The sequence below is a fragment of the Corvus kubaryi genome, unplaced genomic scaffold, assembly GCF_017639235.1.
Source record: "Corvus kubaryi isolate FWS band 111438036 unplaced genomic scaffold, C.kubaryi_AGA036_p1.0 132, whole genome shotgun sequence".
NCBI classification, from domain to species: Eukaryota; Metazoa; Chordata; class Aves; order Passeriformes; family Corvidae; genus Corvus; species Corvus kubaryi.
The window spans coordinates 2,702,872-2,774,960 of NW_024580666.1; the positions used below are offsets into that span (position 1 = coordinate 2,702,872).

Sequence of the window (72,089 nt, forward strand, 5' to 3'; positions counted from 1 at the left end):
CCTTTTTTTTTTTGATCAAAGGCTTCCTTTTCTGGCTGAGATTGTTTGCAGAGTGGACAGATAACACTCTGGAAGTGCTAAAGCCATGACTTTGCCATCTTTATGTTTAGATTGGGAAGGACACTAAGCCACCAACTTGAAGTTGTACAATTATTGGGTCCACAGCAGTGTCTGAATGTCACAGGCTGGAATATATGCTAAGAATCACTAGGAATGTGCTGTACTCGAGCAGGCCAGAAGGAGCTGAAACCTGAGAGGTTTACCTTGATCTGAGTTCAGAAAAACTGACTTTCAGAAGCCCATTCCAGTTTTCAACCCAGTCCAGTAAGGGTTGTTTCTGATGATGTCGAATGGATGAGTTCCTAGATATTACTGTTTCTTTGGGGGTTCTTATTACATGAATGTCCAATCTTCAAGCTCTTCCAGTCATGACTAATGTTATATCAGTATTTATTTACATAACTGCAAGATGCACAAATCCTAGCATCAGTTACTAAGTTTCCCCCTTATCTCATAAAATGAGAAGAGGCAGCATGAACACTAAGATGTGGTCACAGACAAGGACAGGAAGCTAGAAGACAGCTGCAGCTATTTCTGGCTGTTCTGCCAGGTGGTGGATACATGACCCAACAGGCACTGCCATTCAGAGATTCCCATTTGGATGCTCATGCTTCAATACATCTGAAGAGATTTCTCCCACTCTCTCAACTTCTGAGTAATGCCTTAGTGTAAGAAGCCATTGAATATTTGGCTCACAAACATTGGTTTTAGTCAATTGCCCCAATCTCCTCCAAAGACAGAAACCTACTTCAACTTATGGGTTTTATCCAAGCTTTTTTTCCACTGCCAACAGATGTGGAAAACCCCACAAATCTCAAAGAAGAGAGTCCACTCCTCTGACAGTGCAGCTGACTGCAATTACAATGTGCTGCCATGCCATAAAGAGGACAAATATAGCCAATATGTATAAATGTAACAATATTTAAAGTTAATTTTTTAGCAGACTTTCTTTCCTTGCTAGGTCTGATTGGCTCAGTTTTTTCTTCCATTCCTTCTGGGCAAAAGATATATATTATTCCAAGAGTGTGCTAAAAATACAGGTAAACCATAATGGAAACTTCTGTAAATAGAAATATTTAACGAAATTTTAAAAATTTATAAATCTCAATAATCTTTTTGGTACACAAACGTTGCTTAGACTTCTGGTATTTCTTTATTCTTATTTTTGGAGGGGAAATCATAGTCTGTTTCTATTCTTGTTCCTCGATTTTTACAACTGATCTTGTGCTTTTCAAGATGAAGCAAAATAGTTTTTCTGGCATTAGAAGAGCTAGACAAGAGATCTACAATTTTAAAATCAATTGAAATCTTATAAAATTGGGCCAACTATCCAAGGGTAAGAAAGGGTAACTCTTACACTGTTTTAAGCTCAAAGGCAGTTCCTTACTGTCCTCTAGTGGAGTAGTGATATCCTCACAGACACTATCCACTCCTTTCTTCTTGTAACTAAACCTGCTGCCCTTGGAGAGCAACCCTTGCTATTCACTCTTTCCACATTTCATGACTTTATCAGCATCCATCACATCCCTTCTTGTGTGTGAAGGGGTTCTAGTCTGCAAATTCCCCCCTCTTCTATCCCAGTTCCACTTGCTCAGTGAATAATTTAAGATTTTTCCCTCCACCCTTTCTCAGAACACAAATAGGCTGAATAAAATGGGACCTAGCAGAACCCCACTGTCATTTCTTAGGTACCTTTAAACAGGCATCCTCTAGGAGAGAACTACTTCTGCACCATGACAAGTTGATTCTACTGTGAGCTGTCAGATAAATCATACTTTGACACCTTCAAAATGTCTAAAAGAACGGCACCTTTAAAAGGTGTCATCTGTTCACATTGTATTTATCCAAAGGTCTGAAAATCTTGCTCGTTACAATCCTATCAATGAGCCCAATTCCCATGACTCCATAAAACTCACCAGGCTGCAGCACCACTGACCTCCTTGGAGTCTTTTTTTAAAGCCTGAAGGCAGAATTGTTCCTTTGTTCTCCTTGACCCACCACAGCTTGCTTTGAGTGTCCTGTTCCATGCTATAGTGAGGGATTCAGCAGTTTCTTCTCTCACCTTCCAATCCATGGGCTCAGGCTCCAATGCTGTCTGCTTGCCAGCACCCATGTCATTGACCTTTCTGTCATTTCAGTTTCCAACAGTTCTGCCCACCCACCCTGCAGAGAAAGGTTCCCAGGCACTTCCATAATGAACATGGCTGTAAAAATCCCAATTTTTCCTGTCATCCTACCTTAAATGTTCCCGTTATTGTTTGAACTTTTACTTTACCTTTCACTTTTACTGATAAAATTTGTTATGATAGTTCTTAAAATAGGATTTATAGTTATTTCTTTCAGAAACTTTCTCAAACTGCCTATTTCATAGCAAAATTTACATTTGGTAAGTTACAACGTGCTTCCACTTTTCTCTTTGTGGACAGAGCTTCTACTGTGTAAAGGTTCTCCCTAGTTAAAAGCAGTCTCCTACCCTACTCTTCTTGTTAAAAACTTCTTTTTTAATGGATAAATATTTATTCAGAGCACGTTATAACTGTCCTAAAACAATTTTCAAGATAGCTGCTAGAATCCACTTTTTGGCAGCATCTGTTAATTTTTTTCTTTTTTTTTTTTAATTTGCAGGAAACCATACTTACCTTGGCATAGGTTCTTTGACTGCCTGCTCCAAGAAATTATCTTTTATAGGGTGTAAACATTTACTGTCAGCATGTATTAGTATATATGGGAATGACTAAAGACTTGCATTATTATTTGGCTTTATGCCTTGGCATTCCTTAGAATATAACCCTGTGAAATGCTCAAGTAAGTAAATCAACGAAACAGGTAGGATGGGGACAGTGCCCACTGTTATACCTTCTTCTACTTTCCTGCAAGGCCTGAAATTTCAACCTAAAAGGATTTTGTGTCACTTAGTGTTACAGTTAAATCAATCACATTTGTTTTAATTTTCTTCTTGGACCTACACTACAACCTCTCCACCAGCAGAACCTGCCACCATTCCTATATAAATACAGCTGAATTTAAATGGTCCTAACCACGAAGTTTTAAAACACATACTTTTTTATACACACACATAAAGTACAAGAATAGAAATTACAGACACATTTTTTATATAAATATAACAACCCCCCAGATGTATCTGTACTTTCTATTATTTTATTTTTTCTTAAGGCATTTCAATAGTTGCTTGCTTTATGATCTCTCTTTAAAAGAGTTCTCACTGGTTGAACCCAACTCTGATTGTAGCTTCTTTATTCCTAAGGATCTTATGGTGATCTTTGGCTTGCCTACCTATGTAGGTATTACCCTGCCTCTGTGATATTGTATGATCTTACTTTCCCAATGCAAGTATGGAACTATATCCCCTGCTATAAAGGATTAATTTAAAATACCTCTGTAGAATCCTTCATAATCTAGGTGATGACTATTGCTGTCCGCTAGGAGAACTCTGGGCAGAGCTGTCACCCAAATTTAGAAACAACGTTTCTCAATAAATGAGACACATATATGCAAAGAGATTTCAAGGAAAAAAATAAAAGGAATATTGGATATTCTAATTTAAACACTGAGGAAAACATGGTGATATACATTTAACACCAGAATTTAAGAAAGACACAGACTTCCTGGTTTTCACACCTCCAAACTATTAACAGTAGATACAGCTTTATTCCAAGTAGATATAACCATTATTGCAACAAGAGAAAAGAAATACAAGAAAATCCAGTGCAAAATAAAAGCACCCTAGAAAATTGTCATTTCTCTTCCCATTGACAGACATTTACCCCTGCAAGAACAACAGATTTTAGTCACTTCAAAGCAGTTACCCACTGACACAAAGTTTAGATAGGAATTGCTGGAATTTCAGCTGCTGGCCTTAAAGAAAAAAAAAAGTAGGAGACTTGTCTGACAGGTGCAAAAATTAATACAAAATGTATTAACACAATATGAAACAAACATACATTAAATAGTTTTGTTTCCTGGTACATCAGACTCCCAAATGAATTTTATAAAATTTACATATTCAATTAAACGATTTATCTATCATTGTGGAAAACACAGTTCTTTATTTCAAGTTTATATTAACTATAAATATCTACGGACAGGAAAGATACACTTCAGGCTGGCACTCCTTACTTCCCATCCTTTATGTCTTCTGCTCTTTGCCTTTTGGAGAAAACATCACAGTGTAAGGCTGCCGCCTTTTTGGACGTTGACAGGGAGCAAGATCCTCTTTAATGTAGCCTTAAAAGAATAAATCTGAGGTAAGAAATACAATATAAAAACAGGCATAACTTTAGCTTTAATTTGTATTTACCCTCAAAAAATAACTTGTCCTTTTTTTTGTCCTTTTGGGGCAACTGGTTCTGATTTCACATAAAGTTTTGAGATCCCAGGGTGCAAATATCATTCATTAAAACATGCAGCTGCTTTCTAGTAGGTGACTGCACAGTAATGCAATACAGACACTTAACAATGAAGAAGAGAATGGAAACCATAAATTGTTCATCTATTCAAAACAAAACTGCACTTTTAATTTTCTTTCTACCAAGGATTTTACATAAGAGTAACAAAGTATGCAAGTACTGCTAGCTCAGTTGACTAATAAAAATCACTTTGAAAATGTAAATCCTAGTCATATAGAGGAAACTTCAGGCACATGTGCTTTGTGGGTTTAAACAGCACCTCCCTCTGTTTTAAGAGCATCTGGATTTATTAAAGACTGGAAAAAGCTGAACACGAGCCTATGGATCAAACACACCTTGAAAGCTCTCTGATAAGAAAAGTGTATAGAAGATTTCTGTAAAATGCTCAACTTAGCTAACACTGACAGTGAACAGACATTTTTTGTAAGTCAGTTTCAGCACCTGGCTTTTGTCAATTCTTTACAGTTTATCAGCAACAATATCCACCAAAGTGAGAGCAGTACATTGCTACTTCGTAGTTGGAAAATTCTATACATGTAACTCAGTTATTTAAAAAAAACCACAACACAAACAGATAGTTCAAGATACCAATAAGAAGTAGAAAATACCTATGTTGTACCCCACTACTTTGGGGTGGCAGCAGAGATTGCTCATTGTGGGAACTCTCTGTAGTGTTTTAGTTCTCTTGCTGCACTGCTATAAAACATTTTCTTTTCCAAGGGAGGGTTATCTAAAGCCTGCCTCTGATATGCTGTTGAGGACCATTAACAACTGAACAGCTCTTACTCCAGCAGAACAAGGAGACAGCCAAGAAGCTAATTTTTAATGAGGCTGCAAACAGATTCCAAATGGGTAGTAACAAGTTATATCATCAGTAAAAATCAAGGCTCCCTGTTCTGGAAGATTAAGGATGATACTGCATCACTATCACACAATACACATACACAACTCTGGCTACATTTTCCTATGCCTGACCTGACACTGTTACAAGAACAGATAAAAGCAAAGACTATTGTTTCACAGCTAATGCACAAGTAAAGCTGTAGTAACTTAGAGAGCTCATCTAGGGCTCCTCACCCCAGCATTTCACCACTTCTGAAGAAACGTACATAGAGTACACTACAAACCCACTGTGGTTTAACATAATTAGTAAAAACTCATTTTTATACCAGGCTCAAGATCTTGAAAAATTATTTAGGAAAGAACAAACTTCTATGTGAAGACAAGTTAAAAAAAGCCCCAAACCAAACACCACATCTTTGCATTGTCACTAACATGTATATGTAGTAAATGTATTAAAAAATGTTTAACTACCCCTTACCTGCAACATTTCCATTATCACTTGGTATTATGAAGCTCTAAAAACACTGACAAAGGACATCAATAGTGCTGCCTGTCTCTCCTCAGTAAGTACAATCGCTTGGCCCTTGCCTCTGAAAACTCAATTCTTGCTTAGGGCCAAAGATATGTAGGGTTTAAATTAAGTTCTATGAAAATCCCAATTATTTCTGCCTTCTCTAGCTAGGCTCTAAGAAAGCCTTCTTATACTCCTTTCTTTGTAGTACAGGAACTGCTAAAACCAGACAATTTTTATTAAAAATAATGGCTGCTGACAAACAGACCTCAACAGGACTGGGTGAGAAAGGCTGCTATATGAACTAGAGATAATTTCAGTGGGAAAAAAAAACCAAACCAGCTTTTAAAAGTGCTTTTTAAGCTACTTTTTTTTGGCACAAACCTCTTTCCACACAGGTTTGGGTGGAAGGAAATCCAACCTCCCAGAAATTTTCAGGAGTATTTGGAGGAATGTAGCGAAATCTGTGTCTTGAACAGGAAGCTAGTTTCTTCTCTCTCTCTTCTTCTGGAATGTCTGCATAATACTGAAGGTAAGGGGGGAAAAGAATCCTAGTTAATACATTCATACATATAGAGTAACTGCTTTACACAATTGACATAATCAATCACTGTGTTTATTAACACAGTTATCTAAAAACAATGGTGAGGACAGCCAAGAGTAGAGATTTGTTATCCAAGTGACAAACACCTGGCAATTATCCTAAAAGCTTACTGAATGTACAGACTAAGTATAACTTTATGGTGGCACATTTGTTAACCTTCTATCTTTTAACATACCATAGGTAACAAGGTTTAGGCATGTGTACAATTACTTATGTCAACAGTTTACAGACTGATTTTACACAGCTAAGTAGCACAGGTGTTGAAAGAGATCGGAATTTTAAAATTTATTGTGTCAGCTTGCATTTACAAACAAAATTAAAAAAGGAGAAAAACCCCACACTATAAACCCTATGCTGCAGAATTATTTTCAGCATCCAAATTTACAATAGTAACAGCAAACTTAAGTCAAAATACTTCCTACTTACTTACCCTCAAATGAGAAGTAAATAAAGAGCTAGTTTAAGTAGCTGACTGACACTGGGACCCCAGAAACTATCTGCCAGCTGAGCATTCTCTACAGTAAATTGGCTACTCTTTCACCCCTGTCAGCTGTACTGGTGGCTGCAATGAGAAAAATAGATACACTCTCCAAACCTTTTTGCTTGGTGTTCCCCCGAGTAGCGTCATAGAAAGTTAGGGTATAATTTTTTTCCTTGCAGTTTTCTACTGTTTTAATTTGTAATTCTAGTTGTATCTCCTAAAAATACAAATCTGGCCCTTAGAGCACATAGAGAGTCAAAATATTTTCAAAGTGAATGCACTGTTTGATTCAAGTGGCAAGTCAACAGTTACAGTCACACAAGAACCCTGACCCTTGTGAAAGTGATAAAACGATTCTACTGAAATTCTACTGACAGTGTTACAATTCAAAAAGGCAAATTCAAGTTTATAACTCATTCCATCAGATGGAAAGTGACCTAGACTGGGGAAATCAGGAAAAGAACAGGATAACTCTGTCAACAGAGACTATTTCATGCTCCCAGCTACTGGCAGGATTTCAGAAAACCTACTTGGAATTGTAAAGGATGCTAATAAATTCCTTTTTCCCCTCCAAATCATAGACAAAGTATTAAGGCATAAAAATCCTCCTTGAAAACAATCATGCGATATAAATATTGATGATTGGCTAGAAAAGAGCAATCACAGCTCTGAAATCATCAGTGTCAAAACTGCACAAACGAGGAAAGAAAGCCTTGCTTTATTTTGTAATTCTCTAGTCTGTGGGAACTGCAGCTCTCCCTGACACAGGTACATCTTCCCCCCACAAATCAATTCAGACTTCGTGCCATCTTGTGTGTGCCACCAGAACATGTTCTGCTCTCAAAGCCCGTATTAGTACAGAAATCTAATCTAGTAACACGTGGATCTCCTGGCCAAGAACGTAAGATTCAGTTTGTTATACAGTGTCCCCTTAAACTGGAAAAAGCCCGTGCCATGACCAGAACATTAGTGGGTGTCATCAGCAGGGTGTCATCATTAGTGGGCATCATCAGTTGTTCAGGGATTGAGTCAAATAGAGTAGGGTCACTTATGCAAGTGGACTTCAGAAACCCAGCTGGAAAGATGTCTGTGTCACTCAGTTAAAGACCTAGAGACTAATCAAAGAGGAGGAACAGGCAATTGTTACCCACTACACTTCAATTTTTACTGACAAAAGTGAAGAACAAGGTGTTAAGTCAACAAAATCAACTGTAAGAATTCTACAGTGTCTGTGTAAGACAAATAGTGCTGAGTTTTATTCAGGGATAATTAGCAGTGCTCCTTATTTTGTCCTGTAAATAGCCTGAAATTTTGGAAATTGATCTAATGAAAGTTTGTAGTGTGTTGCATTTTTTTAAATTAAAAAATTTATGATTAGCAAGGAATAATTACAGATCCAACAATGAAAAATACAGTACAGTTTAGTAGGAACAGAAAATAAGAACATGATAAAAAAATCAAGATAAGTATGTTTTAAAAATAAATTAGACAAACTTTTCTTCTTTGGCTTGTTTAGAAATCTACTAGGGTTGACAGAGAATGAGAGAATTATGTATGTCAGCTAAACAGCAGAAAGTTCTCTCAGCTGTTTTCTAGATTGATCTCACTGTCCACAGCATTTTTAATCCACACAAAACATTCGAGCTAGGCTTTTCTGTGTGTGAAGATACTGCAACCTCATCCTGTCTTCCCTGTAAAATGATTGTTTATAGAAATCTACAGTTTGCAGCCTCAGAAACGGAACAAACCCTAAAAACATTCCTCCCATTATTTTAGCAAAAATTTACAGAATAATCCCTGTAATCTAAATGCATATAAAAACATCTGACTGATTCTCCTACTCATCTAAGTGTAGCTACACTTAACCACACTAACAAATGTTACTTTTACAAGCTACCTGTAACTTTTGCTGAGAATCTTCCTCTGATAGTATCACAAGGTCATAAAAAACCAAAACAAGACTTGTTATCAAAAGTTCTACACTGTAAAGTGAATAAGATGCTTCCACAAAGCTTTAAAATAAGCCCTTATAAAGGACTTTAATATCAGCCTGCTGTGGCATGTGCAGAAGTTAAATCTCAGATCGTCTCAGAGTGACAGTAGCAGATCCCACTCACACCACTTGCAGTACAGGGCCAGAAACAATTTACTGATTTCTACCCACTCCCTAAATATTCCCTTAGACTTTGGTGGCTTTTCAAACCCACATGGCTAATCAGCAAGCCAAGACTTTTCTAAAGCATCCTTTATGCTTTATCCAACACTCCCTTCTTCCATAGGCGTTTAATTCAAAGCTAGTTTTATTATTGTGCAATGACACAGCCAAGCATTCCACACTTTCCAAGACATTAATCTTGGATGATGTAGACTTAAAAAAAAACCCCAAAAGCCAAAATCAACAACAAACCCAAACTTTTCTGACATTTAATGTAAAAACCTACTGTTACAAAACTGGAGCTGTGAATGTTTCCAGACACCATAGTTATCACTCTAACTTGACAGAAAGTAACAAGAACTGAATTTGCAGAGGGAAGGTCTGTAGCTTACAGAAACAGGAAATTACAATGCTTAACACATGGCTCTGGAACCATGAAGCAGACTGAAGGTTGGGGGTTGTTTTGTTTTCTTTCAAACTCTTTAAATCAAACATGTATTTTTAAATGGTATTTCTAGTTGGCCATAGAAATAAAATATTTGTATTTAATGTGTTTTACCAAAACTGTTTTTCAGACCATGTTTTCGTTGAAAACATACTCTAATAAATTTCTACAGCTAAGTAAATGGGACTGGACTATAAAGTGAATAGCAGGAGAATCTATGAAAACGTTCTATATACGTGTGGAAATTAGGCAAAAAGATTCCAGAAAATCCACCATTGTTCAATCATTAATCCACACTTCGAATAGGCATCATTTAATGGCCAAATAAAACATGTTCTTATTACACATATAATTACTTCAATATTTTATCTCTACACCACTGCTTTCATACACTGCGTATGAAAGCAGTTCAATAAATTAGAAGGGAGGAAAGTGCAATGTGAAACCTAAAATTTCCTACTTTTTTACATATTAATGTAAACATTTTGGCATGCATTTGCACACATGTACACACTGTCACCTATGCTGGTGCAATTATCTGAAAAAGTTATCCCAGAAAACAAGGAAAAAAATCAAATAAACCAAAAAGAGATCAATCAATCAACCAATCTGTACAACAGGATATAGAACTTACTTTTTGCAGTACCTGTAAAGTTCAGTAGAGCTTTTGATCTAAAGTTTGTAAACCTGGAATAGTTCTTTGATCAGCTAATGTATTTTTTAACAACCTTACTGGAACCCTCCATGTAAGAAGCTTTTATCATACAGAGACTCACAAAAAAAATCAAACCCAAGACTTTCCACGCTATATGCACTTACTACACTAAAAACAAACAAACCACCTGCAAACTTGGTTATCCAGCTTTGGTAAACACTTACTTCCCTGCTACTGTAGGTAATGATGATGATGCAACCAGATTAATAATTAAAAGCAGCACTTCAGCACTTAGATATTGTCTGAGTTAGGAGAATGGAAGATTGACAAATTTTAAAGCACTACTTACTATTTCACATTCCTTACAAGTGTGGCCAAGTAATTTTCTTCTTTCTTCTTTTTTTCGAACAACCTCAATATGAGGAAAATCTAACACAGTATTCTTTCTGAAAAACAAAAATGTTTTCACATGATAGTACTTTTATTTCTTCAACGTGACTGGGAATTTCCATTTTTTTCGAACACAATGGTGGAGAGTCAAGTTAAAAAATAAATCGGAAAATGCCTACAAAAGCCAAATCATACTGCCTTTCATAGCTGAATTTTTATAAAGAAAATAGCTTGCAAATGTAATATGAACTTCTACGTAACCAGAGATGTGTGTCTCATTATTATGGTTTTTCATAGCGTGAAAGTAATTGCTATATAGAAATTATTCAAATACAGATCTTCTGTAGAATATTTATTTTTGCCCAAGACAGAGTTGTGCTTGCAATGATTTCCATGAGAGTAACATATGTTGGGGTTCAAGATCAGTAGGTTCTTTTCAACTTAATTGCTCACAAAACACTAAAGTTTTCCTCTACAAAGAAAACATGCACTGAGGCAAAGTGCTTGAAGGGCTTGGTATCATTATGAAATGAAGATTCAGACTTCCAATGATGCTTATACTGGAAGGCAACAGAGGAAGATTTAAGAGGTGGAACTGTTGAACACTATCCATTTATTGCCTAGAGCAAGAGGCAAAAATACCAGAGAAAGAAAGGTTTACATTTGTACAAGCCGCCCATAGGTTCTTGGCTCATAAACTCAGGCATGACCACATGCCTGTAAGAAACCACATGGATTACAAAACACTGCATTCACTAAAATTATAAAAAGCAGCAGAGACAATCCCTTCCGTTCAGCAAATGTGATAGGCATCACAACATGTTTAATTATTTTCCCCTACTTCAGTTTTTATCTAAAGTCTTTTATCTAATGTAGTATTTTACCTCTGCATCTTCAACTGCTAGTCTGTTACGCACAAATATGTTTATTTTCTGGTGGAACAAGTTCCCTACAGGGCAGATACAAAGAGCCTTAAAATGCCCATACAGAACAGACTAAATTACCTCTCATCACTTTTGAAATAAGGCTCCACAAAAGCTTTCTGCTTGGCTTTATCTTGTTTATCCTCATGTTCTGTAAATATACATGCAAAACAAAATACAAAGTTAACAGACTGCTTGAAGAAACTTCAGTAAAATTATTAACCAACTGTTAAGAAATATAAAATTGCCATGTACATCCAGTCTGAGACAATAGATTCAAATAGATTCTAAAAAAATACAGAATTGATAGAACCAGCAATCCAAAAGCACTACTGAAGCAGAAGGAAAACAGCAGTGAGACAAATAAAAGAGACAAGAAAACATCAAAGGGAAGGCTGCTTAAAATACAAAAAACTGTAAAATCTTCAATAGAACCTAGAATAGTGAGAAGAAAGGAAGTAAATAACTGTAGCCAAAAACGGGTGTTTATTTTAAGAGTCACTTTGGTGTTCCACTGCTATGCCAATTTCCACTACACATTCCACATTTGTGTGGTGATAAATGAACTAGCAAAAAAATGTTCATATTGCTTTATGTTATGTAACATAACATAAAGCAATTACGTAACAAGTAATCAACTTTACCATAAATTTATGAAAAAAAGAACTGGTGATTAATTTGGCATATTTGTTCCTAAAGAACAGAGTCTGATTTCAAATCAACTCTTGTAGTTTAAGTAAGCTAATAAAGACAAAACCAAATTATATCCCACTCTTTAGTTTCTTGCTTGCTGCTGTTATTCCCTTATCCTGCTCTTCATCATGAAGAGTTTCTTTTTCATCACATGCAGAAGGACTATCCTCTGGTAGGCAGGATTCATATTCTTCATGGCTTGTCTGATCAAACATATCTGTTATTTCTCCTCCTGTTATTAAAAGCATAAAGAGCATCGAAATCAATGTCTCAATGATTTTCGTTAAGAAATTGCATTTTCACTAAATGTGTACCAAAAGACTTAATATTTACTTCCTGCTCCAGTACCAATTAACTCAACAACAGCTATACTTTTATTCTTTCTGCAAATTCTCTGTCAATGTTTTAAATGTGGCCAGTGCTCATTTATTTTTCAGGTATCTTGGATCCCATTTCTAAAATCTGATTAACCGCTAAATCATTGTGAAGTACCTTTAACCTTAATACTGGATATGTGAAATTCTTCTTCTTGTAATTATGGACTTATCCAAGCAGAAGGAAATACTTTCTGTGGTAGGAAGTAGACACTGCCCCGCAGCCATGATTCACCACATACCACACATTAAAAGTGATATAAACACATTTGGATTTTTTTAAACATACTAGTTCTATTTATATATCATTAAAAATGAAATTAGCCTTCCCATACAAAGTCTGATGTGATTACATAGAAAACTTTCAAAGCTGTTTGCTGCAAGAGCGATTGTTGCAGGTGAGATCAGAACTGTTACATGGTTAAGTATTTCACCCTTTAAGCACTGTAAAGGAATAGCTACTGGCTCTCTAAGCACAAATCCTATCATTTTTTGGATCTATGTTAAAAAAAACCAACCTCAAAACCCACCACCAATTCTTCTAGGAAACAGACTGATCTGTGTAACATAAAAATACATCAGCACTTTTTTACTGCAACCATTTTCTACTATCTAGTCATACAGGAAAAAAATGCCCTTTTACTCTTTCCTCCTCCTCAAAAAAAAACAAAACAAAACCCAAAAAAAAACTCCAACAAACCCCCAAAACCCCACCATACTACAAAAAAGCAAACCAAAGAGAAGAAAAGAGAAAAAAAGTCTTACTTGGACTGCTTTCCTGATTTTGCTCTTGATTTTTCATTTTTAATAGCACACTGTCACTAACATATGTATAATCCATATCAACAACTTCCCCTCCAACTCTGGTCTGAGAACCACCCTAGAAGAAAAAAAAGCAAACATGACAAATGCACCCAGAAGCAACTGGTGTAGTCAGTGCTGTGTATCTGAAACACTTTCACAGCAGTTACTGGCTTCTTTTCAGACACTGATTTACTTTTTTTCCTGCAGTAATGTCTGCACAATAAAGATGTAAAACCTAGTAAGAGAATAACGTGTTTTGAAATTTAAGTGTGGAAGCATTTATCTGGTGAGCAAGAAAAGCCTTAGAAAATTTCATGTTAAATTCTAAAAAGATAGAAATTAACCATGAAACGTACAGAAGTTAAAGACTGGTCAAATTAAAAGATTTTAAGATAGCCTTTAAGTGAGAGAGACAAAACAAACAGAAACGTTAGGAAAATTCTCAGAGATCCTAATAACCAACTTGCACCCAACTCAAAAAAGGTAATAGTACTGGCACATTTTCTATTACTTAACATAAAGAGATATCATACTGAACATTTTCACAGGAAAAACAATGAGATTTAGAAAGTTTTTTTGTCTTAAAAGAAACTCAAAACCACCTCCAAAAAGCATCCCTTTCATATTGTGAATATGCCTGCTGAGTTTATAAAGTACAACTAAACAGTGGAAATGTTTTAGGATAACTGTAGCATGAACAAACACCAAATGAGCCCAACTCAGAATTTGTTACAGAGTGGGTTTGGTCTGCCCAGAGCAATGCTCATGATACTACTTTGCAGGCTTTTTCAACATCATAGAACAAGCAGACTTATTATAAAAGTTCACCTTTGTATCAATCACAGTAATGTCCATTTTGTACTGTGAAAGGTCAGCTCCTGGGTCTATGCTCCACTGGAAGTTTTCTAAAGAGGGTTTATCTTTCAGGTCTGTATGCACAGAATATGAGAAAAAAAGACAAATAATCAGAATCAAACTCTGCCAGAAGCATCTGATCCCCTGGTTGTCTTGTATGTACCACATTATGGCACTCAAGGTGATCTGCTCCATAACTTTCCTGGTCTCCTAGGTCAGGCTGACAGGCCTGTAGCTCCCTGGATCCTCACTCCAGCCCTTCCTGAGGATGGATGCCACATTTGCTCACCTCCAGTCAACTGGGACCTCCCTTGTTATCCAGGATTGCTGATAAATGATGGTAAGTGGCTCACTGAGCACTTCTGCCAGCTCTCTCAGTACCCTCATGTGGGTCCCATCTGGCCCCATAGACTTCTGTGTGTCTAAGTGTTGCAGCAGGTCACTGACAATTTCCCCTTGGATTATGGGGGCTTCACTCTGCTCCCTTTTCCAGTCTTCCAGCTCAGGGGTTGGGTACCCTGAGAACAACTCGTCTTACTATTTAAAGATTTAGGTAAAGAATGCACTAAGTACCTCAGCCTTTTCCTCATCCTTTGTCCCTGTATTTCCCCCATATGCAATAAAGTATGGATATTCTCCTTAGCCCTCCTTTTGTTGCTGATGGATTTATAGAAACATTTTTTATTGTCTTTTATGGCAGTAGCCAGATTAAGCTCCAGTTGGGCTTTGGCCATTCTTATTTTCTTCCTATGTAACCTCACAACATCCTTGTAGTTCTCCTGAGCTGTCTGCCCCCTCTTCCAAAGGTCATAAACTCTTTCTTTAGCTCTGAGTTCCAGCCAATGCTCTGCTCAGTCACGCTGGCCTTCTTTCCCACTAGCTCATCTTTCAGCACATGGGGCAGCCTGTTCCTACACCTTTAAGATTTCCTTCTTGAAGAATGTCCAGACTTCCTGAACTCCTCTGCCCTTCGGGACTGCTTCAGGACCAGTCAACTGGTCTCCTAAACAGGCCAAAGTCTGCCCCGTGGAAGTTCAAAGTAGCAGTTCTGCTACCTCCCACTTCTTAATTCTCTGACAATTGAAAACTCTACCATTTTGTGACTGTCACAGTAAAGATGGCCCCCACCGTCACTTTACCTACCAGTCCTTCTCTGCTGACAAACAACAGTTCCAGTGGGTGCCTTCCCTAGCTGGGTCACTATTGACATTAGATCGACAATACAAAAGTCACGTCTAAGGAAAGAGTACAAAAGTGTCTGGTCGTCGTTCCAAAGATGCCTCTTGATTTATCTCTGAGGGGAATATTTACATTCCAAGCTACACGGCCACACCAGCTACTGACAAGTATCTTTTAAGTTCATAATGCAAGTATTTCTAAATAAAGTATGCAGTGTAACAATTTGGCTAAGCAGTACAGAAGCTTTGATTCTACAATCCTAGTTCCAAAAAATTAGTTTTCCAACTGGGAGCACTTAAGAGGAAAGAAGACACAAGTTCTAGAAAGAGTATATGACAGCCTGTGTTCATTATCCCTAAAGGTACAAATTGCTTTACCAGATCATTAGGAAAAAAGAAAAATATTAACAAAAAGACTTACGCTTACACTTGAGTAGTTATCAAGTATTTGATATAGATAGTTTAAACACAAAGAGATTTTATTATTATACTGCAACAAATAACAATGCTAACTAAACAAGAAAGAAAAAGATTCACAGCCTGTTGAGTGTACACCGGAATACCAATAATATATTTATTATACAGGGGCAAAAGTATGCCAGGAAGATACAGACTGTAAATGCTGGGGGGATCTTGAGAAATCCCAAATAGAATATGACTGAGTTAGAAGCAGAACAAAGGGATTAAAGAGGAAGAAAGGAAGATATTAAAAATTCTATTCAACCAGAGCATAGGCTGAGGGGGTAAGGAGGTGGTAAAAGGAACATTTTCATCAAGTTACCTTGCTCATTTTGCTGTGCTTTACTTTTTGATAGTCTACAAGGGTTTGGCTGAAGTACAGATGCTGGTTCAGACTCTCCATGTCCTGTCCTTGTTTTCTTTCTATTTGGTACATGGCCACTGGCAACCTAACAACATATTGCAATTTTACTATTTCCCAAAACTTAAATATAATACTTCAAAGGAGAAGAAAGAGAGTCAGAAAAGCATACCTTTACATCATCAAAAAGTTCCTCTGTCTCTGCAGAACTTGGCAGTGGTGCAAATTTGAAGGGAGGAACTTCTTCTTTCATTTGGATCTGGTTTTTCTTATCAGAGAATGTTTTTCCCAGCATTGCCTCTTGTACATAGGATTCCTCTTGTAAATCTCTGCCAAACAAACAGCTCTCGTTGTTGGCATTTTGAACAGATGATGAACCTTCAGGAATGGTCTTCCCTATGTGTGAAAAAATGTCCTGCAAAGTCACTTGCTTCAGTCTATTTTTACATGTCTCCTCACTTCCATGTTTTTTCTCTTGACCACGAACTCCAGAGAAGCGATCAGACAGATCCAAGGGCTTATCAGCTGTATGTTCCCCATTAATCTGCTGAGCATCGGATCGGAATGGCACAGAGTTCTCTTTGTTGAATGATGTTTTCTCACAGCTAACTGCATGATCATCTTCAGCTTTCTTTCTCTTAGCACACCTGCCTTCTAGCTGCTTCTGGTATGCGAGAAGGACATCGCTCTTGACCACCTCATTTTTAGCTGTGCAGGTGTTTCCAACACAGGCTACAGCCTCGTTAGCATTCTTTTTCACAACCATTTGCCTATGGACAGAGGCCTGGCTGATAACTGAGTTGATTTCTGTTCCAAGATTCAGCGGTGCAACAAAAGCAACATCTTCAGATTTTGATCTACTTTTATGACACCTGGAACTGGATGGATTGTTGAAGAGGTTGGTTTTGAGATGAGGCTTCAATCCTGAATCTAAAATACAAGGAGCATGACCTGTACTTGAGTTGTTCTTCATACTGCTAGAAGCTCCAAAAACAGGAGACGCTACCCGAGAATCCCAGTCATCACATGGTGGAGTGTTATGAGATGGATCTGAAATACTGAATACAATGAGACATGAGAGATTTTCTGGGGTACAGAAGATGGAAGGAGAGAAAGCGATATAAAAAAAATACATGTTCCCCATTGCTGATTTGCTTTAAAGCTTGTGAGCTGAAAACAGAAGGAAAAACAAAAATGAACCTATTCTAGGGATAGATACTGTTGCACTTAGAGCTGTGAAAGGCAAACAAAATACAGATCTTGTCCTTCATTTTGGTGTGTGGTGTGAAATTCTGTTACATGTTCAACTGCGAATCAAGGACAGAGTTAAGCCTGCCTAAGTATCTCTTCTACCCAAGGACTCCCTACCTTTCAGTGCACTGAAAAGGAAGAAAGTGAGAATGGTTGCAATAAAAGCCTGTTTAGGTTCTTGTATAGATCTTAAAACCATGACAACAGATTCTCAAACTTTCTGCAAGTGAAGGAAAAAAGTGCAAGCTTTCAGGTGCTGCTTTTCACCTGTCATCAATAAAACATACATTCAAGATGACAAATTGGGCCAAAAAAATCTTCAGTTTAGATCACAATATCCTGAGGAGAGTGGGAAGGGCAACAGCCTATTGGTCTGACACTAATCAGAGCAATACGATCCTTTTTGCATTCCAGCTCCAGACCCACTATCCACAGGGTTACAGGCCTCAGAAGATATTTTGCAATAATGAGAAGTTAGGAAAGGAGGGACTGCGTACACAAAGAAGAAGCCCAAATCAGAAGTTTGTGAATTAAGTAAAAGTCTACAGGTTTTGCATTCTATCAGTTTCTTTGCTTCTCATGTTATTTACTTGAAAGAAACCCCTCTGATATGAAAACATTTGTTTCTATGTCTATACCTTTAAAGTAAAATGCCACAAGGTTTGAAATTCTACAAAAACCAGAACTTCTATAAGTCTGCTTAAAACAATACTATTATAACTGAGTGGAAACACACCCTAAATTGTTGTCATCATTTCTTGATTCTGAAGCTGGATGTTTTCTTGAGTCTTCAGACTGCATGCCCTCTGAGGCCTGGCTCATAACTGTATTAGTGAGGGGAAGATTCAGTACACTCTGGGACTCCTTGCAAGCGGTGAAGGAAAACAAAGAAAAGAAGTGTGAGAAGATACTGGAATTAAAATTAGAAATATGCTTCGTTGGCACATAAATACTCTGAAAACCCATTCAAATCGAAACATTCAAAGCTCTGAAAAATAATAAAAGCTAAGAGATTAAATTTGGACCAGCAGCTTTAAAGAAATCTTATTGAAATTGAAAAGATTCATTCATAGGCATGGACACAAAATATTCTGTATACTATAATTTTCATTGTAGTTAACAATCAAAAACATCAAATAACCTCACCTGAGTCACCAACCAGTCTCATTGCCAAGAAATATTTTTCAGTGTCTTAGACTTGATTACTGCACAAAGGGAATTTAGCAGAGCCAAGGATTTAGATCACTGTGCCAACAAAACTTGAAAAGAGGAACCATGTCTCTACCTTCCTCCTCAAACCCTCCAGACAGGTCAGCATAGTTATATCTCTTCTTGCTAAAGCAAGTCAATAAAAACTGTGCAAAAGCAAACCAAAGCAAGCTTACTGGAACTCAGAATACTTTTACAGAGTTTTAATGCAAAAGAGAAAAATAATGGTTTTGAAAACACCTGGCCCAAAAAACTGGTTATGTAAGAAATTTGGGAATACTTACAGATTCCTCTTCCACACTAAGTCCAATTGTTTCTGCGACGACTGCAGCCAAGTTAAAAGATGGCTTTGGAACAGGGTATCCTCCCACCCTTGGTTTATCTTTGTGAGTAGAAAGATCACAGTAAGTTGCATAAACATTATAGTATGTTGCTCGACTCACAGAGATGGTACAAACACAGAACTAAAAAGATCACACATTAAAACTGGCATTTATGGAAATAGTTTGATCTCTGTCAGATAAAAATCGTATCTGGAAGTGGTAAGTGGCAAAAGAATTTCTGATGAGAGCAAACTGCTGTATCAGCACAGAGAAATGTGTGTCCAATTTGAATACAGCACCCCAAAATTAAAAGCCATTGCAAAAGTTGCTTTTCACACTCCCAGTCCAGGGCACAAGTAGTCTGATAAAAGCATGTAGAACAGAGATAATGTGTATTTATAATAAAATGCTCGTCTTGCATATTTCCTAACTGACAGTCACCATTATTTCTCATGAGTTTTTATTAGAAAAACAAATAGATGAGTTTCCCTTCTTTGAGGGATTTAACATTACTCAGTTCATTAAACTGGGGCAAGATAATAAGATTGGAAAGCACAAGAAGAGCAATCACCACAACCCTGACTTGCATGAATAATTCCATCCTGATTCTCACAGTCACTAAAGAATTTTAAAAGGTTTGCAGTTTATTAGATTTCTTTGTTAAAGAAAGGTTAAAGAGATGAAACCTCAGTTTTACGATATTTTTGCCTTATTTTGAATGATATTAGGACTAAATCTATTAATACACTTACTTGGAACAGGGGACAATTGTGGATCACAGGTGTCTGCCACTAGTATCTCTCCTCCATGGTGAGTGTTCATTTGTGTGGAAAAGAGTGGAATTTTTCCAAACTCTAGGAGATGTAGAAACATTTTCACATGGTGAAATTAGGTATCCTGTTGTGATAATCTTGTGTAGATACCCATAACGACCCTGATCTTAAAAGCAGTTGAATGCTGGTTTTAATATGTCAGTAGATCCAGCAATCTAAGCACGTCTGATAATTTGTGGCAGTGATATGTCAGAATAAAAATAAAAAGATAAATATTTCATATTAATTCTTTTTCTCACAAATATGATCTCAGCCAGTCAGCCCTAAAATAATACTAACACAAAATGACACCACCATCTATACTGACCCCATAAAAATAGTTATTCAAGCTGAATTTGACCTGTTAATAGGGCAATGAAACTACTGAAGAGTAAACCATCCAAGGCAACAATGTTCTGCTTAGCTCAGGTAATACAAAGGTGAAAAACCTGAGATCTAAATTATGACAGACATATGCCATGTAGCCCTTTCTACCTTGACAACCAACAGCTTTTCACAGCCATTAACTATGATAGGTATTTACACAATTTCTTACATATTATACTTTGGATTAGTTTAGTAACTCCATTTTTTTTATACAGAAAATGGAGAGAGACAGGTATGCTTAGAAAAGAGAAACTTCACAGCACTAAAAATTTCAAATGCAAAATAGAGGGCATGAATAACCAGCCCACCCTTTTCATCCCACAGTTATCCTATTTTTATTCCTGGAAAGAGGCTTTTAGTCAAGACTTATATTTAGATGTATTTTTTTAATGCCACAAGATAAATTAACCTGAATTATAGTATTTCCTGCCTGTCAATAAAACACAAGCACAAGGTTCCTTATTTCACAAAAATAGTTCTTGTAGTTAAAATATATTAGAGTTATTTCTATGACATTACAGAACAAAGTCTGGAAATTAAACGCACACAATACTTCTGAACTCAAGACAAAACAAATGCACACAGTGTAGAATACAGACAAAGAGAGATCATGTAGGTCTCACAGTTTCAGAAACATTAGTTGCAGAATAATTTCAGAATGTGGCAAAACATTTGTTTCACTCTCCGCTAGGTGGTGACATTGCTGCGTGCACAAGTCAAACCTGAACAGATGCTTTTCCAGCCAATTTGCACTTAAAGAACAAATATAGGCTGGAAAACTCTTACATTTGCACATGCATGTGGAGGAATAAAAGTAAAATGCTGAGATAAGTTCTGAGCATATCGCTCATGTAACAGTTACTACTAAAGACATTTTTCCCTGGACTCATGCATTATCGCACAAAAAGAGAAAAGGCAAATAAAAAAAACCCACAAGAGCTGGGGTTTTTTTTAGATTTTGCTCTTTGCAATCAAGTTTATACATCATCTTTCTCTTTAGCTCTTAGCATAATTTAAAAAAACAAAATCAAATACTCTTACCACTGTTGTTTTCCCTAAGTTCCAAATCTGGGGGTGTATGTTCTGTGTATCGGACGTGCTTATTCTCTTTTTTTCTTCTCATACGATTAACCATAGAAAATGAAGAAGTTAGAACTGGAGAATCTGGAATGATTCCTTTTTCTACCTCCACTGCTTGCTGCTTTTGCTCCCTGGAGACCAAATCAGGTGGTCAAATAAAACCCCAAGTCAGCAAGATGAAGTTTTCATTTCAGCAAGCAGGACAGTCATACGGTTCAAGGATGCAACCATTTCGGAAATACAGCCACCTCAATAACATCACACTGTAAAAAAGTAATACTACAACCCAGTTTTTAGATACATCTAACAAAAAATTAACCATTGCTCCATCAAGCCCAAGAACGGCATACAACCCTAGCTCTTCACATTTGAAGTTAACATACAACTACTACACTATGGAAGCACTTCTTCCTGGAAGAAACTAGGTACTGTAGAGGTTATAGCTTGTCCTCTGAAGCAGGTGCCTCTTTAACAAAAGAATGCTGAAATGGATGGATCGGTGTCTCTCTCCCTGTATGGAAATCCCTGTATATCCTCACAATTTACAATCCTGAGACTGGCTGAGTGCTGGATAACATCAAGACTGTAGGTTCAATCCCTGGATGGGCCATTCACTTAGGAGTTGGACTTGATGATCCTTGTGGATCCTTTCCAATTCAGAATATATTCAGTGATCTGGAAATACTGTCTTAAATACAAAACAAAGCTTTTGGAAAATTTTAAGTAGTAATGAACAGCACTGTATTCAAAGCAATCCCTCTCCAAAGCACTGATGTTACCTCTAATTCACCTCAAAAAGGTCTTCAGCAAATAATGTAAAAATGCATACAAAACAAGTAATGTAAAATACAAGATGAGTCATGAAGTTTACGTTCTCTCACACTGTCAGCTCTAGCAGCCTCTTGGAGAGTCACTATATAAAAATTAATGTAACAAATAACTATGTCTTTTCTCCCCAAAAACTATATCTAGACACAGCCAGGGAATAACAACAAAAAAGCACTGATTTTGGATCTTTGAACTTAAATAGTTTGTTTAGTACTTCATAAGGGGCTATCTGCCCTATGGAGGTGGCAGTGAGAAATGGAAGAGGAGGTAAAAGAAAAGCACACAGAAATCTAACTCAGCCTTCTTGATCATCTTCCTGCAGTTGCACTTTTCTTTTTGATTCTCAAGAGCAGACACGGGCCAAAAGATCATTTCCTAACTATAAAGAGAAAGATATAAGGTTTTGATCCAAGGGAAGAAGAGGAAATACAGATAAATTTTTGCTTGCATTGAAGTGAACCATAAGATCTTATATAAAATAAGGTAATAGAAAACTTTAAAAAGCTGTCTTGAGACAAAAAGCTTTTTTGTAGTTAGGCTTTTTACCATGACTAACTTTGAACTCTTAATGACAAATATTGATGCACTGATGTTCTCAAGTCTTGATGAATCCTATTGTGTAATTTTGCAATTCCTCTTTTCTAGCACATTTACAAAGAAAGCACTGGAAAACTGTATTATCTACTAGCAATATCTTAAGAAACAAATCAAAATAAACAACAGAGCAATATATTCATCAATTTACTTTGTAAATTTAAGTTAGCTGTTAGAGTTCTCTTTAAATTTACTGGCATATGTGGCCCTGTAAATTAACCTACAAAAAAAGTATTTTTCTGCACCTTACTTCCATACAAACCTACCTTCTACATACCATCACAGAAAAAAAACATCAAATGAAGCAGCTGCCACACATACTGTACATCATAACTATGTAATAAATAATTTCTGAATCATGGATTTATCTGAGACCCCAGAAGAGGTCCTTGCAGAAATTTCCTTGCTGTTTCCATCCACGCATAATGAAATCCTAATGTCATAAAGGATCAGATAATACAATTCTTCTACAATTTCACTGATTTCACTTTTATGGAGAATTCTCAAGAGTTTTATTCCCAATATAACTTTTATTCCCATTATAACTTGGTTACAAAATACAGAAGACTGCAAAAATCTCATTTCGTATCATGCACTAGAAACATTCTGCTACTTTGCACCTACAATGTGATGACATTATATTGATCTAAGGTGCTAATTCTAAATAAAGTACCATGAGTATAGTTCAACCAAATGCAGTGACTGTATTAAAACTAGCAGCACCACCCTTGTAAAAAACTGTTTATCCACTCAACTCTGCACTCATTTGAACAATCACCTAACATACAGAGAAAATAACTTAGTGTTACATTGGTCATTGCCAGCTTTCCTACATTGGCCAAATATTTTTAGTGGAAGATGGGGCCTTCAAGTATGTTACTCCAAGAAGATTAAATACATACAGAAAAAGAAAGGACAATTAAGGTGCAAAGATGGGAGACAAACCAAGAAATACAAAGGAATAGGACTACAGTCATTCTGAACTGAACTCTAGTTGTTTTACTCCTCTACCGAAGTTGAATTCTAACAGAGACAAGAAAAAAACCACACGCATAAAAAACCTTCCATATTAAGTCCACACATCCTGTCCCATTTCTCCCAGGCATGTACACAACTTATCACAGATGGGCAAAAGTGAGATAAGTTTCAGATGATGTCAGACCATAAGAAGAAAGAAACACTACCTCTGCCTTGCACAGTACACCACATTCACATATTAACCACAACATTAGATGGCACATTCTTACTACATCAGATTAAAATTTCAATTTGTAGCTCATTATTTTTATGTTTTGTTTTCAAAATTTAGCATAGTCTTTTTCTTTTAAAATTGCAAAATTATAATAAGCTTATTTAAAAAATGTATTGCAAAATCTTGGAACTTTTTGACTATTTAAACAACTACTTTTCTGAAGTCTTAGCCTAGGAGGAAACAACTGGTAAAGAAGCAACCAAGGAATAACAGTATGAGACATAAGGCTTTGCTATACACTGTGATCAGAAGTCAAACAAAATTTCTATGATAAATTTACTTCTCCCAGTTTAAAAAAAGATGCACATAGTTAAAAGGAAACAAAACTCTGCACAATAGAAAGAAACTGGGCTTATGTTATTATAGTGGCACTAGGTTATCTTTTCCACAGTCTATCAGAAAAGAGGAAATAAGATTTAAACACTTAAAAGCTGATATTTATATTCCCAGACATTTCTACAGAGGAATGGGAGAATATCCAAAACAACCCAAAACTTACTCTAGCTCCTTCTGTAATTGATGGAACTGTTCAGTTAACTTTTTATTCTCATCCTGTAAGTTGTTTTTTTCATTCACTGAAATTTATAGAAAAAAAGAGGGGAAAAAAAAATCAATGCACACATGTTAGCATTATAATCTTGTCAGGTCCTTTAAGGAAACAGAACTAATTGTAAAATGTAATACCATACACGTTCTCTATTGTTTACAAAAAGGAAGTTTCAAGCTAGTCATTAAAAAAGTTGTAAAACGACGTGTTAGAAAAGGCAGAGACGGCACAATTACTGTATCACACTGTTAGTGCTACACAATCATTAATTACTTTTGTCCATGTACACACAAGTGAAACTGTGTTGTAAGGATGAGTGAATTGCTCACTTGTCTCCATGGACAAAATCGTTTCCTTAGGCTAAAGATAACCTACCAAGTATAAAGCAATTTGAATTTGGTTTTAGCCACTAAAGCAAACAGCTAATTGGAGAGAAGGAAAAAAAACCCACCAGCAATTTCTTCAAAATCACTTAAATATTTTGGAAATCAAGAGAGCCCACTCAGAACTTTTTCATTTTACTTTTCCTAATTGCGAACTAATCCCGTCTTTACTTCACACAAACTTATTGCAACACCATTCAGCCTTCCTTCCATGTTGTCTCAAACTAGTGTAGTGATAGCTCCCAACTTTTCTGCTCACTTTAATTTTTATGTTCATGTTCTTACTTTGTTGTTGTCTATTTTGCCTCTAGATTCCTCAACTGATCTTTTTCATCATTACATAGCTCTCAACCCAAACTCATGGGAGCCTACTGTTGTGTCAGACAGTTCAAGAAGATTTGTACCTAATATGCATCACCCTGATTTTTAAGGTTCAGAGCTTTAAATAAAGATTGGCTGTACCCTGTTTGCTGTTCATCGTTAAACTCAAAATTCAGAATATTTTTATAAAAATGCTCAATTTAGAAGTCCTTGAAACACTGAAGTATTTTGTATTAGCACAGAACCTAATATTTCCATAATTTAATTAAGCACTGAAAAGCTACTTTTTGTCTGGTGTTTCCCTGAATGCCTGCTTATTCTTGACCAAGCAAGACAACTAAATTATACAAAATAATTAATGGCAAAGATACCATTAACATTTTAAAATTCTGTCCTGTATTATTCTGCACTTTATACAATCAATCTTTCCAAACTCTTTGAGCACATTTGTGTCCTGCTTGTGTATCACCTGGAACAAACAGTTTAATTTGTCTCATATGTTCTACTTCTTGGTTTCAAAATGAGCTGGCTACAAGCCACCTGGTGTAAAGCTATTTTTTTGTGGCCTCAGCTGGTTATGTGACAGTTATGAGTTTACTGCAGTCAAAGTCCAAGACCCACTAACTACAGGACAGAAGATGGACCCACTTCTGTCTGAACTTGATACTTTGCCATCACCAGTTCCTTTTGAAGTCAGGCTTTTCTTAGGAAAGCTGGCAATCATTCTAGCTGTAGGAATAAACAGAAGCAGTCACATTTTATCTAAAGTAGCTACTTTACAGTGTAAGATTTTCCACGTCAGTTCACTTTCAGTATCAGCACTCCAATCTAAGAAGGTGGGTCAAATGACTAGTCGCTGGTATGTTACATATTTTCAGACTGTACAGTTAAGTATCCCCCACCTGAACTTCTTGGGCTTACTAAACATACCACATATAAATTATATCAAGTTACAGGAATTACTGGAGAACTAGTTTACAAAATAGCATGTTTTGTCTTCAGACTTGGGGATAAAACTCACTAAGTTCAGTAATAAGTTTGAGGTTCTGCTGCCGGATATTTTCAAATTCTTGCTGCTTCTTTCTCATATGTTCTTCGGTTACAGCACAACGATCACATAACCCTGCTCTTAACCTACAATAAAATTAAGAGAAAAGGTCCCTCTGTTAAAAAAATATTGCCATGCATCAAGCAGATATCAATGTGTAACAGACTTTTTGAACAATGAAAAATGAAAACCAGAAAACTTCTGACAGCCATGCAGAACACCACTAAGTACTGTGGTTTTATATGTTCACATAGCAATGTTTTGAGATTTCTGAATGATCTAATACTACATGCTCTAACATTTGCATAAATGATTATAGGTACTGGATACTTCTAAAAGAACATGCATTACTCTATTTAATAAAGTGGAGCATGCTACACCTTGCCACTGAATGCCTTGTGAGGTGTCCTACTATGAATACTGTCAGATATAAATCACCATTCATTTTAAGTAAAGTTCATTCAAGAAAATACAAATAAGCAAATCAGTAAACAGAATTACTATTGCATCTAAGAAGGATATGTAGTGTCATTAAGCTAAACAATCAAATAAAAAGGACAAATAGTAAGTTCACTCTATAACAAACGCCAAGCAAATGTGAAACCCTTTATCTAAGCACCCTTGATTAGAAGTGGATCCAAATGTTCATGAGAGGCATTGACTCCACTGTCTCTAATGGTTTAGATCAGCTGTTTAAAACACATCCATGATCAGAAAAGGACTTGTTAGAATCACTCCATCTTACCTGACACATTCATTCATGCAATGAAATATGTGTTCATTTTATAGGTGATAAACTGAATGTATTTATTTCTGGTACACAGCAAAAAGCTAACAGTATTACCAAAGTGAAAACGAGACTCGCTTTTGCGTGCTAAATAAAAAACCAGTTAGTCAAGAGTTCTGCATTGCTGCTGCTACTACGTCAAGTATTAAAACACCCCAACTAAACAAACTATATCAGCTTCCAATTTCACAGCGGAATATTGGAAGTAAAAGCCATACTGGTTTATTGGTGTTTTAATATTGTGGAATTATGGTAAGAGTAAAATACTGAAATGCCTCTTCATACTAGCTTATCCGAACGTGTAATAAACACAGTATTACAACTTCCTTGTATTAAATCAGTTGAAATACTTCTTTTGTTTTCCACAATGTGAGCAATTAATCTACTAAGGGATTAGAAAAGTTCACCCACACCATGAATGTCTCTCTACTTACATGGTGTGAAAGTTTATTACCTGCATGGCTACAAGCTTTTCACAGAGAAATGCCTTTCACAGAGAAATGGAGTTGAAAGTAAAAGAAGAGTATCACAGCTTTAAAATTCAAGGTAACACAGGAATGCTTGAAAACCATTTACTATGTAATGATCTCCTGTTGCCAGAAAACTTCTGAGAGCCTATTAACAGCAAATTTAACATACACTTTCCAAAACAGGTACAGTTTTTAAAGATGAAAAAATGCACTGTAATTTCATGTCTATTAGTTTTGTTTTGCTGTACCAGATTAAACAGGAACAATCAAGGAAAAGGCAGAATGGATCAAAAGGCGAGGAGAACACCAAAGTACAAAAGAAGGTAACAGATGGAACCTGTGATTAAATTTAGGTAAAACAGGCAATTGGTAAAAAAGACCCCATCAAATCTGAAACATTTCCTAGTGAGTGATTTCATTAGTTCCACAACATATTATAGCCTTTGGGTTTTGTACTTGCATTACATCTTGATCAATATAAAATTTAACTCTACAAAGATGGATACAGAAGAAGGCACCTGAAAATGTCTGTTTGCCTTCCAAGATGCTCTATTTCAACTTCCATTGACCTTAACTGAACTAAACAAGCTAAGCACTTTGAAAATAACAATATAACAGAAATTGTTATTTATATTTATTATTTATTTTATATTTAGTTATATATATGAGACAGATAAATAAATATATATGTTATATATTTATTGATTGTCAGAAAAATGCAAATTCTATACCTTTCTCTGTAACACACTATTTGGATTGCATTAGAAAAGGACTGGCTTACTGAAAAAAAAAAAAAATCAATAATGCCACACCAAAACATAATAAACTCAACTTGCAAAGTATCCAGAGCTACTCTGTAAGAGCAAAATACAGCAAACTCAAAAGCTAGAAGACACTACTTCACCTGTCTTCTAAAACCTTGATAGTGTCATGAAGTGCTTTTTGCTGTTCTCTGAGCTGTTGGTTCTTGGTATAGAACTCTTCAAGCCTCTCTGCATCCCTGAAATGAAAAAGAAGAAAAATTATTTCTAATTGTAGCAATTACTTTTTCACTAGAGAATTTTCTCTGGCATGTTCCTTTCATATCCTTGGGAAATGTTATTATCATCAGCACAAATATTAAGTTGAAGATAAATGAAGCAAGTGTTTCTGATTAATAATAATTTACAAATGACAGAGGAAAGATGCAGCTAGTTTCCAATTCATAATACAGGTGGTCTTCTGTTAAGTCTGATTTTTGCTCAAGTAAAAACTAGAATTCATGACAGTCAAGACATAAAAGCTACCAATGTTCAAACAACAATTTCAGAGAACAAACTCCAAAATTTCTCTCACACTTTACTGTGTTGTGGAGCTGTTGGGTATCTAATGGGAGCTTTCACAATCAGGTCATTTTGGTCTTGTCTTACCAATGAGTGAATTCTGCAGCGTGGCAAACCACATTAGGTTTGGAAATCTCTGAAAAGTCTTTAGATCCATTAGAAGTTTACTTCCTCAAGAAGAAATTCTCTATAGAGCATGTATTCCCATAATATGAATAAAGAGAAAAGAAGTCTCTTTCCAAAACCCTCAGAAGCAGATGATCTTGTGGAAAATACCTTCTCTAAAAACCAAAACTAATTAAATAACAAAGAATATTTTCTCCTTAAAAGAGCTAAGAAAAAGCAGTAACATTAACTTCCCAATTTTAGCTCCCTTTCACTTTTATTATCAGATCACACCACCTCTTCAAGATGCAAACACGGTATGAGTGACAAGCACACAATTATTTTCTAAGAGGAAATTAATGCTCAGTAAAAGATAAGCAACTGAATCTGTGTAATATGACAATGACTAACTTCCGAGAAATTCCCAGCTCTTCTTTTCACCATGGAATCCTTTGTACATATCCATGAAAGCAGTTGTTTGTTTTCAGTGTGCCTGAGATGGATTATTTGTGGAAGTCATGAAATTGGCTCATGAAAAGCTGTTAAGCACACACACATACACACACCAGGAAATGAAAACATATTTACTAACTTGTTGATACAATCCTTTTACACAAACATACTTTTAAATTGGCACTATCCCTTTAACAAATGTTAAGCCAACCACATTTAAATTGGCACTATCCCTTTAACAAATGTTTAGCCAACCACATTTTGATATTGCTGGCATTACAGTAGTACAAGAAACTAGCAATCATGGGTCATAAAGTGAATGGGACAGCTGGAAGTTTTTAGTGTACAATCACAAGCATATCTGATTAACCCTTAAATTTAAGTACAGATGCTTTATGTTTCTGTACTACCACACAGACCAACATAGGCCATTCCAACTGCATATTCAACCTATAAACCAGGTACATGCAAACAGCATGAGGGACTATTTAAGGCTTGTACTTTTACTTGGGGAGGACAACATGTTAAAGTTCTGTTACCACAGTTCACTAACCAAGTACAGCCAAGCCATGGAAAAATCTGAAGTCTGACGAAAGCAGGCTGTATTTTCCTGATGTTTAGGACACTAAAAAAAAAACCAACAAAAAACTAAAACCACAAAAAATCCCCTCATTTTTTGTGTTTACGCCATTCAGAGGAGGCTTAAAACAGCAAATTTAAAAATCTTCTCTAGTTAACTCTAAGTCATTCTATGGCATTAAGTCATTTGCAATAAATAAGACATTAATGTACACTAATACTATATGCCTTGCACCTAAACCCTCTGAAATGTCCCAGGTAAAATGACGGAAGGAACTAGGCTGTTGGCTGGGGTTTTTTCCTCAAAATTCCAGTGCACCTGATAAACACAACAGACATTTTTGGTTATGAAGGCACTGCATAATGGCTGGTCCCTGACCTAGAGTTTACAAGTCATTAGCTCCAATGCTGGAGTGGGATACAAAATAAGGTGCTCATTGTCAGATGATAATCAAGTTTGAAATACTAAACCTCAGGTATTCAGACGAAGCAAGGAGAACAAGACCTCCTATGTGACAGAACTGTATCTACAATGTGGCAGTTGTAGAAAGATTCCAACAAACAATGATTAACCTATTTGGTATTTGTTCAGTGACAACGTGGATAATATTTCTCATCTAGAAAACTGACTGATCAATTTAAGATTCCAGAACATGGAAGAATTTATGATACACCAGGCTAATAACAAAACCAAGAGATAATTTCATCATTTCAGATTAAAAATTAGCAACTACTTAATTTATAAATTATACTTAAGAAATAACACACCCTGTAAAGAGCTCCGTACATCTTCAGATGACTTCAGCTGAATTATTAAAGTGAGCAGTTTTTTGTACACATCTAAAGGAAGAATCCATGAAATCTTACAAGAATTGTAGCTCATTAATGGGACTCTGACTGTCCTTCAATAAATTAGATCATTAGGATGAATACTTACAAGCATCTTTCCTTTTTCAACTTAGATATTTTCAGCTGTAAGCCTGAAAAATAGAAAGAAGAAATTACATGCTATAGAATTCTGATTTTAAAAAATGTGTGAGACAATAAATTAACTCTGCCACTGTCATCTGCAAAGAGAGATAAAAAATGTCACTAATCTGGAGAGAAAAAGGTTCATTCTGGACTTTTTGAGTGTGTTCTACAGGATCTTGGAAACAAATACAGTCATTGTGATCTCCAGGAAATAAGGACTTCTTAAACAAACACACAGATTACCACTTATACAGGTATAAAAACACATTTGTGAAATAACCACACGTGAATAGCCAGCACTGCCAATATACTTTCATTGACTATTCCCACATAAATGACATAAAATATGTTCTGCATGCACATAAATTCACAATACTACACTGGAAATGAAGCATCCAATCACTGAACTGAGAAATGCTTTACGGTGTATATGCGTAAGGGAAACACTAAAAATATGTGATTCAAGGCTTTAAAGCACAGAAGGACAACATCCTTCATTGGAGATGTGCTACAAGACTCTCTCAGTCAACGCTTCTTTGGAAGATCTGAAGGTGAATTAAGGAATATTTCATCTGTGGTTTTTCTCCCACTAATAGTTCCACACTTCTAACCATACACTCTGTGCAGAAGTAAAAAGGTTTGCAAATGCAACTGATGTTCTCAGCAGGAGTGGCCAGCTGACAGCCCAGGGGACAGAACACTGTCCAGCCAATCTGCTAGCAAGGTCTTGGGTGCATTTGTATGTGCACTGAGACAAGAAGATATTTAAGTACAGCACAGCTTAACCAGCAGGACACAGTGCTACGGAAATTTAAGTGACATTACCCACACACAGGCTGGCCATTCCTACTCCAAATAAATAGTCAGAAATAAACAGACTCCAATGATAGGGCAGTTTCTTAAGCAGAAATCCAAGAGAAATTTTCATATCACATCAGAAAATAACATAGTATTTCCTAGCATGATTATTTTCTTCTAAATATGAAAGGCTGCCACCAACTCCACGTTGAACATTAGGTGTCTTGTAAGCTCTCTTGCAAAAGTGTGATGCATTTAGGATAGTAGGATAAACTTACAAAACCAAAACACTTGGAAGAAAACTTCAGACTACTTTGAATTTAAGCCTAAATACACAGCTGATACTACATCTTACTATAGAAAACGTAGGTTAAGGCAGCTAACAGACTTTTCTTTCTCCCCTACCACACTCAACTAGGAATAGCTCTAAGGGGAAAATTACTTGCATGAGAAGCTTCAGTCTTCAGGCCACTTAAAATGTCAAGCCAGCCACAGACTCAGCGAACCCATGCTTGCTACAAGATGCCAGTGAGACAATGAGCTAAAAATGCAGACAGACCACTTAAAAAAATTCTTAGGAAATACAGCAAGATTTCTTTTATCTCCAAGTGTTCAGCACCTGTGAGATGTTATGTTCTATCATGCAGATCAGCACAGAAAGAGGGTTTATTTTTTTAAGTAGTTGCTATTCATCAAGTCAATTAGGCATCTGCAATTAGAACCCCTATAAAGCTTGCTTTAAAGCTGCTCCACGCCCATCGGAAGGAATGAAGCTGCACAACAATGCATCTCCTGTATGAACAGGTAGTCTGTTCAGCAAGTATTTAGGATTGTAACTTTGGCAACCTGAGCGACCAATTGAAGAGGCGGGGCCCAAAAGGCCCAGTACTGTGCTACAGGTAACACTATCTCCCCTCTCTCCTGAAGTCAGGAGGAACTAAACTGGTTACTTAAAGGTTGCATTTTTTCATAGTTCAAATGACTGCAATGAGAAGGCAGGAAACCAGACTGTTACATTTATCCAAGAGCATTGAATTACTACATCTGCTGTAGTCTCTTCCTTTTGCTTTTCCAGAGTATTGAGTTTTTAAGCATACTCATTTAAGCAGCTTTGCTTTTTCAGGTTTCCTTATTTAACATAGTGAGCGTATAAAACTATGTCTCTTTTCAATTCAGTTTTATCTTTCACACAATATTTCTATGGAATAGACAAGCTGCAGACTGTATAAAGCTACATTACCTAAAGCTCCTAAGTGCGTTAGTAAATGACACTCTACCCCTATTAAAGCAATGGAGACCTTCTTTAAACTATCATTAGGCAGATTAACTGAACATTATTTCATGAGACTTCCTACTTGATTAGACTACATAGCTGTAATATTTCAATTAATGGCTATGATAATTTCTGTTCTGATGAATTTTCAAATGCATTAAATGCACTTCCTTAAAACTGACAGTGCCTGGGAAGACTGCAGAATCTTTATCACTGAAGATTTCTTGAAACAGGTTGGACAAGCTTCTGTCAGCAATGACGCAGACATAATCCTACCTTAAGGGTACAGAGATGGACTAGATGACCTTCTAAAATCCCTTCCAGCTCCTTTTTCTACAATTATTTACTTTTGAGGAACTTCCAGCCATTTCCTTTCCGACAGCAATCTATCAATGAGATTGCTTTCCTTGTAAGTTTCTCTGCTTCTATGACTACAGTTTTTTCCTTATTGATATCTTCTGCTTTTCAGAGGTAAGCAGTAATTGAAAAAAACTAGACTATTTCTTTTATATAAAACACTGCTCACATTTCTATGCTGATATATATTTTTAGTACAGAGTTTTAGATTTGAATTAATCCTCAGAAACCATCTTGATAAGATCCACATGCAGCAAGCATCTAAATAATTATTTCAAGCCAGAGTTAAGAGCTAACACCTGTAGAAATAAATCAGTTTATAAAAAGCATTATTAAATTTCTTTAGTTTCCTGGGAACTATGCAAGTGTCCCACACATTCTACAGATAGGAAATAAAAGCAAATAGAGTTTTAATGACCATTATTCTGAGCTGCTGAGCACTTCTGAACTCCATGAAAAGTCAACTGACACTGCCATACCCAACATCTTTGGAAACTGGGATGTAGGTGTCCTACCCATTGTCGTATAATGAATTTAAGTTAAATAATAGCTATTTTGGCTGAAGAAGGCCAAAATTTGGATTTTTTTGCAAGCGATCAGTTTAAAAGAACAAGAAACTGGATTTTTTCACATAATGGTGGAAAACCACACCCTTTACAATATAGTAATATCAAAATTCAATAAAATCCCTTTTAAACTCCATGAGTTTAAAGGATTCTTCAGTCTATGTCCTATAGATATAACTCATATAACATGTCTGACCATGTCAAGTTCATGTGTCATAAATTCTGCTTTTCATGGATTTTAAATAAAAATAATTCCACCATTTCAGTGTTTAGTACATTGTACATGCAAAAAGCTTTTTCAACAACTACTAACTTTCCCTTAATCCACCTTCCACCACCTTTAAAATAAATTTTGCTGACATTCAGATTGGAAACTCATGAGTCAATTTTAATTCTTATTTATAGACTTCAGAAACAAGCAAAGTCTAGGCAAGTCTGTGTTTGATGTTTCTAAAATATCTTGCAGTACCATTTTCTATAAGAGGATCCCCACCTTCTGAAAAAATTAACTATCCTTCAGGCATGCCTTTGATGTTATCATGGAAGACCTAATTTTACCTAACACGGTGTGGGACATACTGACAAAGGGCTAGGCATGAAAAAGACTGCCTGGTGGCAAAATTACCTGGCCACACCCTGCATGCATTCTAAAGAGTATCTTGCTTGCATAAAGAAAACCCAAACTTGAAAATCACATGCTGCACACCCCAAGAAACTAGAGAAAGGGTCACTTAGAAGAAGTCTCTACATCAGAGCTTTTTGTTTGTTAAGTTTTTGTTGCTCAGACATGCCATAGATTGCCAGATCCCATTCTGTCAGTATTTCCGCATTTATCTGTGGTTGACATCACACCCACTCCAAAAAGAACCATCAACAATTAAAAAAATAATTTTAATGTAAAGAAGCCTGCTATAGTTTTCTTTTCAGTTTCCATATTGATATATGCTTTTTGGTTGCTTGGGGTTTTTTTAATAATTAACAACAAAGTGGCACAGCCCAGTGCTGCAAATTATTGAATCAAGACTTTCAGTAGGAGGCAGGTAACATACATAACTATAAAACAATCTCCAACAGTTTTTGAAATGAAAAAGTGATGGTATAACTGAACTGAAATGAACAGACCTGAAACTGTTTTGAGGCTGGTAGAAACAACCAAGGCCGCTGAAATGGTCTGGGTAAAGATCCACTTGCATGACTAAAGCTCTTAACTCACAAAAACTCACCCATTTTTATTCCAGCCTAATATAAATACTATTTCATGCATATGGATATGCTTGTTAGAAGATACAGTCTAATACTGTTTTAATTCCATTCAAAAGAATGGATCATGCATCTTTAGATTAGCAGAACAAAATGTTAACTTACGTTTTTAGCAAAAAAACCCTTACGAATACTACTTGCAAAACAATATTACAGTAACAATACATATGGTGCAATAATTCAACTTTTTCTGAATTACTGAAGAATGGACAGACACTAACAGCCAATCTGTAGTAAGACTGCTACCACAGATCACATAAAGTAAGAATAATCATATTATAAAAACCTTATAAATTTTGCAGAGAAAATTTAGAACATTAAAATCTGAAGAATCATTTTCACTTCAGTAGCATTAATCTGCAGTGCGATTTTGCACAAGTTAGGGGTAATAAACAATGCAAATAATTTTAATGTATCTGAAGCAACTAAAGCCAAAGGCAAAAGAAAAATAATCCATTGAATAACATGGTTTGGAAATTTTGAATCATAATCCATTAAAGATAAAGTAACATTTAAGTATTTTGTAGGCAAGCAGAGATTCCATGTAACACTGTGTTACTTTTTCTTCACTGACCTAGCAGATCATTTATATGTGTTGATAGTTTAATCCTGTTTAACCAGGCTTAGGTGGTCAATCTCTAAGGGTCATTTGTAATCATCCGGTCCAACTTTCTGCAAAATGTAAAACATTAAAAATCTATTTATTTCCACCCAGAGTATTCAAAGTTTTCCTGTGGTAACTGACAAACACCAACTTCAATCTGACAAACCCAAACTTTAATGATTTACCTTGTACTTCTTTATCATGACATTCTTTCAGTTTGGACCACAGTTCCTTGAAGAAATCTCCTGTAGGTTCTGCAGAACTAGGGCTCCCACAGCTTCGTCCAGATGCATTCATCTTGCTTTTTGCTGCTCCCAGCTTCTTTGACTCGCAGAAGTGGCTCACTCTCAAACTTTATATTTTAAATTACATAGTTATGAAACTGTTTCTGAAGAGAGGTGTACGTCTGTAACAACACAATGACAACACTTACATTTGAATTTATCAGAATATAACTTGTAGCCATGGATGAAATACTAAGTTTACTGTCTATCCTTGTCGAGGATATATATTTGTATACTTTTATACTGATAGTCACCCTGAAAGCTTGGATGATACTAAGTATTTTGCTACAGGTAATTACAAACTAACAGAATTTTCCTCCCCTTAAAAAGCCATCAACTTAAAATTAGATTAAAATACTTAGGAGTCTTTATTTTTTTCCTATCTAATTCCTGTTTTCCAAAAGTAAGCCATAGTGCCAAAATCTGGCTGTCAGTGAAAGCATTTGACGGAAGTTTTATCAGAGATGGATTTGTGTATATACATCCTTTTTATAAACTTGGATTCAAATTACACCCTTTTGCAAAGAAAAGCTCACATCCCCTTGAAGTCTTCATAATTCTACATTGAAATTATTCCCATTCCCTGATTTTAAAAAAAAAAGGAGATTAATCTCAAAATCTATAAATCGCCAAAACATTAATATTTGAGAAAACTATCAAAATCAGATAGCTCTGTCTTAAAAGCTTGACTGCCTGCAAAACTTAGGATAATTTACCCATAATTCTCACTTGTTTTGAAGGGTTTCTTACAGAGATGATGGCCTCAGGCATTCTACAGTGGTAGCATGGTACTCAGATCTGGCTCTGAGCCAAGCTAAGATTCAATTCTACTGGCACTGTGTGTCCAATATTGAAATACTCCTGTAATCGCCGTCCCTCAGTTCCCTCTATGTGAAACTGGACATTCTAAGTTTTCCCTATTTTTATGCAGTCAATTTTAAACAAACACTTTTGAACAGGGACTGTCATTATCAGGTGGACATAGCTATCTCTATGTCTCTGTAATATAAAATACAGTAAAAAAAGAAAGATAGGTATTTTGTACTATTCCTAAATTAGCAACTTGAGCAAGCAAACCACTGTGCCTATATTGCCAAATGGAAGGAACTATTTGCTCTCAAATTTTCGAGGCAAAAGGTATAGCTCAGCTGATACAAGGTCTATGACTAGCCAAGAAGCTGCATTTCCTATCTTGAGAGCCTTCAAACAACTTAAAGAGTATCTGAATGCAGCTACTGCATTTAGCTGGTCCCCCAGATTCACCACAATAAAACGTTCAGTGGTCAGTAACCAAGTGTAAGGCTTGGAGGCTTTGGTTCCACTCTCCTGTCTCGTCTCTCTGTGCACCATCCTAAGCAAGTCACTTTTTTTCAGTCTGGCTGTATTTACAATGAAATAAAAATAATGGACCAAAACATTATTCTCAACAGAAACACTTGAACTGTATGTTTACGATAGCATAAGGATACTTAAATGTTACAGTACTGAAGCAGACACCTCCACACTTGCTTTAACCTGCTCTGTCCATAGAAAATTCAGTGCCTATTTCAGTATATGGTTTCAAGTTAGCAAGTGTTATCTTCAGAGAAGTCCTTAACAGAAAATAAAATCACATTTTCAAACTAGCAACGCCTACAATTCTCCAGCAGAAGTTGAACAACAGTTTGCTTGCATCTTTGCAGATGAAATGCTCCACTTTGTGTGCAGCCACATTAAGCCATCTCACAATGCTTCTTTGTGGAATCAATTGCCTAGCGACATTAGGAATGGCTTTCAAACTCTTGCTTTGCACCTTCAACTGATGCTTCAGGATTAAGCTTTCTCTCTATCAAGCACTAGGGCAGTGAAAACAACAAGCTTGCTTTCACTTACTGTTTCATATTTAAGTATGTCAGATGACTCATTTCCACGGAAAGGTCATCCGACTCTAGACAGTAAATGCTGGCCCTAATACTTGTTTGGGGTTTTTTTTCCCCAAGATGACTACAAGAAAAAAAAATGCACAAAGCCTGCTCAGAGTTTCTGCAAGTTATTAGTACATTAACCGACTACAAATAGGGAAAAAAGAGCAACGCATTTTCCCAAGCTTCATCTGCTTCAAGATCCCAAAATGATACACTGCTTCCCACAGGTGTTGAACCTCCCTTAAAATACAGGGCCCGCAAGAAGCGTTCAAGTCGAGCCTTTAACACGCCTGGGCAGCTGCACAGGCATAAAAGTGGTGGCTTAGTCTCCAGTCCTATGAAAGTGCTTGCCAGTCCTCAGGGGGAAAAAAAGCCTGAGCTGGATGTACGGACACTTGCAGGCAAAGACAGAAGTGGAAGCTGCGTGGGGGGGAGGATGGAAGCACAGTGCTAGCCCTTCTCCCGGATGTCCTGCTTTGCTGCTATCCTGCCGACTGACGCTTTCATAGAACCACTTAAAAGCGTCCATTTCCCTCTTCTTCTACAAATAACTCCTTCCGGCACCCTGAAAACACGGCTTCAACAATGACTGCCTCCAGCAATCGATCAGCACCGGGAATGTGCCGAGGCTGCTTGTCGGAGCTGATACCTTCCCGCCAGGAACACACCGCCCCTCCGGGATTCTGGGGAGCACACGGCGCCTTAATTCCCACCAAAAACCACCGGCTGCTCCTAAAAACTCAACTCTCCTATACCTCCCGGCGGTGAATTTTGTTCTCCTTTCCCTCTTGCAAGAACACCGCACAGCAAACTCACTCGAAAGACAACGCCGGGATGCTCTGGGAAATCCTGCCATGACCAACACCTGGGAGCTTCCCGCCAGGCTTGGGTTACACCCCGCAGTCGGGACGTCAGAGGAGCGGTATGGCATGTCCCCCACACCGCTTCTCCCGAGCGGCGGGAGCCTCCCAAGCGGAGAGAACGGGGCTCCCTCGGGCAGGCGGGACAGTGCCTGTAGAGCGCCCGGCGGGGACCCGGAGGGGCTGCGGCGGGGCTGTGGCGGGCCCGTCCCCGGGGCGGGGCGGAGCGGGAGCGGCGCGCTCGCGGTCGCTCCCCGGTGGAGGACGAGGAGAGCGCGCGCCGTTACCTGGTTGGCTCCCGGCGGCTCCGCGCGCCAACGGCGGGAAAAAAGGAAAAACTGCGGCGAGCGCCGTCCCTGCCCAGGGAGGCGGCGCGCGGGCAGCTCTCGCGAGGCTTCCGTGCTGCTCTCGCGAGAAAGCGGGAAGTGAGGGGCTGCGTCCCCCCGGCCCGGAGCCCGGGCGCCCGCCCGCCGGGGGCTCAGGTGGCGGGAGTGATACGGCCACAGAATCACAGGATCAAGTGGGCTGGAAAAGACCGCTGAGGTCATCGAGTCCAGCCTTTGACCAAACACCGCCATGTCAACTAGACCACGGCACTAAGTGCAACGTCCAGTCCTTCCTTAAACACGTCCAGGGACAGTGACTCCACTACCTCCCTGGGCATCCATTCCAATGTCTAATCGCCCTTTCTGTGAAGAAACTCTTCCTAAAGTCCAACCTAAGCCTCCTCTGGAGCAACCTGAGGCCGCTTCTTTTTGTCCTGTCACTTGTTGCCTGGGAGAAAAGGTTGACCCCCAGCTGGCTACAGCCTCCTTTCTGGTGGTTGTAGAGAGCGATAAGCTCTCATCTCAGCCTCCTCCAGGCCAAACAACCCCAGCTGCCTCAGCAGCTCCTCATGGAACATGTGCTCCAGACACTTTACCAGCTCCGTTGCCCTTCTCTGGACATGCTCCAGCACCTCAATGTCCTTCCTGAATTGAGAGGCCCAAACCTGAACATAGCACTAGTGGTGCGGCCTCACCAGTGCCAAGCACAGGGTCCTGCTGGCCACAATATTTCTGACACAGGCCAGGATGCCATTAGCCTTCTTGACCACCTGGGCACACTGCTGGCTCATGTTCATTCATCAAGGTCACCAGATGTTGTCCCAGCCCTCTCTTCCTGTGGCCTGGTACTTGGGGTTCCCACAGAGAGCTGCCAGAGGGGACAAGCCAGGCCCTGGCTGGTGCCCCAGTTCAGTGTTACCGCAGGCACAGAACAGTCTGGAAAAGCAAGGGTGTGTGCAAGAGTCTGCACTGAAACACGTGCTGCCCCTGCCTTCCTGAAAGAAGTTCTTGCTGGTTTAGATGTGAAGAGGGTCATTGGGGTGTACAGCTGTGCCAGAAGTGGCCTTGCCTTTAGGGCTATGCTGTTAAATCTATCTGTGCCACAGGATTTGTAATCTGGTTGCTGGGGTTTACACGCAGAAGTATTTGCAGTGCTTCCCTTCTGCCTTCTTGATCTTAAGAGTTTCCATGGCTTGTCATTTTACTCTATGGCAGAGCAGCCTAGGCATATTTTTATGTTTTATGTGAGTATGGAAACCAGTAGGCACATATAATTAGTACAGCATAAGGCTGCTGAACTTTTTCGTCACTTCTCAATGTTATTTTTTTTCCCAAATTGCAGATCAATGTTCCTTCATTCATTGGGACCAGCCCTGCTGTCTGCAATGAGATAAACCCCTTGATTTTAAGAAGTTCTTAGTGATGAAATAGAAACAAACCACAGCTTTTCACTGTTACTATTCTGCCTTCACATGATTCCACTGGACCATTTTGGTATGTATGGAACTCTTGCAGAGGCAGCTTGGTGCCATGGCTAGAAGACACAATGGTGATCAGTTTGGAAGGGCCAGTGCTGAAACATATACCTTCTAGATTGCTAATAGCAATATTTTAAAAGTTAGGTGTTCAGGTATTTCATAATTGTTAGTAGCTGTTCCATCTAACTCTTTTTACATGACTCAGATCACTCAGGTTTCAAGAAAACATCATAAATAAGGAGCTACAGCATAAATAAAACTGGATCTGTAATACTATTTCAACACTTTTGAGGTATTTTGAAGTACTGGCAGACAAGAGATGGTCCATGATTCAGGCTTCAATCTGTTGTTCCCGTTTGTTGAAAATACTTTTTGTTTCCCATCAAGTATATACCAAGAATTCTGAAGTATTTTGAAGAAATCTTGTACTTAACTTTTCTGCTTGTTCCTCACCATTGTTTAACCACTTGTTTTTCAACTTAAATAAAATTAAAGTGGTATTCAGGAGCTCAGCAGCAGATTGCTTACACTGTAAGTTTGATCCATTACCAGATCAGTAGGCACATGGTGGAGCTAAGATTAGCTACATATTTTGGAAGAAGCTGTCATGTCATAATAGGCTGTGATAGACACTCCAGTCTTTCTAAATAATGCTTGTTGGCTGCTTTTCATTCTACTTTTGAAACTTCTGTAATCTAAAAGTTTGTGATGTAGGCAAGTAATAATTTCCTCAGAGTTGAGAGAAGCAGATGTCTTAAATCTACACACAGATCTGGTAAGTAGCAATAAAATAGCCCTCTTGCGGATTGATCAGATATTTTACCATAAACTGTACCTTTCTTACTATTTATAGGAAGCACTCTGGCAAATAATTATGTCATCCCTTTTATTCCCCAATAAACTGTGAGCTGTTTGTTTTCATATTCTCTCATGTTGAACTTTACAGCAATATAAATCCACTGACTTCTACAGTGTTATCCTTATCTACTCCACAGTAAGTGAAAACGGATTAACACTAACGGTTGAACTTTACTTTTATCTCCCTTCCAGATTTATTTGATTTTATGTACTCTGTAATCACATAGTTGGCCACTGAACAGATTCCTGGCTCATTGAACAGGGTAGAAAACCATTGGAGAGTCTGATATTCCACAGTCACTTACACTGGGTGTCTTAAGATGACTAGTCTAACTGGAACTGCATCTCATTCACCTCGTAAGAGTGATCACACACACCTAGACATTAAAACTGTGGGAAAAAGCTTCACTACTGCCGCGCTTGAACAGATACGAAACTTCCTGTGGTGTCATGGCTCCTGTCCAGATTTCGAAATAACCCTTGCTGTGGCACATGAAACTAGGTGACAGAACACTTATCCATGAGCAATTCTGCAAAAAGGGAGTCTTATTTTGTCCTAGCCCATTTTAGACCTGGATAGGCTGAAATGTTTAATCCTGTAATAGTAGGTGGAGCTGTTGATTTTCAGTTACAGTTTAGTGGCAATGCTTTTCTTCTTGATGACTGGACTATTTACCAGCAAATCAGCTAATAACTGAAGTTCTGTTGTAAGAGTACTGTATTGTTGCAGCACAGATATACTTAGAAATAGCCTTTAATTCACATACACCCCCCTCCCTTTTTGAGGGGTCGTACAGAGGCTGCATCAGTGTTTCTAACCACTCAGGTAGCAGCAGGTGACCTAGTTCAGTGCATATGCATGCAGAGTAGGGCTACAAGAGATTAGTAGAAAGATTACTTTTTTTGTTTATATTACTTTAAATTTAGATGTAAAGATTAAAACCAGCTTTGAATTACAATGGGAAGTCCAATTTAAATGTTTTATTTGCATTATGCATAAAGCTAGCCATTTAATTCTTTGCATATATATATACATATCTATATATATATATAAAATAAAATAGTGAGGTCCTTATGTATTTGCATCAGACATAATAGATTACACATGCATATACATGGCCAGTGTGTTCACAGCCTCCCTGTCTTAAAGATCTGCAACTGAAAGATAAATATATTGTTTAACTCTCTAGTCATGTTCATTTAATGAACTTTATGTTGCAGTTGCCAGTAAGGACATCAAAGGAGTCCAACTTCAGATTCAGCAAATAAGACCATATGGCACAGTTCAGCTGCTACCTAAATGGGATTTGAACTGGAAGTGTAGGAAATGGCAGTGCTCTGAATAGCATGGTTTCTTACATCTGGGAGGGCACACAGACCACAGACAACACCACTGCTGTCTGGCACAGGTGGTTGCTTTTTCTGGAAAAGTAGGGAGGAGCCACTCCATCACCCCCACTAGTTGAATCTGATTCTTCTCGAGTTGCTTGCGTGGCCACATTTGAAACTGAGCCAGGATCAAATTCCCTGATGCCAGTAACACTGTTCACTTTAAGGAACCCTCTTTGAAGTGCTTTCACTGCTCCTCCTCTGTATTCAACTGAAGCTCTCAGGTCTCTTAGGAAGTCTTGATGGAGGGGAAACAAACAAAAAAAGCAACCTGAGGGATGCTGTTGCAGGACCCCAGTGCAGTGTTCCTGGTCTTCAGGCTTAAGCAACAGCACTTATTTGGGTTAGCTGCATGCAGAAATGCTTTGCTCCTACTGATGTTTCTCAGGTTAACATGACCACTTTGAGTAGTTATGCGTATTTATCTTAGCTTTGGAAGGCTGAAGTAAAAGTTTACCTGTGCATGAATTCATGCCACCTACCTTTTACTGTAGTGAACAACATGAAGTCAGAGACAGAAAAGAAACAACATAAAGGAAGTAATATTTTACTTACCATTTGGGAAAAATAAATCCCCAAACAATAGCCCCTGCTCTTCCAGCCCCCTAAAAAATAAAAGGCAGCTGAAGAAGACTCAAATAAAACAGAACACATAAACTGGAGGGAGAGAGGATAGCAAGCAGCATTTAGAAAAAATAGTTTATTTAGTTTGAATTATAAACATGTTCAACATGTTCTGTGTTAAAATCCTATAGCTTTAGAAATCAAAGCTCTCTTGTAGCATTTTATAGGCTAGACACAGAGTTCTTGTGCAAACATGCGGTTCAGCCATATGTAATTTTTCTTTGGAAAACGGTTTATCCCTTAACAAGTTTTCCTTACGTATTTGATAGCAGAATCAACAGAGAATATAAGAAAATTAAACTTTTTTCCTGATGAATATTTTCAGCTTCTTTGAGACTACAAGACTTTTCTTATGTTCTTTTCTGTTTAGCCACACTTTGAAGAAAAAATTTTGCTCACAGATACAGCGCTACTAAAGAGAAGGTGATTTCAATTCATTGGTTTTTAAAACTGCTGAGGAGGTCTTTTTCTTGGCACTCTACAAAAGAATAATATTCATTCTAGCATCAACCTGGAAATAGCTGGCAGTAAACATAACTGAAGCTTCCTGTTGCGTGAGTACCATAAAGTCTTACATAATCCTGTATAGATATTTTGTATCTAGTGGTTTGTATCCACTGACTCTGATACGGGTTTTTTTCACATCACAAAAGAGACTAGTAATTGTTTTGCTTAAAGATAAACAAAATCAAGAATTCCTGGGAGATGGAAGTAGCTGTGTGAGGGTTTTTTTAAATGTAGCTACACAGAAGTTGAGAAGATTCACATTTACTGAAGTTAAAGAGTTATTTTGTCCTAACAGGCATGACAAAACCTGTCTTCATTCCTTTCTATTCAGCTCAGCAAGTAGTTCTGTGCTCCAGTAGTTAATCAGTTACCAGATTCCACAGCTTTTGTTTTCACACTGTTTAATTTTTCTTATTTGACACAGAACCTGTGAATGGATTCAGCTGCAGATACAGGTACAACTTTCAGGTCAGCCTACTCTTTATGACTAGCACTGCTTTTTATTACCATTACCACCACCGTTACTCACTCTAAACAGGTAAATTTCTAATAAGTATGTAGAAAGAAAGCAGGAAGAATGACAGGTAAGTTTCCTATTTTACCATGAAGCTAACTCTGAGTAGGTAAATCTAGGCTTAAGTAGCTCACTCTATAAAATTGAACAATTAAAAAAGTTAGTCTGGCAAGAATTAGTAACCACACATCTTACTGTAATGGCACTATGCCTTATCACTACACTGCTGTTATGTGGCAGAGATTATAAAAACACTGTATAAAAGAGAAGACCAATAAGCAATACTTAAGTGAACTGCTCAAAATACTAAGCTGTTGGCAGTGGAGTTTTTATCTCTCACTCCCGTGCTAAGTTCATTGAACTGTCTCTCCGGTAAATACTCTGCAGACAGAGCAGATGATATTGAGCTGCACAAAGAAGGCTCAAACAGCTGCAATTACAAAAATCCTGTCAACAAGTGCCATAGAGACTGGCAGTACTCAGACACATTAAGGAGAGACCCTTCAAACATCAGAGAATTTTTTTGCTTAAGGTTATCTTAAATTAATTTTAAAGAAAGATTTTCAAAACTCACCCTTCTGTTTGAATTGTGAAAAGTTCTGTTCTTGGTCGGGGTGATAAATATTTACTATTGACTTCCCCTCCAGCTATAAACCTCAAGTGTAAGTGAGATGAGGAAGCCACTGTGGACCACACTAGAGAATGCCGAGAGGAGATCTGCTGCACCTAAGATATATACAATGTGCAATGGATAACCTAATATGCCTTTCATTTAACTGGCTGGGCAGGTTTCTGCATTCTGGAGAGCATGGAATCATACCAGAATTTGTTGGCATAACAGGCCTGTCAGACCGGTTCCTGGGGCGCCCAGGAACCTGCCCAACCAGTCTGCATCAAAGGCTGGCCCAACATGCTGCAGCTCAGCTCCGCTGGGGAGGCTTCTACGCCGCGAATTATTCACGCCTCTGTCAACTCCCAACATACTACTCAGAGAGAATGATGTAGCCTCCAGCAAAATAATTTACCGAGGGGTAGGGGAGTGATACATCCTTGTTAAGTGGAGCAAGATCTTATGGTTATAAATTTTGTTTCATTTTATATGCAGATGAACTGGGCTAGAGGTCTGTCAGCATAAGTGCAAAGAGAAACAGGGAAGAAAATGTCTTTTTTTTAAACAGTACTAACAGTACCAACTTATTATAATGAAATAACACCAAATTTTTAGTGTGACCAGCTAAAAACCCCCGAAATTGTGCACTAATTCAGATTTATTTCTGGTACAAAATGTATTTACTCTATGCATAGGTTCGAACATATTTTTGTTACCACATGGGAGACGGCACATTGGGAGCTTGCATGTGGAATATCCACCTTGTGACTTTGGTAGAGCCCTAGGTCTGTGCAAGCTGACCCTGAATTACTGCACAGCCTGTTTCAAGGTGAAACAGTTTAGAGAACATGGCGTGTATGGGACATGCTTCCATAACTGTGAGGAACTACAACAGCTGCCCTGTTACAATAGCACATGGGCTGCAACAGCAGCTGCACTGCTTCTTGTTCATGGCTGTGGGGCAAGAATACTTGCACAGCAGTCCTGCATATTGCATAGTTATTCAGGCTGTAGGCAGAGATCAGGATATGCCCTGACAGAAGCCTGCATCTGTGTAAACTTAGTACTTTTTTTTTCCAGATACAAATATAGGCTATAATTTTCAGATCTCCTGCTGTGATTGTCAGAGATGTTGAGTAAAATCAGTAAGACCTGTAAAAGTCTTAACACTTCTGGAAATGTAATAATGGTTTTATATACAATGTTTTCTAAATGTGTGCTTATTTTTTGTTTAGGCACCTAAATTTAAACACTCAGACTTGAAAAGGTTTGCTGTATTGAATGTTGTCAAAGGCTCTGATTACCTGTAGAAAGCTATGTTTGTTCCTAAATTGATCCCACAGTGATATTTTTAATTTTTAGATCATCTTTGCTTGCTTACCCATTTTAATAGTAGTTACTAGACAACCAGTGATCAGAACAGGAAGTTACCACCAAATTCAAACAACGTTGTGTAGCATAGGCATTGTTTTCACCATTGACCAGAATAGGAAAGACAAACTGATATTTGAATATACTCAGATGATTTTACTAGAGGAGAATAACCCTTCCTATAAGACTGCATCTTATGACTGCCTTGAAAGGAAGGCTCTTTTCTGAAGAAGACAACTAACTGAGCTGAAATGGCAGATGTATGCTGTTTGTGCTTGGAGTCACACTGCCTTAGGCTATGATTTCATACAGCTAAGCAGGGCTGGGCTGGGTCAGTACTTGGATAAGAGATTTGCAGAAAGTCCGCTGCAGGAAGTGGTTTTGGTGATTCAGGAGGCTGTACTGAATAATCGGGCACCACCGCCAAATGTGATGGAGACATTGGGTTCTGAGTATGCCCCAGTCTTGGTGCTACATTAAATGGAAGTTTTTAAAGACTCCAAAGTCCTTTCCACAAACACTTCATCTTGCACTGTAAATCCCTATCCAATGTGAATGTACTGTGTCTGCCTACAATTTGGTTTTATGAGTGTCGCATAATTGGATAAACTGTGTAACTGATTAACACAAGTAAATTACCACCCAAAATAGCTGTAAGACTGTACAATGTGGAAAAGGTTCTGCTTGTATAATAGACTTTGGGAGGGCTGGTGTGCTTCAAAGCTGGTCTACTTCCAACTATGTCAGCTGGTCTCATAAAAGATACTGTATGAAATTTTCCTTTCTGCATCCTGAGCTCATCATTAAACTTGGAGTCTTATAGTGAACCTGATGGTGGAACTTTAAAGGCATTGTACTTGCCACTGAACTCTTTACTGGATTCTGAAAAGCACAGGCATGAAAGGGATGTTTACTATCTCTTCCTTTGACTTGAGAGCTTAAAGGAGCTTGTTCTCTCCAGACTCTTGTTCCCCCAAACAAAACCCACCATGTACACACCTTAGAGATCCAGCAGGGGCTTTTCATTAGTTAGGGCTTCTCATACAGAGTTGCTGGCAGGACTGAGACTTTAAGTTATGCTTTTAAATTCACTTCCACAAGTTAGAGAAATTTAATTTTTCATAAGTAAAAGGCAAAGGTATAAGACAAAGAAGATATTGTATGTATCAATAAATTTTTTGATAGACATCACTTGACTCTTGTTCTCAGCCTCGTAACTCATGACAGTTCTAAATATAGACTTACCACAGACATAAATATTGTAGTATCAGGCTTGCTTAGAGTTCTCTGTGAGACAGATCGCTTTTCCTCCTGAAGAAGGCAGTATAATTACCTGAAGGACCGATTTCTCTCTTATATATATTCTGTCTTATAATTTGCATTAAATGGATTTCACAGAGGAATTATCTTCAAAATCAAACCTACTGTTGCAGGCTTTTCCTATTGAGAATGAAGTAAATGCTGTTTGTCCTCTCCAGCTTCCATCAAGAAAAGTCTCATAATGCTTATCTGTGAACTCTACCAATTTATACAGTGATCACATAAAATCTTCTTCAGGAGAAGAGTCTCAGAGAGGTGCAATTCTGAAAAATAAGACAATATAAATGGTACAGGCTTCAACTTGTTCTAGTAGTGAAGGTATGCACAAACATTCATGTCTACAAGTATTCATTACAGAGAGTTTACAACATACCTCCCCGTAGCTATCAAAAGCTGTTCAGTATATTCACAAGCAAATTCAGATAACACACATGCCCCCACCCCCTATCAGAGTTAGGTAATATTTCTTTCCTCTTGACTAGTTGTGTAGCAGTGTACGGGCAAGAGACTGTTGGTTCATAAAGGGCATAATGAAAAGTAAGCCAAGTCCTACCTTGGAAAAGGAGGAGAGGTAGCAGCAGTTAATTTCTGACCTAGAGGCTAACTAGAGAAAAATGCCTTCAAGTGAGCCAAGGGATGCAACTTAAAGCATTTTTGATGCTCTTCTGAGCAAGAACAGGTTTAGAACTTGTTACAGCTGATTTGTTGATGACAACAGTTTCTCCTTTACCTTGTCTGAGACAGCAGAACTGGACATTGGCAGAATATAAAAAACAAATTACAAGAGAACTACCACTATTCTCACTACAAGAGTAAGCCTAAAGTAAAAGCTTGCTATTTTTCTCTGAGAGGAAAAAGCTTTTAAGTGTTATTATTTTTTTGGTGTCTTACAGACATTTAGGACTGCTTTGCTGGTTTTTTTATGGAGAATAATCATTACAGAAGAGTGAGTATTTGCTGTAAAGAGAGTTATAAGGCAGGAACCAGAAGAGGCATTGCTGTCATTTTTTGGGTGTCTGAATAACAAATACTTTTCTGTTATTTGTCTTCTTTTTCAGATGATACTCTATTAAGCAATAGGCTTTCTATATGAAGACATGGAAGCATGAGATATCATGGACCTCACAGTTATCTTTTCACATGCTGAAATTTGATATTTTATTTTTCTGTTTTGTCATCTAGGCCTTCAGTTATTTTAAATATGAGAACTACTTTCCCATCCCTTGGTCTGTACTTATGGTTTCCCCTGCAATCTTTGGTCAAAGACCTCAGAAAATCCAAGTAGATTGTGTACTACTCATTTGTCTGCTGTTCTACTGGTATACCAGATAGATACTTTTATTAAGGAGCTACAGTTTTCTATTGTAGGAGGCTTGCTGAAATATTCTTAGCACATTAGGTTTCTCTTTGTGTCTCATATTACAAAATGAAATAATAGTTTTAATCAAGCTATTAGTGAACGAAGACTCACTAAAATTTTTAATAGGTCTGTTTTTAAAAAGAGAATATGTTATGTGTTGCTTTCTGGGTCATTGAGTACTAGTTAGAAAATATTTTTGGTTTGAAACGTAATGTTAGTGAGATAATATCTTTTGTTAGAAACTTGAAATGCCACATTGTTATTAAGCATCTTCAAAATTCAGAACATGAGAGAAACCCAACCACTCTTCTGTTCCATTACTTCATTCAGCAGTCCTGTTGCAGAATTTTCTCTTCCAATACCTAAAGCTTTGTTGGTCTCTTGTGTTTCTTGTTCTTAGAAACAGCAAGAGGAGGAGGGTATTGGGAAAACACTAGATGGATGTAAATGTATGTTCCAACTTTTCAAAACCAAAGCTTTTCACTTTTGCAATTAATGTCTTTCACATAAAATTCCAAGCTTCTAAAGTTAGAAGGAGCTTTGCTAATGACTTTATTGAAGCCAGATTTTTAATCCTCTTATGTTATCTTTCTTGTATTATAAAATAATTTTGAAAAAATTATTGTTCCAGTATATGTTTCCGTCTTGAGCTGTTAAGGAAGCTACTCACTTTTTGAAGTAAGGGGGAAAGATAAAGTTAGGCAGCCATTTCTCTGTGGTGCTAGTCCATACACAGTATACAGAACCATGCTTTATTGTGCCTCAAGATTCTCCTCCTGGCCATGCATGATAAATTTGGAAAATCAAGACAGACCCATCAAGCCTCCAACTTTGACCTTCAGCCTGTGACTTGAACCATAAGTATGCTTGTATCAGTTCAGCACATCACCCAGCAGATCACTAACTGACTGTGATGTACATTCTCTCACTTCTTCATCTTCTGTCATCTGTGATCAGTTGTTTATATTCAGCAGCTACAACAGTCACACCGTCATTGTTTAACCTGTTGTCAGCTCTCTTAGGACTTCAAAAGGAAGAAGTTCACACCAGTCTGGCAGCATTATTGAAACTGGATGAACAGAGTGGCTTGTTTTTATGCCTCATTCAGTATTTCTTCTTTATCATGTTTCAAATGCAGGTTAGCTACCTCTGGGAAATCCCAGGAAGGAGGTAGCTTGTGGCAGAAGGAGGGGAAGAGCAGTGAGAGGTGGGCACAGGTCTCTACAGAGCTTCTGTCCACCTTCCTCTGAGACACACGTCTGAATCCCTGATATTCATGAATGGCAAAGAGGCTGTCACTTACCTTCTTGATTTATCCAGAAACCAGCTTTGCCATTGTCTCCAAAATATTCCAATGAAAGTGTTGGTGGGCTTTCTTGGTGGAAGGCATCAGTGAAATAGTCTGGTTTAAAAATCGTATACTTAAGCAAAAGGAAATTTTAAATCTCAATTATTAAATTAATATAATAGCACAGCCCCACAAAATCTGTATCAGGATAGCTGAAGTACTTGGTAGGACCTTGGTAGGGCAGACAAAAGTGGTGGGCCTACAAGATTATTTGTTTAAGCAACACGTTTCATTTTGAAACAAAGCAGTGGTAGCATGTCTGAGGGGGCACATGCTCCAAACTTTTCAATATATGAAAGAGATCAAACTTTTGGGAAACTAGCACATGCAGTGACCAAAACTTTATTTAATACAATTTTAATGCTGTTAAAGGCTTTAAAATTTCATGTGGAAACTGTATAATGAACTGACAGCTACAATGTGAGCACATTACTGGGCTAATTCTAGAAATGGCACTATACATTTTCCTCATTTCAAACGGCTTTATCACTAAAGAGATGGGATCAACTGAAAAAAACACAAACATGCAAACACAGAAGAGGTAATTGTGATTTAACAGTGTCTTTTGTGTTAGATTTATTTTCCTCCCTCAGGAAAACTGCATGGCTAAAACATAAACTCTTCACCTGCACAGGAAAGATACAAACTTTGAAGTGATTCTTCGTGAGGTGATGCCAGTCAAATTTCGTTTTGTGCTGTGTTTACTGTGCATAACACCACGGCTTTTTCAATGCTCTAGTGATCAAAAAAAGCACAGTACAATACAGACACAATGTAAGTATTGTTGTTTCCTTAAGTACTAATGAGCTTCTGAAAATTCCAAGGGAAGTGGTAATTTGCCTTAAGGAAAGTGTATTTTTTTCTGGTGCTTCCATAAAGCCCTGACAGAAGGATTGTCAGGACTGATGGCTCAGGTCACCTTTATCGGAGCCTTCACCTAAGTCAAGGTCAGAATCCAGCTGATAGCTAAGGATTGAGTCATGCTGTCTGAGAAAACATACTACAGGACTTTAGTGTAGAAGACTTTATTTGATGATTCACTTAAGCTAGACCAAATTCATCTGCGGCCACTTACATTGACTTCTATTCTGAACCAGCTAAGCTAAGTCAGAGAGTCTGGTTTTGAGTGTGAACTTCAGTGATCAGACAACTTTTCGGATTTTCTCAGTGTAATCAGTTTAAAATCTCGTCTTTCATCAATGTGTCTGACATAGGCAGATTAGAGAGAAGTAAGCTAAGGTGTGAATTTACAGCACTCTGGCTACCTTGCTCTAGTCCCTTCTGAACAAAGATTTGTAGTAAGTGTCAATGTATCCCACTGTCAAAGTGGACTAACTAGTGAACTCTGATAGTGTTCCCTAGTCCTCTTGGCAATGGTTGCCTTGTATAGCTGGGACTTAATCCACTGAAGCTTGCTAATATCCCACTCATGAGATTAATTTGTATTCCTCCATGGTTAGCAAAAAGTGGGCAGAAAAGTCAGTAAGGCTGACCTGGAATATGTCCTCTAAATTGATGCTTGTACAGGTAAAGTGTGTGATTTAATTGGGTGCTATGTCATTCAGTTATCTAAAAAGGGAATGTCCTTATCATCCTTTGTGCAGGTTCTTGCAGTATGGTCTTACTCAGGAAATAAATCATGTTTTAACGGACGCTTTTTTGAAAGTAAAATAATTGGAATTTGATCTAGAGTTCAAAAAAGCGATTTACTCATACAGTGTGGGGGCCTCGAGTGTTTCTATTTGCAAATCAGCAAGGTGTTTTTCTTATGTAAGCATGTAGAAATGCAAAATCAGAACACAGTGGTGAAACCATTCTTTCCTGGGCACAACACCTAGAAAAATCACTGTAATGCACCCTCTAGAATTAACACAACCATGTTTCTGAGGATGCCCACCCCATGCTCCCCAACAAACTATTTCTAGTTCAAAACTAACTGGGAAACAACCATCACTCTCGTCAGCTGGCCCAAACACAGCCTCTCCACCTACCTTCTTAAAACTGAGCTGACTCATAGGCAGTCAGGACCAGACAGTATGCTATGTAAAATGGCAGCAACTAGGAACCTAAAAGAAAGCAGAGAATACTGATCAACAAAAGCTTTTTTAATTCAGTAAATGAAAATGCATGAGCTAAATGGGAGAACACCTTTACCCACCCCAGCAATTTAAAGAATGTATGGAATAGTGAATACTGTATATGTACCCTTGATCATATATTTTTTTTCTGACACTCAGGTCTGTAGTTCATTTCTTTCTGGCTTGTATTCAAGCAAATACAGGAATAGAATGAATTCTAAGAACAAATATCAGGGACTCCTATTTGAGTTATGCTTTTAAAGGCACCAAAACAAAAGCATAAAGCGTTAAACCAGGTCTAAGGTATTGATCTAGGATCTGCTACTGTTTAAGCAGGCTTCCTTGTTAGAAATTAAGGGATTGCTATTTCATTAAGGAAGTGCATAAAATTATTTTTCACCCTGAAATGGAGGATCTCAGTGTAGGTGCTTGAGGAAATTGTCTTGTTGTGCTTTCTCCTTTCACTAATTTGCTGCTCTTTAGGTTTTGCGTTTTAGGACTCTTCAAAGATGTGTGTCTGTTTATTCTTTGGGGGCACACAGAACCAAGGAATGAAATAGGTCTCTCTGTTTCATAAACTGGGCTGGCAAGGATTCTGCTGCCTGAATACCTGTGCTGGAAGGGACATCTGCATCCCCTGTGCAGCCAGCTATCCAGCTGCTCCTCAGTAAGAGGCCAGCAAAATAGATGAACGGTGACTATTTTGGAGTGAGAGCAGAGCAGAAGGAGGGGTGATTGCTCCTGCAAGGAGCAATCTGTTGCTTCTGCTTTCTTCATTGCAGCAGCTTCTGCTTTCTTCACTGCAGCAGCAGGGGTTAAACCCTCAGTTCCTGGGTTTTGTCAGCACATGTGAATTACGTTAACCTGTTCTTAGGATGTTAAGATCTCATCTTCCCTATAGGTTAAGAAGCCCAGGGACAGTCCAGAGTCAGCAATACTGTTTTCTAAGAATTCTGCACCCTTGTATACTTACTTCTCAGATGATATCTTTGTTGTTTTTCCAATCATGCTACTTATATTTCAAACAAAAAGTAATACAAGGATTAATGCAAGTGAAATGTGCATACTGGAACATGGCCTGTTTGTCACAGGAAACCATTGTCACGCGTTACTGACAGTCTGACATAGGCTGGATTTTCTACACTGCAGCGTAAACAGGAAACTTACCTTTGGGGAAATAGAAACCATTTATCAGTGGCTAATCTCCAGGTTGTTTTCTTGATGCCAGTGAGAAACAATAATTCAGTGACAGAGAGAAGTTGGTTTTTTGTCATAGGTACTCTACCTGGGTCAGCAACAACACCAATTTCTTCAGAAAATAATGTGTTTCTTTTTTACATTTTTGTAATGCTAAGCGAGAGGAATAGCACACAAAAAAAAGACTTTCTGGTCTCAGTGGATTTCAAGGCACATAGGGTTGATTTCAGTTGGTACTGGAACTGGTTTAAAAACTGAAAACAGTTGCTTGCTTTCCCCCTCTCACCTTATTTGAAGTTTCTAAATCATGTTTTGCCCATTTCTGGGGTGTGTACAAACCTCAAAGCTGGAGTGTGCCCTGGCCCTCCACCACCTTGTTGGCTTGAAAACTAGGCAGAATCCAGCCCAGCCTCTGTCATCCAGATCAAAATACCCTTTTTAACATAAAAAGGATTTCATTGGTAGGACAAAAATCAAGTCATTCAGTTGCCTTGCAAAGTTTCTTTTAAGGGACACCAGAATGACTGAAAAATCAAATAATATTTAGCTTCAGTAAAACCATAGGAGTTTCTGTCTGCCATAGGCATGACATAAAGGTTAGACTGAGCCCCTGGGGGTGAGTAATATCAGGAGTGATCAAGGGCAGGAAGGCTGGACAGGGTGCTGAGTTTTGTTTTGCTTCAGGCCTATGACAGCCCTATTGCACTGGAGATTTGGCATCCTTTCTTTTTCAGCTGGAATAATGAAATAGTCCATGTCTTCTTCTGGATGCATATGTGTGGGTTGTAGGAACAGGGGAAATGTATACAGCACTGAAAATCCATGTGGGATCACAGAGCGTACTCCAAAGCACTTGGCTGGTGAGCTGCAGCCGGTACAGCAGCCCCGTGTGCTGTAGTTGGCAAGTCTTGTTGAGACCAGGGCTGGAGAAGGCACCAGCTGACAGCAGTTGTTGAGAATAAGGGTAGGAGGGCATGGGAACAGCAAGGATGACAGCTGACACAGCATTAGAAGTATGGACCAGAATGCAGGTGAGGGGAAGGAATTTGGACAACACGTGTATTTGAGTTTGAAAGTTTACTTCTTGTGAAAGCAAATGCCTGCTGCTACTTTCTCTAAATATACTCTCAGGGGTTTATTCTGTTACCCAACTGCTTATGAAGCCATTCACCAGTACTGGTCAGAGCATACCTGCATATTTATTTTCTGGAGAGAAATTAATCTTATTTATGTGGAGTTAGGGATTAGCACATTTGCTAAGCATATTGCTATCCAGAAACCAGACAATTCCAACATCTGAAAAACAGTAACATGAATGTTTCCAACCATCTGGCATTTTCAATGGTATGAATCAAAAAAAACACCTTTATCCAAGCAACTTTCTCCCATTTCTATTCTGGTTCAGATTTTCCTCTTATTCAACTCCAGAATAACCACCTTATGGCAATTGTTAGCAAGGTTGAAAGAGTTAAACCAGGGTGAATATGGCCCTTTTGTTTGTGCTATCTGTACTTTTTGTACTCTAAAGCCCAGGGTGACACTTGATATTGTACTTAGTCAAAGCCTTTCAAATGGTTCTCTCTGTATCAGATTAATGATGCTCTGAGTTACACAGGCAGCAAATCAACCAAATCAATACACATACAATAGTTCAGGTGGACTTTTTTTTTTTTTCTTTCAAAAGAATGAAGGACTTGCTGTGACAACAACACCGGAAAGACAGAAATATGTGGGCAGATGGCAGTAGGGCCTCGTTTGGACAAGTGAACAGCCTGAACTAGTGTCATCTCACCTGGTATGTGACCTGTGAGAATTTGGCTCTAAGTTCTTTCCTCCCTTTTGCATGGCCCTTTGTTCATTGTCTTTCAGCAGTGGCTGATGTTTGAAATACATATGCTACTGTTGCTTACAGAGCTCTAGCACCAGAGGAAAGCAACCTGAGCTTTAGGGACACTTCAAAAGCCAAAGGACATAACATCTCTCTTGGGATAGCTGTTTAGTCTGATCTCTTTATAAAGTTTTGCCATTGAGAACATGGCAGATTCCTAATTTTAAGCAGCCATTACCTTACTTTTACTTTGAGGGGACACTCAGTTCATCTGGGATCTCTGCAGTTCCATCAGGGCAGCCAGCTGTCTCAATACCTAAGTGAAAACTGATATATGAAATACTATTTTTAAAAAATCTAGACCCTGTGAGGAAAAAAGAGATAGAACTTCCCATTTTTGTGCAAATGTTTAAGTCAGAACAAGAAAAAGGACTCAACCTGAGGTGTTTGCCTCTGCAAAATCAGACTACAAGCCTTCCAGAGAAATTCCAATGAGATTGTTGTTACACATGCTAAAATGGCTTTTCTGTTCCTTTCCTTTTTTTTTTTTTTTTTTTTTAATTAGGTTACCTGGTTTTATCATGCAGGAAGATCAAAAGACACACAAGCACCAAGAAAGAAAATTAAGAAAAGATGCAAGTGCAAAAAACCTGGCAAAAGACTGCCAGGTGAGTGTCCTTGGGGAGACTGAGTTGGCTTCTGGCTAGGTGTGAGATTCTAGAATTAAATTGAGCAAGTTACATGCACTGGCCACTTAGGAAAGGCAGATGTAACACAAGTGGAATTTTATTTCGGTAATTCTTATTCCTTGTAACTGGAAGACAGCTCATAGCAGGAGCGCCGTTGCCTCAGATCTGTACTGGAAGAGATGATTACTTAAGGCAGAACATAAGTGAGGAAAGATGTTGGCTTCCTATTTGGTAGCACTTTCCCCAGTTTGTTACACAGCATGACAGATAGAACAACACTTGCATGATGTTTATATGTTTTATAATACATCCTAGCCATAGAATCAAGTCCAAGTGCCAAGATAGTTAATTAATTCCACTTTCCTGCATTACCCATAAGGTTTAAGTTATGTATGGCAATTACCTCCTTTAAATTATTAAGCGTGCAGGGAGTGGTTATTGCCTGCTGTTTTTCTGCCTGCACCCTGGCAGGGACAGCGAACCTTGCTGTGTGTGCTCTCCTGGTGACACAGGAGTGCCACACACCCTGCTGCTGCTGGTGGAGCCATGAAGAGCTGCACCGGTGGCCACGCCGTGCCAGGCAGTGCTCCTGCGCACAGCTGCCAACAGCTTGCTTCTCAAGGGGTTCCTGTTCCAGGAGGTGAGGCAGGAAAGGGTAAGGCAGCAAGCAGTGTGTCATCATTGTGGCTGTAATGTGAAGGAGGAGAAAAGACACAAAGAGCTGAAGTGACAAGTCCAAAGTTGCCCTGAGGAGCTGGAGTTACTGTAAGGAACCGAATTCCCCATGTAACCTACGTCTCCAGCCCAGGACCTACCCACAGAACTCTGTGTTAAAACACACAAACCTTAGAGATCTCTTTAACAGTTTCGTTTCATCATACTGCTAAAACAATGCCAGTCCCTGGCCATGCTTGCTCCATGTAACTTCAAGGATTCTGGTAACTTGAGCAAACGAGGAAAACCACAACCAGTGGGCAAAAACATGCCGCTCCTTGCTTGGACTTCTAGTCTTGTTTTTTCTGCTGAAGGTGCCTGGTTGATTTTTAATTATCTTAATCTGATTAGCTTTCACTGGACCTGTTTTACAATAATGAACCTAAAATTGAACCTAACAGTCTGAGGCTGCTGTGTGATTCTGTGGAGTGATACAGTACCTCCCCGTCTGCTTGCAGGACACATTACAGTCCTCTGTACTGAAGTTGGTGAAGCTTTGTGGTTCTGGTGCATTTGGTGCTTTACACCAACAAATTACCAGATGTCCTGCAGTGGGTCCCATGCCCCTGACAGACCTCCCTAAGCCATCTATGAGGCTTCACTGCATATGTACATGAGTATGTACATGTACTGCAATGTACATGAGTCTGATTTGGGCTGCATGGTTTGCTTCAGAGGTTCTTTCCTGGGCTTCCTGGCAAGATACGAGATACAGCCCTCTGTCAGTTTAGAGGATAAAGATGATGTATCTGATCCATATTTAAAAGCTAGACCACCATCCATCCCAGCAATCCATAGTGAGAAGGTAAAACAAGAGGACAGCATACTAGCAGATGATGAATTTCAGCTCCTTTCCAGAGAACTGCACAGGGAGAACGGGGTGTTCTCCAGATCACAGCTTTCCCCGCAGGTCTGGGGACCCACAGCAAAGGGAATTGATAGTAATGCTGCTCAATGCTTATAAAGCTGGGGTCCGTGGAGAGGGACATTGCTGTAAAAATGCCTGCTCTTAGCCTACTAGGAAAAGAAAATAGTTAATGGTGAAAAATTAGAGTGTTTTTATGATTGCATTTAAAACCCAAGGGGAGCCTGTAATGGGCTAAATAGACTACTTAGAGAAAAGCCCTCATGTTTTCCTCTTTTTTGTGTGCGTTTTAATTTACTGTGTGTAGCTGCCATTATCCATAAACCAAAACTTACGACGCTGTTACAACAGGAGAAAAGAACACTTTATTGTCTGCTGTTGGCAGATCACCCAAAGTCCCCTCCCAACTTAACAAGTGTTAAGCTTCAGTAAGACACAAGACACTTCAGAAAAAAACATCGCCACAAGGCTAATGATGACAACAGCTGCCAGCAAACTTTCCATTGCAAGCAAGTAAAGACTTGAAACAAATTTTAGCTCAAGTTTTGTTTTAGTAGCATCAGTGACATGTCTGTACCGGCAACGGCTCAAATTGCATTCCTTAACACTAGGACTGGAGACCTATCTCCTGGAGTCATTACATTGCAGTAGCCTGGTAGTCGTGAGTAGAGTGAAGTCTTTAACGAATCTGACCTTTTTCTTTTCAGAAGAGGTGTTTATGCCCTAAAAGGCCAGTGAGACAAGTCACTGGAGTCTCACACAAACGAGAATTTTTGCATGACAAAGAATGTTAAGGTGCCTTTTATGTTTGGAGGGGGGCACGAGAAAGAGGTTGTGGGTCTCAGCAAAGCTGAAGAGTCAAAAAATTTGTAATTTTGTTTACTTTTCTGGTACTAATTTTCTTCTTAACAAGTAATTTAAAGCCCAGTCTACATCAGTGACCTTACCTACATGAGTAAGAGCTTTGTACAGCATAAGTACATTTGATGAAGTACATCCCTTCATTTTTCCAGTCTACAGTACAGTGAAAATTTTTCTTGTACACCTCTTTCTCCCAGCTTGGTGAAGTTGCTCTACGTGGAGTTGTTCTATACAGTAAGTCTTGAAGATAATTAGATTAAAACAATACAAATCCCCTGGTAACAGTAAAATGTCTGAACAATATAAATACAAGATGGTAGAACACAGATAGTGAGAACAGACAGGTAGGAAGAGAAGTTTACACTGTTTTTTATGCACTCTCTCTTCTCAGAACAGGTGTTGCCATTTTGCTCAGCACCTTCAAGAGCTGAAAAGATGTAATGAACAAAAGCTGGCTGAAAAGCCCTTCCGACAGCCTGATGTCTTTTCTGTCCTGTTTGCTCTAAGAAGAATCAGGAAATTTTGGGCCACATAGGCTGCATCTCCCTTACCCTTGAGGGTAGAGCACAAGCCAGAAGGCTTCGTGAAACAAAATGCACTCTTTCATCTGTGTGTCTGCAGTTCTGGCCCTGAAGCACAGTTCAGCAGCCTACATATCCTACAGTGTCTTGGTGCAGACACCAGTGTTTTTAGAAGGCACCTATACTGCCTTGTCTGCATTGTATTGACCATGTAATTTTGCTGCATGGTGATAAGAGCATATAATTTGACGTAAATTAACATGGCCTATGGGTTGACATACGTCTGAATCTGGACTAAAGAACAGTATGACTCTAAATCTCTGTTTGAAACTCCTGTGTTTTGGGTGTTAATATTGAAATTATTTGAACATGAAACAAATTTGAGCTTAATTATTTGCTGGGATATGGGCTTGAAATGCAGTCTGAAAGTATCCATTGTGGTGCCCAGACCTGTGTATAGTCCAAAGTCCTGTTAGTCATGCCACTCAGGGGCACAGTGATGTGACCTTCTTCTTTTGTTTATTTGTGGTGCAGATACACCAAGTAAAGCACGCACTTAACAAAAGTACAGATCTCCTAAGCTGCTTCTACAAAAATGTTTTATTTTTGTGGTCTAGTATGAGCAGAATAGTACAAAATAGAAAAAAGGAGTGTGTTGTTAAGGAGTTACACTGACTAAAGTAAAAAAAAGCTAATTATAAAAAGTAAAGAGGAATATTGGATGTGAGAGTTTATGCTGAGTATTTTGTATGGAAAACCAGATATTAAAGCTGAAAAGAATCCCCATTTGTATTTCAGGGATGTAGTCCTGGTTACTTAAATACAAAATGCTTGCCTGTCTTTATTATTTAGGATATGTTTCTCAAATTAATTTCTTTTAGAACAGAACAAGACCAAATGGCTATGTTCTTACTTCAAAGCAAAACTCCCACATTTAGCCTAAATGAAACTAACTTGGCTTGATTTATCTTTTAGTTATTTTCTATGGGACATGTTGTGTTATTAATTTAGGCAGAAGGCAGAACACTCATTGTTTTCACTGGAGAGTCCTGCTTAAAACATGGATCCACATTACACTATCCTAATGATGAACTTGGAGTAAGTAATCAGATCTGAAGGAGGAGACAATCTGATTTTGGAAATGTATTACTTTTCATACAACATGACTTTAAAAAAGGAACAAAGAGACAAAGTTCAGTTTGAATCATGGCACACAGAATTAATTTTTCAAAATAAAACCCTCTTCTCTGAGAAAGGAACTTCATTTTGGGGGGAAAAAAAAGAAAGAAAAAAACCCTGAACTGCATCCTCCCACGAGGACATTTAATTTAATAAAGCAGCCTCCTCAGGATTGCTCCACTGTTGCTTAGGCGCCTCAGGGGCAGGATTCTTCCTCATGAGGGGGAGGACCTTGGCCAGGCATGAGGGAGACGCTAAGGCTGGGTGTTAGGGAGTGGATTTGTCCCTGAGGGCAACATTCCCCTCTCCAAACAGCTGTATGAATTTCTAATGCAAATTCTGTCTTCATTATGTCTGTGAGAGGATTCATTTTTAGGTAGGTCAACTGTTTCACACTCCTGTCTGAATTCCCCTGGCTAACCTGCTTGGTCTGGCAGTTTGCAGAAGTGCCCACCTTATGCCCTGGTGTTTACCTGGCACCCCCCCTCCATCCTTGCCCCAGGTGATGGGATGTTGGATAATAACAGGGTAAATGAATTCTTGGCAAATTATACAAAGGTGATCTGAGTTGTGGGTTTGGTGTGCCAGTGTTGGTAATCCCAGGAAGAACAAGTTAGCCCTTCTGCCTTTCAAGGTGGAGTCAGTGGAGTCCTCTGCCCTGTCTGTAGACAGGGTCTGGAGTGGTTTAGTCAGCTGCTACCCCAGCATCAGTCACCCACCAGCTCCTAGAGTCAGAGCTGTTTCTCCTTGTCACACTATGCTGGCAATTTCTCCTTACAGCATCAATTCACAAGGTGGTGGCAAAAGCCAAAATCCACCATATGCTCCTAAAGAAGTGAAAAGGAACTATCTCTGAGCCTCAACATGAGCAAGGAGCCTTCCCCTGCCCTCCCAGCCTTTACAATAGTGCAAAAGTCTTTCAAAATGTGAAACAGATGCCTGTTTTTTTGGGAAGCTCAATGTGTACCTGTTGCACACTGCCTTCCACACAGCAATGTATGGTGTCCAGGAAATGGCAAAGCAGAATCTAGAGTTTTGCATACACAAATAATACACTCTTCTATCCAGAAGGAATATTCTAGGGATATAAAATAAGTTGTTATTTGTTACTAAAGCATTTCAGGCTAAACAAGTAAATAATGGAGACAGGAATGAGCAGAGTTGCAACAACCTTGCTAGGAAGAAAATCCTTACTAGGTGGTTGGCATTCATGTGCCGCATCTTGACTGATGATTAGGTACATTCCAGGCTTTGGGGATTATTGTGAAGGACTAGTCCTTTGTTATTGTTTTGGTGTTTCTTTTTGGGAAGGGGGCAGGGTGGAGGGGAGTTGGAAGAATATATGGATGTGTGATTTTGTTTGTTTGATCTTTGTGGTCTTACCTCCCATGGCAGTCTCTCTGATTTGTCTTACCTGTTTGATTGAGTTTTCAAGAGGAAGCCTAAAGGAGGAGAAGCCAATGAGCTGTTACAGAAGGGGCATTGAAACGCTCTTACACTCAGAAGCAGAGTGAATCTGGCAGCACATTCATGCCTTTAAGCCAAACTTTCTCTGATTAAATGTTTTTGGCTAAAAATCAGAATTGATAAGTGCATTGCATATTAAACTCCTTTCCAAAAGTGTAACAAGAAAGGAGGGGAAATACTAATCTGTTCAGCAAAACTCGATGGTACTGTATTTTAATATCTAGTTATGTATATTTATTATAAAGCATGAGCAGTGGAGGTTGCCAGGGTCAGGGTCCCATAACCAGACTTTTCAAGAAAAAGCCGATGATAACACCAGATGGCGCTTAAAGCCCAAAATAACACAAAAATTGCCTTAACCGCAGAGCTTCCAGTGCCACCTAGTGCCGCCACCCACCCTGCTGCTTCGGGCAAGTGACATCTCAGGCGAGAGGAGCTCCCAGAATGGCTGATTTCTGAAGGAGCCGATTGTGTTCTCTGTATTCATCATGTGCAACGTATGTGATGGTTTGAGACGGGGAGTGTGTCTGGAGGAGATAGTACCATCTTCCAATATTCTGACTCTGTTCTTGCACTCCTGCCAAAGCATCCCACCCTCATGGACAGTGTACTGGTTTATCTATACTTTTCACTGTTCTTGTGGTATTCTTTACAGCATTGAAATTTGCTATCAAAAATCAGTGATGCTATCAAAACCCAAAATGTATTGGTAAACAGAGGCAACCTGTGAGGAAATAAATATGCCTTCTTCAGTATCCCTTTCAGAGGGATACATTGTACATTCACATGCCTCCAGAAGAGGTTTTACAAACATTAATGAGTTGCTATTATTATTATTATAGCTATTGCCATCATACTTTGCTTGCTTCCCTTTATCCCATAACTCACTAAGTGAAGCAAACAGAAGGGAATGACTGTAGACAGTCATTTTCAAGGATTCATTTTGCGCAACAAGTCTTCAGTTCCTTCTGCATTGCTGCTGAGCTTGCAAATACTTACTTGCTGGCAATCTCTGTTGTTCATCACAGGGAAAAATTTTAAAGCAAATGAACATCAAAGAAGTAGTGAGAGGAGAAGGATTGGCAGTTTCCACATTAGACTATCCTATGTAAAAAAAAAAAAAGGTGTTTTATCTCTGAATGGATGGGACTTACTCATCTCTCCACAGCTGCCTGTTTTACACAGTCCTCCAGCCTGCCTGAGCATGCATGTTTTCTGAGTGGAAAATGTCCTGTCCTGTTATATCAGCTGCTTTTCTCCTGGGGGAAAAAAAAGAAAAAAAAAAGAAAAAAAAAAAAAGGAAAAAAAAGGGAGAGCTAGCAACAATGTTCTTTTCTTGCAGAGCTATGATTTTCTGAGCAGTGATTTTCTACATTTAATGGCTTCACTGCACAGTGAACTCTTGCATTTCTAGCTGAATGAAAATCTTTGTGGTAGTTGAAACAGGTTAATTGCAATTATTTAATACAATAAATGCTTACAGGCATTGCCTATTAAGTCATTATTTTGCATAGCAACCTATTGGCCTTATGATGTTTCCTGATCCATGCCAGTTCTCTATTCCTTCCATGGAACACAATCATTTATCCACAAGCAATAGGCAAATAAGGGCGTCATTGTGATTTTGGGCATCTTTCCCCCCTTCATCAAAGTGTTCGTGGTGTTATTTGTCTGTAAAGGACACCTGAGCCACCTAGAGGGGTGAGGGTAAGGAGCCCTCCCTGGGAGAAAGTCAGTAAAGGAGTGAGAAAGAGGCACCCAAGGGCTCGCTGGTTCTCTGTGGGAGACACACAAGGGACACAGAGAATTCACAACACTGTCGCAAGTCAGACAAGTAAAGTCTTGCTCTGAGTTTTGAGTGTATAACAAAATACAGGAGAAAATTAATAATGAACTCATCAGAGAAAGTGTGGGGGAAGTAACAGTCTTTCTCACCAACTTACATTTTCTTAAAAAACAGAAATGTTGTCTCTGCTATATAATCGATATGCATTTTTGGCTGTCAGTGTCACAAGTAAGTGCAGTATGCAAGTCTCAAGCCCTGGGTTCGGAGAGGACAGTGACAAGCACTGCACTTCTGCCAGCTTCAGTGGAATGAATTCTCAAAATTAAGTGCATGCTAGACATTTGGGGGGTTAAGCACTTCTGTACTATGAGATCCCTGCATAAGTATTTTGTTGAGTCAAAGCCTGGGACACATGTGGACACAGACTTGCATGTAAAGTAAGGACACCCAGTAGAGTAGAAGCATGACTAAGAATGTATTCTCTCGAAGACACTTGGAATGGATATTTGTGCCTGCAGTAAAGATTGTCTGATGCTTCCCAGTGAGAAAATGGGCGCAGAGTAAGTGGGAACAGATGTGGGGATGGAGAGAGAAGCCAGGGAGAACAAGAACAGCAGAGTTTTCCAAAAAGAAAATACATTTTTCTTCTGTGATTGAGCTGTGCTTTCCCAACTTTCATCTTTCATTTGCTGTCTAACAAATAGCTTTGAAATATACTCATTAAAGTTCCATCTCATCTCCCTCCCATGGCTGGGCATAGACAATAGTCTTCTACTGTGTCACCAAATGCTCAAGCAGATTAGGACAATCATAGGCTGTGCTGTGGATCTAAGCTTTTGGGACCTGATGACTACTCATGAAGTTTTCCAGTACTCTGCCCCTCATTTTTTTCCTTTAATGGAATTGCATGTAAAACCTACATTATTCAGCTTGCAAGTCAAGCCCTACAAAGTAACAAAATATCAGAAATAAGTTGTCTCTGTTACATTGTCTCTTCCATGTTCATGACACTTACATGGTTTTTTCCCATAGAGTCCTTAATTGCATAGGATGGGCTATATTCTCAGAAAAAAATACCAAGCTTCTGTCAGTCTTATCTCTGGGAAAATGCAGAGTATGGACCCAAAGCTACAGTCTGGGCCACTGAAAAGGTTCAGTTTGCTATAGTAGTTCTGTTAAAATCCAGCTACAAGAGAAATTTTCTAGAAAAAGAGATTTTCTGGAAGAATAGCAATCAAATGCTTACTATTTTTCATCCTCCTTCTCTTTTTGAAACCTATAAAACAATGTGGTTTTGTGTGAGCTTTTTGAACCAGGCAGGTGGTGAATTCCCAAGTAGATTGTGTGTTTCCTGAACCCTCTGCTGTTTGGTTTGGCTGATAATTAAAATATTGGGTAAATTACATGGAAAATCTGTGCTGGCTGATTCCTCTCATGGTTTAGGTAGTCCAGTTGGATTTGATGGCTTCCCGTCAGATGAAAGCCATCAAAGACTGTGGAGGTTGTCATTGGTACTTGCTGGTTCTTTGCAGACAGCATATGAAAAGCACAGTCCTTCAGGTGCTCATTTCCAACAACCAGTTTCAAAACCTCAACAGAAAGTATGTGAAAGGTTTAAATTTTTTCCATGACTTTTCTGGACCACTGAGGCCAAGTAGATTTAAGTAGGTGATATTTAGAATATCCCATTTGCTCTTCCCTACTGAAAGTACCAGATGTAGTTGCCTCAGGAGGGATCAAATGCCATAACAGACGTTTTGTAGAGGCTCCTGAATGGAGACCCAAGTGCCACCTGAGATTCATCAGAGAGAGGACTTACACGCCTAGATGTATATTCCTGTGTGTGCTTCTCATACTCAGGAACAGAGTCCGACTTTGGGACCCTGGGTCTCAAACCTGTGGTAGACTTGCCTTAACTCCTTAACTCATCAGATTCCTTCTTCTCAAAGAAAGCTGGATGGAAAAGTGTTGTCAGCAGAGTTGAACTGATGACTAAAGCTTTTTGTATCTGGTGGGTTACTTCTGCATCCCTGTGTAAGCTAATTCTGACTTGAGGATTCATATAAAGGACTTTCAAATATATCCCTAGATCCCAGCCAGATGCCATGAGTGGGCAGTCCCAGAAGAAATTATCTCCCTAGGAAAAAATGAGGGAGAGATGCAAAGAATAATTGGTTTTACTGGCTGAGGTAAACCGCAGTTGCAATATGCGTGACCTCTGGTGCTTTTTCTGGGGGAACGTAGCCAAAATCTGTTAGACTCAGACAAGAGTGGAAATTCTTGTGACAAAGAGATATTCTTACAAGTTTGCTAATCCTTCCCTGTTGTAAAATTTGTCTCACCAGATGAAATACATCTTTAAATTCATCAGATGACTTTAGTTTTAAAAGCACGCACTGAATTATTTTTTGAGTACGCAAAGAAGACCCTGGTGTTGCTTTGACTTGTCATGCAAGGTCTTTGGGGCCTCATCCACACTTAACAGTAAATGGATATTCACCCTCTGGGTGATCTGGCACAGAGGAGAGCACGAGGGGCAGTGCAGTTGCTGCCCTGCAATAGCACAGGAGCGGCTGGCAAGGTTTGGCTGTACAGCATTTACCCCTGCTGTAGGGATGTTTTATTAAAGCACTTTCAGAATGGAATATAGCCATTTGTTCTTCTGCAGGATCTTCTCAGTAAAGGATGTAACAACATTTTAGGCAAAAGCTGAGCAAGGAGAATTTTTTTTTCCAAGTCAAAAATACTGAAGTAATGATTTGAACACAAAGATAAGGAAATGCTGAAGCAGAAGATATGTCCTCCTTTATCCTTTTTGGCATTGGCCTAGAAACCTTGTTCTCCACTTAAAGAGAGTTTACTTTAAGCACAAAAGAGCTCCTGAAGAGTGTAGAATTAGAATTTACTTATTTGAGCCCTGATTTTTGATGGTGTTAAAGCACATCAGAATATGTTCTAAAAAAATGTTTTCTTAACCTCATGACCAGAATTACCTGTACTGAGTAGCAGTTTCACAGATCTTTTACTCTCCTTTTTTGAAGTACCTCTGCTAGATTCTTTTCCCCTGCCATTACTACTGTTTTTCTCACTTACAAAAAAACCACATTCCTTGTTTATATAAAATTGGCATACAAGAAAAAACTTGGTATTTAATGAGGGAAAACTTGATCTGAGACAAAAGCAAGTGCTCCCAAAATACTTTCACTTTCAACCTGCTTCATCAAGAAATGCATATTATTCTCATGTTGCCCAGGTTCCTGTCTTTCAGGCCTCTGTAAGTTTTGAATTTCACAGAATCACAGAATTGTCATGGTTGGAAGAGATCCTCAAGTTCATCTAGTCCAACCATCAAGGTGGCACCACTATAATCAACCCTAAACCATATCTCCAGGGGCCACATCCAGATGCCTCTCAAACACTTCTGGAGCTGGTTACTCCACCACCTCCCTGGACAGCATATTCCAATGCCTAACCACTCTGGCAGAGAAATTTTTTTTCTGATACCTAATCTGAACCTCTCCTGCTGCAATCCTCAAATTTGCTGAGTAATTTCTGTTTATTTGATGTAGGAAAGTTGACATTAATTTCTTCTGTGTTAGGTGCAAATTAGTAGCTGAGCAGAGTTGAGGGGTCTGACATTTTTCTGCTGAGGGAAAGACTTCATTATGAGCAAAACGTTATTACTGGACATCAGAAAATCCCCATGGGAGAGAAAAGGAGCCGGGAGATGCCTCAACTTTAGGAAAAGTTTCAATCAGAGTTTGCATCTTATTAGGCACAAGATAATTCAACCACAAAGCACAAAGCCACAGGAACTGGACTTCATTTTCTGTAGCTACTTGTTTTCTTAAATCAGAATATTTGGGGTTTTTCTCTCTCTTCACTTACAGAGAATTATTACTGTGCTATGATCCTGGCCTTTGAACTTACAGCATTTTTACTTTTTAACTGCAGCTCTTTTTCTATTAGTTTGTAATACTTCATGAATGTAAAAGTTAATTGTGAAAGTGTGGATACTTAGTCTGAGTATTCAAAATGTATTTGTGACATCTGTCTGCTGATTAGCTGTAGAGTTTTACTACTTGTAAGCACAATGAGTAAAAGTACTTTTCCAACGGCTGATTTAATTTTCCAAACACTAATGTGTGTTCAACTTATTTATAGTAGATGCTATGGTTATGGTTACCTCAAGATTTCGCTGTAACTCTCAGCTTACAATTCCTTGAGGGAAAAGATTGTACTTTTGAGTTAAATCGTCTGTATTTATTTAAAGCCCTGAGGATTAATTTACTTTTGGGACATTGTTACTGTCTATTAAATTATTTATTTGGTTTTATAGTATTATTTAGTGAGATCTGTTTTCACTTGTGGGTTACATATGGGAAGAAAAGCAGTTACAAGCAAGATTAAATATTGTTTATATATATTTCTTCATTTCAGTGTCTGTTCTTTCCTAAAAGAGGGAAGAAGGGAGAGGGTAAGACTTCTTTCTTTAAGCTATTAATTGTGGGAATTACTTAATTTATTCACTCTTTTTTCTGTTCTGAATTCCATGTAGCCAGTAGGTTGGTGCATGGCATGCTTCTTGCATTGTAAATCAAATTCAGTCCAGTTCAAATCACCATCCAGTTCAGTACTGCCATTTAACACTTAAACAGCGAGTCCGTAGTTGTCCCCAAAGGAAGCAATGTAGTTAAATTAAGCTGTCCCCAGCCTGAAGAGTTATTGTAAAATAATGAATATTCCATAATAAGGAAATGGCAGAGAGGAGAAGACAGATCTTTGAAGCCTCATGAAATTTTGGAATTAGCATCTGTATCAAGACCTAATTAATATTTCCTTTCTGAATTAATTTTCCATCTAATTGGCCAAACTCTGATTGGGAACTGGAAATGTCATCCAAAAATATTTCCTCCTACACGACTACTCTAAACAGTGATTGCAGTCTGTCATTATATTCCCCTTTTATTCCCAGAACATTACATTATGTTCTGTGTTTTTATCCTTCAAGGATTTTCAGCCATGGTCAGTCTATTTGTGATTATGTAATTGCTTCATCTGGGCAAATTTTCAGTCCAAATTAAATTGCAAGCTGGACTTCATTTTGGGTCAACATAACTCAGATGAAACAAATGGTGCCCCGTGCACAGTGTGAGTGCTGTGTGTCCACATGAAGGGTTTGGACTGGTGGAGTTAAGCTCCCTACCCATACAGACAGGCAGACAAAGCTATGGTTCAACTCCCAGCTTTGGTGAACCATAAACCAGGGACAACCTTGTTTAACATATCACTGAATCTGATTGATATGTTAATATCATCCAAGTTCAAAGCAACACGTCCTGGCAAGATAAATGCTATTTTTTTCTTGTAATTTACCATTTCCTTCTTCCGTAAATCCAGCAGACAAAATAACAATGGAGAGGGGGAAGGGGGCTGGGTCGGACCAATCCTTTTAAAAACTAAGAATGCTTTGGCAAAGCCTCTCTAACCTGTTACTGTAAACATCAGCAGTCCTGTCACTGTCTCAGCCCATATAAATATGTTCATGGTGCCCCACCTAAATCGGTGAAATATGTACATAGTTCAGACATACAAGTTAAATCCCAGGCAGCAACAATAAGGAGTAGGAACCCGAGGTCTTTTCCCAGGTTTTATCTTTTACAGGCATCAGTGCTGAGAGCGTAGTAATGTAGTTACTAAATCCTTCTCAGCCCGAATCCTGCTTCCTCTGTTTGTGTGGCACTTCCTCCAAGTGTTGTGGCTGGGGCAGCAGAGCTGGGCCAAACACAATAGTCCTGGGCTGAGATTGTTGTCACCTGTCCTTTTTTGTCTCTTGGTTTGCAACCTACTATACCTAAGTATGAATAGGAAAGCCCATGGACAACTGCAGCTTTTTTTTTTTTTTTTTAAGAAAGAGATTAATTGCATTTACTTGATCTTAAAAGACAAAGTCCTGCTCTTTGCAGTCAGGGTAGTGGTCTTGCCAGTGCTGTTTTTCCCATTGAAAACAAACTTCTCCAAAGTTTTTGTTGCCTGAGACACGACCCTTGTACTCAGTGCTGCCATGGTCATTCATTGCTTATTGTATCAGTGGCTATTTTAGAACTGTGGGAGGGAAGTATTTAAAATTAAGTCGTCTGTGACTTCAAAGGCTCTGCTGGTGTGGTTGAGGGTTAGCGTGCATTTAAAGTCTCCTCCTGAACCAGCGTGAGGGATGAGAACTGGGATGAGAAACCAGACTGAAGCCCAGTCCTCATGGGCTGCTTGAGAGGACTGAAAAACAGCTCTTACTCAGACAGAAGAGATTTTGTACTGGTAGATTTCCAGCTGATTAGGTGACAGGAAAAGTTTAGTCAACACTTTGTCACAGCACCCACTTATGCTTGGTTGAAAGGTGTTACAAATAATTTGGGGGCTCCACAGTGCTGCTCAAGTCTCTTGCTGTCCAGATTTCACCTGGATTTTTTGAATTAGGGAGAGAGCATTAGGTGATTGGGATGATGGGTTGACAGGTCTGAATAAGTTGTAAAGTGGTGTGAGGTGCCAAAATGGTACTTTGGACAGTGTTAAGGCCTGGACTTTACCACACAGCAGTATGTTCTCTGGTATCACTTATGGCCATTCTGCAGCTACATGAAGTGGCACAGCCACTGCCAGGCAGGGCTGCTCTGTTCTGCTCCAGATGAGGCTCTACTGACCCCAGCCAGGCCCAAACCCATCATGATAAACTGTATTAATTGGTGTGGGAGGTCACAAGGGTGTGGGACCACTCTGCTAACATCTGTGCTTGGGAAGGAGCACAGGTGTCCTGCAGTATCAGCTGCCTGGGCTCCCCTGGGCACCAAGAGCCCAGCCATGCCTCAGCTCTTACCCTGGCTCAGGCCGAGCCCCTGCATGGGGGATCTTTGTTAGAAGGAAAGCAGTGGAGGAGGCCTTACGTCACTTAGGGCATCTCCTCTTATCCTGAGCTGGCACCAGGGAAACTGTGGAAAGGCTGTGCTTTGTGCTTGGTGCAGGGTTGCTGCTAAACTGAGCTGGTGGCATCTCCTGAGCTTTTATGGGGCCTTATTCCAACAGCAGAAATGGGTAGGGGGTTTGGATTGACCAGCTCTGTCCCAGGCTGGCCCCATGGTAAGCACCCAGGGTGCTGACCAGTGCCTCATCCGCTTGTTCAGGAGAAGGAGGTTCATTGCAGAGGGGCTGACTGGCAGTGCTGGTGAGTGATCAGCCTTATTAATGCTTGGATGGTTGTTTGTGTTCCTTACAGTGGGAGGGGGCACAATTTCTTCTGTGAGAGAAATGTTGGTAATTTATGCTGCTTGTGGAAAATGTAAATAATTTCAAATTTCCATCCTACTGTCCAAGAAAGACAGCATCATTTTATACATTTTTTTGGTGTGTTATAGTTATAATCACTGTTCTGGAACGTTATTGGAAAAGTTATTTTTCTTTCTGAAATGTTAGGTCACTTTAATGACTAAAAAGTTAATAAGGGTCTTGTTGTTCTTATTATTCATTTATTATCCAACTACTTCACAAAATTGGCTTTGAAAATGTAAAGTGTATTCTTATGGCATAACAAATGCTACAATTAAATTTTAAAGAGAAAATTGTTTTTAAATTCCTGTGGAGAATATTAAAACTGAATTTAAAATATTAAAAATGGAATCTGAAAATGAACAACAACATTAGAAAGGAATGAAAACAAGTTAATGCAATTATTGATAGTACATGAGCAGGGAAACATTAACCCTTTCACCATCACAGTTGAAAACATTTATTATCCCCACCTTCACAAGGAGCTGACTTGGCCCCCTTTGTCTACCTTGCCTCTTGCACACAGTTACCCACTTTAGGACTGAATGGCATCCTGTAGAATTAAATCAGCCCAGGTGTGGTTCTGTGTGGATCTTCATGTAAAACTGAAGCAATTATTGTCATCAGTGGAGCTCTGCTGGTGAAGATCTAGGTTTAGTGCATGTAATCATTACTTTGAAATTTAGTGCACTTTAAAGTTACTTGCCTTTCTTTAATGCACACAGTGGATTTCTGGTTAATTAGATCCAATTTGGTGTACAGATGGAATTTTATTGAATTGCCAGCCTGTAAAAAATGAAGCAACATAAACATATTGATATTTCTATGATGATGTGGAGTGCGTTTCTCTTCCGTGAAGTGACTGGGAACTGGAGTCAAGATCCTTCTGTGAGAAGGCTGGTGTCTTTTACACCTTGTACAACAAGACTGTGCCCTGATGGGCTCCATTGGCTGCTGTATGTTTTGCAGCTGAGAGCTCTGTTATCTTGATAATCAAAGCAAAAAAAGGCAATAAGAAATGTGGTAGGACAAGTA

The 72,089-nt window shown here is 38.5% G+C and overlaps 1 protein-coding gene across 4 annotated transcripts; it reads right to left on the reverse strand.

Moving 5' to 3' along the window:
- Positions 1 to 3,690: 3,690 nt before the first annotated feature.
- Positions 3,691 to 47,698, reverse strand: RBBP8 (RB binding protein 8, endonuclease). 4 transcript variants are annotated; one of them, XM_042029899.1, is made up of 20 exons: positions 45,118 to 47,698; positions 43,454 to 43,503; positions 35,985 to 36,205; positions 30,907 to 30,949; positions 28,415 to 28,510; positions 26,227 to 26,339; positions 24,454 to 24,529; positions 21,242 to 21,411; positions 19,754 to 19,855; positions 18,963 to 19,060; positions 18,206 to 18,333; positions 16,391 to 17,276; positions 16,180 to 16,306; positions 14,194 to 14,294; positions 13,327 to 13,441; positions 12,267 to 12,419; positions 11,576 to 11,645; positions 10,531 to 10,627; positions 6,226 to 6,367; positions 3,691 to 4,305 (listed from the first exon to the last, which is right to left on the reverse strand). In XM_042029899.1, the coding sequence occupies exons 3-20, from the start codon at positions 36,094 to 36,096 to the stop codon at positions 4,208 to 4,210; spliced, it is 2,727 nt and encodes a 908-aa protein (XP_041885833.1). In that variant the 5' UTR covers positions 36,097 to 36,205; positions 43,454 to 43,503; positions 45,118 to 47,698; the 3' UTR covers positions 3,691 to 4,207. The 4 variants fall into 4 exon arrangements, with proteins under 4 accessions (XP_041885833.1, XP_041885842.1, XP_041885825.1 ...); XM_042029908.1 differs by lacking the exon at positions 43,454 to 43,503; XM_042029891.1 differs by lacking the exons at positions 43,454 to 43,503; positions 45,118 to 47,698 and adding an exon at positions 39,135 to 39,240.
- Between the last annotated feature and the right edge of the window lie 24,391 nt (positions 47,699 to 72,089).

What these genes read in the sequence shown, in the direction of transcription:
- RBBP8 (XM_042029908.1), bottom strand. Translation starts at nt 36,096, where the DNA reads ATGAATGCATCTGGACGAAGCTGTGGGAGCCCTAGTTCTGCAGAACCT. An exon ending in CAAACTTATTACTGAACTTA is followed by an intron (nt 24,530 to 26,226) that starts GTGAGTTTTATC and finishes TATAAATTTCAG; the next exon opens with TGAATGAAAAAAACAACTTA. An exon ending in AACTTTTTGATGATGTAAAG is followed by an intron (nt 16,307 to 16,390) that starts GTATGCTTTTCT and finishes ATATGTTGTTAG; the next exon opens with GTTGCCAGTGGCCATGTACC.